The sequence below is a fragment of the Diaphorina citri genome, unplaced genomic scaffold (genome assembly GCF_000475195.1).
Source record: "Diaphorina citri unplaced genomic scaffold, Diaci psyllid genome assembly version 1.1 scaffold664, whole genome shotgun sequence".
NCBI classification, from domain to species: Eukaryota; Metazoa; Arthropoda; class Insecta; order Hemiptera; family Psyllidae; genus Diaphorina; species Diaphorina citri.
Window position 1 is genome coordinate 68,496 of NW_007378097.1, and position 61,658 is coordinate 130,153.

At 37.5% G+C, this 61,658-nt stretch overlaps 4 protein-coding genes across 9 annotated transcripts in view; 1 reads left to right on the forward strand and 3 right to left on the reverse strand.

Annotated features, from left to right (window-relative positions):
* Window positions 1–2,127, reverse strand: part of LOC103511017 — a 54,641-nt gene extending 52,514 nt beyond the window's left edge. The window contains exon 1 of the mRNA XM_026824896.1: window positions 1,844–2,127. The gene's annotated coding sequence lies outside the window, so the exon portion shown is untranslated. The remainder of the gene's footprint in view (window positions 1–1,843) is intronic.
* A 10,076-nt stretch (window positions 2,128–12,203) lies between these two features.
* On the reverse strand, window positions 12,204–36,567 carry LOC103511012 (bis(5'-nucleosyl)-tetraphosphatase [asymmetrical]). 6 transcript variants are annotated; one of them, XM_026824901.1, is made up of 3 exons: window positions 36,553–36,567; window positions 23,956–24,543; window positions 12,204–13,240 (listed from the first exon to the last, which is right to left on the reverse strand). In XM_026824901.1, exons 2-3 carry the CDS (start codon window positions 24,023–24,025, stop codon window positions 12,705–12,707), a joined length of 606 nt encoding a protein of 201 aa, XP_026680702.1. In that variant the 5' UTR covers window positions 24,026–24,543; window positions 36,553–36,567; the 3' UTR covers window positions 12,204–12,704. The 6 variants fall into 6 exon arrangements, with proteins under 6 accessions (XP_026680702.1, XP_026680700.1, XP_026680699.1 ...); XM_026824899.1 differs by lacking the exon at window positions 36,553–36,567 and adding an exon at window positions 34,239–34,258; XM_026824898.1 differs by lacking the exon at window positions 36,553–36,567 and adding an exon at window positions 34,228–34,245.
* Window positions 36,568–39,785: 3,218 nt separating this feature from the next.
* LOC103511015 lies at window positions 39,786–58,700 on the reverse strand. The gene is made up of 9 exons (XM_008475725.2): window positions 58,472–58,700; window positions 56,981–57,047; window positions 56,701–56,770; window positions 54,543–54,789; window positions 52,725–52,816; window positions 52,220–52,351; window positions 51,650–51,781; window positions 50,881–51,166; window positions 39,786–40,827 (listed from the first exon to the last, which is right to left on the reverse strand). Exons 1-9 carry the CDS (start codon window positions 58,683–58,685, stop codon window positions 40,640–40,642), a joined length of 1,428 nt encoding a protein of 475 aa, XP_008473947.2. The 5' UTR covers window positions 58,686–58,700; the 3' UTR covers window positions 39,786–40,639.
* LOC103511014 lies at window positions 54,330–56,047 on the forward strand. Its single transcript, XM_008475724.2, has 2 exons — window positions 54,330–54,594; window positions 54,843–56,047. The coding sequence occupies exons 1-2, from the start codon at window positions 54,535–54,537 to the stop codon at window positions 55,860–55,862; spliced, it is 1,080 nt and encodes a 359-aa protein (XP_008473946.1). The 5' UTR covers window positions 54,330–54,534; the 3' UTR covers window positions 55,863–56,047.
* Window positions 58,701–61,658: the final 2,958 nt, after the last annotated feature.

The following is a 61,658-nucleotide window of genomic DNA, read 5'->3' on the forward strand; positions in this document are numbered from 1 at the left end:
GCAATATTACCTTGTATTCTGTACAGCTAATTCTACTATCTACAATACATATTCAGTATTATTCAGTGGTTCTTCTCTTGAGGTAACTTGTCCATTAATGATTCGGTCACCCCACCATCTTGTCGTAGGAGAAAGAATCTATAAAATTTACGAATTGGCGAAAAGACCCCGCAATGCCCCGCATTAAATTCCACCAAAAAGAAAATAATGATACCAATTCTGTTCTGTTCTCTTTCTGGGATCGCGATCGGGGGTGTAGTGCTTGGAAAAATGTAACGTTATTCTCCCTTAGACGCTTTAACACTTGCGTCTTTCTGGGATCGCGATCGGGGGTGTAGTGCTTGGAAAAATGTAACGTTATTCTCCCTTAGACGCTTTAACACTTGCGTGTCGTTCGCGCCGATCCCTCCCGGGTTATATCTTGGTATAAAGGCCTATCGTTTGGGAACCACTTTATTAGATAATATTGATATTATCTGAGTAAAAAGTTCCTTCTTCCCATATTGTCTGTTTACCTAGTAGCCGCCTCACACCTACTGTTGTTGTTAACCTTTACTTTCGTCTGCTTTCCAGTGGCGGAGTTCTCCATGGAAGCTAGGGAGACAGAGACAGTGCTCTCCCCCCTTTCTGAGGGGTTTTCTTACCCCCGCCCCTTACTTATCATACTTACTAACAGAAAATGCTAATTATTTAACCTGGAGTCTATGCATGTAGGCGTCCACAACGGAAAACCGACCATAGCCCAGTACCGACCCAAGAGAAAAGAAACAATTCATGCTAATGAATAGAAGCGTCCACAACGGAGCCTTGACCATAGCTCCGAGCATAATAGTACTGACTACTGACCTACTGACACTCGCAGAAAATTGAGAAATTGAGCCTAGTATTTTTTTCATTTTTTTCTGCTGTCCTCAAAGATGATCCTGACTCCGTAGCTACCCTCATGCGTTTCTTAAAGAGAAACAACTTCCCGAAAAGACAGTGCTCTCCCCCTTCTTGAGGGGTTTTCTTACCCCCGCCCCTTACTTATCATACTTACTGACAGAAAATGGTAATTATTTAACCTGGAGTCTATGCATGTAGGCGTCCACAACGGAAAACCGACCATATCCCAGTACCGACCCAAGAGAAAAACAATTCATGCTAATGAATAGAAGCGTCCACAACGGAGCCTTGACCATATGTAGCTCCGAGCATAATAGTACTGACCTACTGACAGTTGCAGAAAATTGAGAAATTGAGCCTAGTATTTTTTCATTTTTTTCTGCTGTCCTCAAAGATGATCCTGACTCCGTAGCTACCCTCATGCGTTTCTTAAAGAGAAACAACTTCCCGAAAGAACTGTAGGTCACTTTATTTATTTGCCGCAAATGGCCTTTGTTGCTAAACTGTGTAAAAAATAAAATAAATAAAAAAAATTCTGCTAAAGTCGATGGTTTTGTATAAATAAGCAGGATTCAGAATCCGTTTTGGACACCCTGGTGCGATGGTCTCGGCGACGGTTCATAGAGAAATATTCCTTCGCCTCCACCTCCATTTTCACTTTCGTCTCCACCTTAACTTTTGCCTTCACCTCCATCTCCATGTTGCTAAAATGTGTAAAAAATAAAATAAATAAAAAAAAATCTGCTAAAGTCGATGGTTTTGTATAAATAAGCAGGATTCAGAATCCGTTTTGGACACCCTGGTGCGATGGTCTCGGCGACGGTTCATGGTCAATAGTTGCCGTTGTGAACTTGAGGGTTTTCCTTACCCCCGCCCCTTACTTATTAGAAAGGAGCGCGGTAGCGCTCCGCCCCGCCAAGTCAAGAAAGTTTGACCGCGCTACTAGATATTTACTTACCCGAAATAGTACATGATTTATCAACCTGGATTCCAAGTTTTTAAGACCAAAAGCAAATCAGCAAACTATATTGTAGATATGGGTTTAGATTAGAACTTCCCCTTGTAAAATCTCACGACACGCCCCTGCTTCTTGCTTTCCAGTACAGCTTTCCAAAAGTCTTTGTAGTCTAATAGTGTTTTCTAGTCTTTGTTCCTGTTTAATGTATTGTTTTTATCGTTATTATCCTCCCTTCTCCTTGTATTCTCTTTTTCATTAGTTCATTTACCCAGATTTCTTTGTAAATGTCAGCTAATAACACCTACACGATAAACGATGGAACCAGGAAGGAAAGATTGAATGAGAATACAATATGAGCTGTTCATCACTATAAAAAGACTAGAAAAGAAGAATTTTAGCTGTAAGGTTAAGCATACAAATGCCATGCCCCACGTGATACCCCTTGGCCTTTATTAAACTTATGACAGAACTTGTACTCGAACCACCAACCTCCAGATCCGTCCACCCGTGCTAACCACTAGCACTTCTCGGCCTTCAAAGTGTACTGTACCGGTTCGTGTAAAGATAACAAACCCCAAGAGACGTTAGATCACAAATCTAGCAACAGTAAAAAGCAAACTTCCTTTTTTGCTACAGCAGGCGTGATTACTGAAAGTTGGCCTGACGCAATACCGTTTTTGTGTGAAAACTAAAGAGACATAGTTGTGCTCACGTGACGTGATTGTAGTGTGTTTCTACCTTTAAAGTAACTTGGCCGAGCACACTGATGCCGATGGCGTGAGCTCAGATTCTCAGAACTACGCTAAAAACAACGCCAACGTTTTCACAGCTTCTCAATGCATCCTCTCGTGAAACTTCTACAGCACGAAGATTCAAGAGAAAATCAAACAAGACACTATAGGAGCTCGGGAGAGATGAAGTTGAAAACAAATAATGAACAAATAAGTAGAAAATACACACCCAACACAGTATAGTATGCTAAAGGTACACGTTAAGTGCAAGTTCATGATATACGGGGTGACCCGTATTAAATGAAATTTAAGAATGGCGAGACTGACAGAACGATAGGACACATGCTGTAAAGGCACCCCAGAATGGACCTGTGACATTTTTTTTAAGTTCTGAGGCCAGCCATTAACCACTCACGCTCTGACTGTCTGACAGACCACGGTCTGTCTGTCTCGGTCTGTCTGTGTCAGGCGGAAAAAGCTTCAGACCGCGGTCTCAGATAGTCTGACAAACCTAAATAGGTCTCATGATTTGTCCACCACACACGTTTCGACTGTCTGAGCGTGAGTGGCAGAATAGCTTCAGACCGAGGTCTCTCAGACGGTCTTACAGACCTGGGTCTCAAGATTTTTCAGCCACACACGTTCAGACTGTCTGTCAGAAGCCAGAAGCTCTGAGCGACGTCAGTGGCGGACATTAAAATGTATGGTTTTTATGTGGTACAGTTGCAGGTGGATTCATCACAACGAAATCAAACCGAAACAGGGAGGTTATCACTATGTTCTTACTCGACAAATATTCATACAGCCACCCTGTATAAACGTTACATGAACATTATGACTGTTCACTAAGATTAATAAGAAAGGTGAATCAACTTGATCTTTAGCGTTCTTGCGTTATGAATATGATTCTCTTGAGAGTCTCAGTACATTGTGGCACTTTATCCAAAGAGGAAAGAAAACCTGAAAGTTATCCAAAGAGAACAAAAGTTTCCTAAAGCAGTTTGTAAGTTTGAGTGCTAAGAACTTTGCCAAAATTACCTCAGCCTTTGCTAGGTTAGACTAATTTCAAGAGAAAGTATAAACAAGCTCTCACGAGACAATTCAGAATTACTCTCACGAGGCCGAGTGCACCCCGAAATCCTTACAAACAAAAGCGTTTCAATTTCTAAATTATAAAATAAAGGTCCTTTTTCCGCCCCAATACTTTTCCCCCGTATTTTGTTTCAGGTTTCAATTTTCCATGAAATACACATATTTATTAATCAACCAATATTTACAACGTACAAATCTATCAATAAAATACAAAACGAAAGCTTATGACATCATCGCTTCAATCGATTCATTCCGAAACACAATGCTGATGACGATGAAACCACAATAAACGTTTCTGTTAATGAGAGAATGAGTAAATAATAATGGGAGGATGAGTGCTTTGGTTAATGAGAGAAGTGTTTTAATCATTGGAATACCATCAGACTCCAGGATAGGGGTCTGTCTCCCACAGAGACGTAACTTATTTGAATATCGAGTCCGTTATGTTTGTATCTAAGGTCTTCAGTGAAGTCATCAGTGCTGAGACTCTATTCTTGTGATGGGAGCATTTTGTGTGAGGAATTAAACGCCAGAAATCCACATCAGTGTGTCGAGTTATCTTTGAGTACCTATCTCTATCAATACGGATCTTCACAAAGTTATCGAGTCAAAAACCTTTGGAGACCTTTGGCTTGTTTCATGAAGGACTCTGTACTCTTTACTTTTGAATCCAAGGGCAGAAAAAACGTAGTACCGTTTGTCAATATTTTCTGGCTGTGGCTTGGGAGAGTGCAGAGACGTACGTGGAATAGGCCAGTGGTCCCTATCCCTCGAGTCTTGCTTTTCTTTAAAGTTATGTGATGGAACCGAGACAAGAGGTGCACCCGGTCTCGTGAAGACAAACTGTGGCTGCTTCTCACAGAAGGAAAGAAAAACGTACATTTACTTATCCGAAATAAAAACTATGTTTTACTAACCTCCTTTGCCTTGACGTTTCCCAGAGCGACTCCTATTAAAAACCAATTTGATTCGTACAATTTACTCTCATAATGTACATTGTATGCTGAGGGCTGATTGTAATAATTAACAAGACCTTGCTTAGGATACATGTGCGAGAAAACATTGTACAAATAGATTCTATCATAGAATTCCCGTAGAACTTACATACATACCTAACTATCTACGTTAGATTGTTAGATATCTGTTCATCTACTTGTATATCCATCACTTCCTCATTGCTTCCGTGTTTTCCTCTGAAACCCCTAGGTGTAAATGGGTCCAATGAAGTAACGAAAAACGCGGTTATTTCAGCTGAAGGTCTTGGGTTCGAAGAAAAAAAGGTCATTTGGAATTGCATTTTCTTGTTCTCCTCAAGATAATGTCAAGAAAATTCCTCACACAATCTCAAATTAGACAAGATCCTGTAGATGTAAAATCTGCGGATGGATGAAATTTGAAATTATGGTAAAGTAGAGCTATTTATATCTTTCGCGTGGTTTCTATTCCCAAAATAGAGAGCATTTATTTCGAGGATAAATAGAGAGAGCATTATAATTAGAGGTAGACTGTACGAGGGTCCAGGGACGTCTGTTCTACTTTTTTAAAAATTCCGTACAGGCCCATTCTCTCTCTCAATTAATCCCACCTAAGTAACTCTCAATTTTTTTTCTTTTTCAAAACAATGGATAATTTTTCAGCACGGATAGATTGATTTGATTTTTATTTATTATTATTTTTATTTATTTATTTATTTATTAAAATATTTTTTTTTAAATTTTTTCATCATTTTTTTAATCCCTTCATTAGACTGTCTACACTTCACTAGCTAACTAGGTATACCTGCCTAGTTAGCTAATACCTACCTACTTACCTACCCATTTACCATTTTCAAATGCGCTATTTTCATACTTTTCTCTCCCGTCACTTTTACTTAACAGCAACTTTTTTCGCCGTCAATTTCAGCTTTCAGCGTCACAATATGGAGCAACTTTTTCCATCACCCGTGCGTCAATGTCTATTATTAGAGCAACTAATTTTACCTTTCATTAACTGATTGATGTGCTACTTTACTGGCAAAGTTCTCTCTATATTTTCTTTCTCTCTAACTTATTTTCATTCTCTTTCTCTCTTCTCCTTCTTTCTCTATCACATGAATTTGAGAGAGAGAAAAAGAGAGAGAAAGAGAGAGGGAGAGAGAGAGAACAGAATAGTTTTCGAGTGAAGAGAGCGTGGGTGAAAAAATTGGAGTGCGAAGTGTGATGTGTCCGTGGGGAGGGAAGGACTTGGGAGCTTTGTGTTTCCTCATTCAGAGAAATAGGTGTAAACTTTCAAAACTAAACTCAAATATAAAAGAGAAGAGTACCAAATATAAAAGAGAAGAGTGAGTAGTTAAAATTTGCAAAGAGAAGAAAAAACATAAAATATCAAAAAACAAAACAAAAATAGATTATTCTATGATGTTATATATTTATAAGCTTAAACTGTAGGTATTATTATCATGTGTATAATCTGTTATTGTAAACATGTTGTAAACTATGAATTTGTTAAAATTGCAAATAAACAAATAAAATAAATAAAAAACCTATGTCGGTTGCCAGCAATTTCCTAAACACAAAAATCTAAATGCACTGTGGAATCGGCGCGAACGACCTATTTATCAGTGTTAAAGCTCCCAAAGGAAAAAATAATAGCTCGTCCCTAAAGGGGATTTAGCTACAAAGTCAAAACAATTCAAAACCTTGCAGTGCCTTGTGCATTTCACATAAAACCAAAGCTTCGTCCAATCCCTAATCCATTTAGTAAAGAACTTTGTGCGATCTCTATCTCACAGATTAACCGGCGCGATTTACTAAATTGAATTTACCAACACGTTCTACATTGCTGTACAGTGCTGCCTACGGCTCCAATAAACTCATGAGGCGTGAAATGAGTGCTAGTAGAAATCACTCGGCATCGCGGCCGCAAGTTCACCCCGGTGGAATAATACGAGTAGGTTCTGAATTTCTGATGGAAAGCCATACAAATTCCTAGAAAGCTCCATTGATGCTAGAGAAGCGAAGCTTTTTTTTTCATTAGCTGGCGTTGGAGTTAGGAGAAATAGCTACCTGAAGCTAGAAACAGAGTGGAGTGGAGAGCATAGCACCTAGAGCAGGTAGAGGGAAGTTACAATAGAGAGAAGTGATGACCTCAAACTGCATATAATTATGTAACTGAGAGCAAAAAGCTCTTTGCTCTCTATAACACTCTCTTTTCAGCCTGATGCTTTATTAGTAGATACGGGTATTTCAGTATTTTTTGGTATTTCTTTAAATACTTGTGAGTGTGGATGAATTAGAATATGCAATGAGTTTTTTTTTTTTTTTTTAGATATCCGATGCATAAGTAAGTTTTATTAGCTGGGGTACATAGTAAAAAGATACCTACCAGGTGCCCAAATAGAAGCTATCTAAGTGTTCGATAGAATAAAGATAACGTATATCTGAGCTGAGTACTTTGGGACTTCTTTAGCAAATTCGCCCATGCGCCCATCCCATCTAATATCACGCTGTAGGTAATTTTCCCGCGATTCCAAGGCAGTTTTCTAGAATCGATTTAAATGTACACCTAAATACATAAATCTATACTTTTTTTCTGTAAAATTGCTGAGAATGTGCTCAGGCCCATCATTAAATAATGTAGTAATACCTAAATAAAAACTGCTTGGAATCATGCAATTTTGATACCCATGCAGCAAGGCACCCAAATCTGGTGTTATCTCAATTTCCGCCAATGCTGTCATCATCTAATACACAAAGAGCTCTGATTTTGTTCAATTTTTGATGGCATCATTACCTTTCCTTTTTTTTACATTTCCCACTTATTTTTAAAATCTCCAATCATCTTTCATGTGGCTTCTTAATACTTTTTAGTCTCTTCTTTACCCTCCTCTCGTTTCTTTCTGGGAAGAAAATGACATTCACCCACGTTCAGTGTAGCTTGGGAAGAATGTCAAAGTTTTCATCATTTTCCTTTGTTTGTTGACTATTTCTGTGTTGCCTTTGTTTGTCTTCTTTGCTGCGTTTTGACTCCAGATGACCGCAAAAAATGTATGGGTCTAAAAAGCTATTTCTATTTTGTTCTCACAAAATAATTCGTTAACAACGGTAATATTTTGTCCTTAGAAAAAAAGAAAGTAAAAAATCCTTAGATGCCTACATGACTGTTATGTAGGCAGCTCATAACGTTTCTCAAATCAAAAGTCAACACACCTTTGGCCGTAGGGTTCGTCTTGGGGAAAGGATTTTCCCACAAATCTTCTTCCCATCATATGAAAAGAACTTGTTTTTTTTTTTTTTTTTTTTTTTTTTTTTTTTCTCATTCTTTTTTTAATTTTACGAGTACCTATTGAAACTAGACCAGACTAGAAGATTAGTTATGAGTGGAGAGTCTTTTTTTAGCACTGACCCTGACCATTGATGGATCGGAATAGGAAACCAAATATTATTGTTTCTTCCTCTCTGAAGGGAATCCAACGTGGGAATTTTTTCCCAGGATGTTCAGGATGCAATTTTTTTTTTTTTTTTTTTATCGACGTTAGGAAACATTTTCCCGTCTTAAAAAAAAACTCTTGAACATTTTTCAATTGATTTTTTCTAAAATATCATTTCTTTCCTAGATTAATACATAATCATGCATTGCCTTAATTTGAGTATTTGAGGTTCTTCAAATCACACAGGGTTTTTGGGTTCGACTTTCAAACAAGTCCTCTCTCTTACGCAACTTTTCTTCCAAACTGTAAGAGGATACATTGTATTAGGTAATAATGTGAAAATATGTTTGGTATGATCACACTTGAGACTTGATGCTCGTGCCTATTACATAACACAGAATGATGGATGAGAATTCGGAGGTTGATGCGAAAGGCAAGTGAATTAGAGTTCTTTACACGGATTTCATTCAAAGAAGGGGAAAAGGAAGTTTTTCCATGAGGTTTAACAGAGGGAGCTAACAACGGAGGTCTTATCGTCCCGCAATAGTCACACACAACTAATAGATCAGTCTCAAGTCAAAATTGACCAATCAAATGCCTTGAGACTATGCTTAGCACGAACTTAAGAGCCAGCATTTTGTTCATAAATATGGGTGTAAAACTGGAGTAAGATGGTTCAATAATAAGAACATTGTGTACGTAAAGAGAACGTACCCTACGTACTTTTTCTCAAACATTGTTTCTCGTATTACATAGATACGTGTGTCTTCTACGAACTTGTTACATGGAAAAAGTTTTCACCCCTAAAAGCTCTCCTAATTATTTTACCTTTTACCCTACTTCTTCATGATAACTAGGAGCTAGTTTTCATAATGAGCTTTTTTTATCGGAAAAGATTTCAGGGGAAGTAATTTCGAGACAGCCAATTACATTTTACTCTTCAAGGATTTCAAGACAAGACGATAAAATACTGACTGGAAATCCCAAATGGATTTTTTTTTTCTTTCAGGTTTGATAGAGGGAACTGTAACTGCTAAGGTGTTATCGTCCCGAAATTAAAGAGAGAAGGAAGACGGGATAGACAAAAGCAGGTCGTTCCGAGAACAAGCATTATCTAATATCCATTCAGGATAAAATCCGCCCCAGGCGGGAAGCCGAGCGCTTACAAGGCAGACACGTTACCAGCCAAAGCTAACTAGGCTGGCAATCGTGGTTCAAATATTATAATATAGCTCTTTATTTATATACAGCGCGAGTTGAGTTCCTTAGTGTTATCTATTATCAGGACCCTAATCTCGTGTTAATCGTGTAAGCGGGCCGTGTTGTTGTTTTTAATTCCCCGGTTATTGTTTGTTGAGCTCCGCGGTGTAGATTGGGGCAAGGTCGATAACCCACGACTAAGGGTGTGATGGGTGTTAATAGTCCTAAATACTGCACTCACACTGAGTAATAATTCAAGTCCTAAATACTGGACTCCACACTGGGTAATAATTCAAGTCCTAAATACTGGACTCCACACTGGGTAATAATTCAAGTCCTAAATACTGGACTCCACACTGGGTCATAATTCAAGTCCTAAATACTGGACTCCACACTGGGTAATAATTCAAGTCCTAAATACTGGACTCCACACTGGGTAATATTCAAGTCCTAAATACTGGACTCCACACTGAGTAATAATTCAAGTCCTAAATACTGGACTCCACACTGAGTAATAATTCAAGTCCTAAATACTGGACTCCACACTGGGTAATAATTCAAGTCCTAAATACTGGACTCCAACTGAGTAATTAATATGACTATTTTAAGCCCATTGTAATTCCTCACGGCTACCCTGTCATTGAACCAGCAGTAGCTGCATTTGACAGCATTACTTTACGCCTGCTGAGAAAATGCGGGGAAGCTGCATTGACTCGAAACCTCCACTTGTATTACTGTCACCAGCCAGTGCCGTAGGTACGAGGGAAATAGTCGTCGAGGTCCATATTCCGTTCGGAAAACTGCCCACTGGTCAACTTATTGTTTCATTACAAATTTTCACCCGTAAATGGTTTCCTCAAATTAAATTGATCCCAAGGGCAAGGAAAACCACTTGACAAAGGGAATTTCTTTGAGGGAATGGGATGTGTTCCAATCCACTCGGTCCAATGGGAACTGAAGTGTAGATCTTCGATGGTCGGGAATGCGAAATCTAGAATTTCCAACGGTTTAGTACAGGCGCTACCACGCCACCTAGTGGTTGAACTGATTCCCGTATTTTCCTTTAAAAGAGGGTGAAATGAACTCCAGAATAGGGGAGATTGTCTTAGTTTACGAAAGCAAAATACACCACTTTCATTTGGTCTAACTCTAACTCATAAGCGTTTCAACCTCTGAACATCCTTTGAGCTTCGGCACTGAAGGGCGTTGGTGTTTATGACACAGTACTACATTGTCTCATGAGACTTAAACGGAGATACGCATAGGTGCAAAAAATTGGGACAGACTGCCTTTGGGACCTTTTGAGTATCGACAGTATTTCCGTCGAAAATAGAGCCAACTAGAAAACTTTAGATGGTGTCTTGAAGACAACAACATGAGCGTCCCGAAGAAAGAAAGAAGACAGGATAGGACAAGCCAGCCGTTCCGAGAACGAACATTATCCCATCAGGATAAAATCTGCCCTGGGCGGGAATCGATCCGGTAGAATAGGCTGGCAACATAAGATTTCAACTGGTATCAAAAACCTTTATGAAATGTTTTAATTTGAAATATTCAGAAAAGGCTGTCGTAAAAAAAGGAATGGAAATGCAAAACTGTCCCAAACTTTTGTACACGAGTGTATTTACTACAATTCACCACAGTGACATCTAAAATAGAAAATACTTCTCAATACCACCTCCTATGTCATTGTTAAACAAATGTTCTGCAGATTCATTGCTGCTGGTAGTGTGACAAATTTCTTTTTAGAAAATTGAAAAGAAAAACTAGAACAATGAGCTATGGAGTTGCGTTTGGGAAAAGTCACGAGGGCAAAGTTTGTGTTTTATATGAAGGGTTGGTTAGGAAATACGAAGACAAACAGAAAAAAGTTTGAAATTTTCAACAATATTCGAACTGAAATCGACACCCAAAATGGGGTAGAAAAAACTGTTAGGAAAAGTTCAAGTTGTGACCCCAAAAACAAAGTTTTGCGAAGGAAAAAATCCCTGAATCCCTAGAAAAGATATGTACATCTAGTGATGGTAGAGATGAGTTTTAAGTAGGTAACAGATATAGAAAATGCATTTTTCAGTGTATTTTGTTATGGTGAGTGGAAATTGAAACATTTTCCAACAATGAAAATAAATCATAAAATGTTATTCTACAATCTACATAATCTCTGAACATTTTAGATAAATACTCGGAACTAATATTTTCAAACTATATTGAATGAACTTTTTTATAAATCCGTTTCCGGGAACTTCAACTTGAAGCAATTGAATATTTGAAAATACAAAATTCATTTGCTATTTCTGTTTTGCAGTATTTTACGTATTTACCACTAGTTCCATAAATTCAATTGCACCCGCAAAGTTCAAAACCAATTAGTCAGATTGCATCTTGCGCAGGAAAGGAAATTCAAGGTTACTATGGGAAAACTTACGTTGGGAAATTAGAATTTATCCTCACTAAACTTAGGAAATTAGAAACTTACTGAGTCGCGCCTTAAAGGTCGGGGGACTGAGTGAATTTAGAACTGAAATGTCATTACATGAAAAACATAAAAAGTGCGGATTTAATCAAGTCTTTAGAAAAGCTGTGGAAATACAAGGTATTGCTTAGCTAGCTTGGTACATTTCAGAAGGAACAGAGAATCTTTTGCCGTGTTTGGACTTGCAATATAGGTACTTTTTACAAGTTTAATATTTGTAATATTAGACCCTTGTCAGTTTACTTTGATATCTGATCTGATTCATTGAATTTCTACTATTTCTAGTAATCATATCTACTGACCATACTGACCTACATATGCCCAGAGTACCTGATGCCATCAGTGCCATTGCATTTCTAAATCTCATACCTACTCCTACTACAAAACAAAAACAGAAGTAGATAATGTAGATATGTCAACACTATTTATAATAATAAGTTTGCATAGTAAAGCGAGTAACAAGAAACACGACAGTTGCAAAAGAGCAGAATTCTTTATTAATTGAGTAAGTCAAGTACTAACTACTGACATTTCTTGTGACGAGAGTTTTTAGCATCTATAATTCTAGAATCTAGTCTTCTAGGTTCTATCTTGAGAACAATTTCACAACTACCACTGTTACCGAGATGATTGTTTATATTATCTTCAAACACGACGCAATGTAGGCAATGTATAATTTAAATTGAAACAACGCCGGAGATATTTGCATCAGCCTTTTCTACTGATCTCTTGTCCAGTGCATTTATCTTGTCAATTGCGGGTGGCACGCGAACGTTAAACGTTCGAAACAAGCGACCCCCGGCTCGGTCCATATTATGTATATTAGGTCCACACAGGACATATTATTACTTTTTTTTTCTTGTCCTCTCACTTCTAGCCAAAACTTTTAGCAAAATTTATATCTAGAATACAGTGCTGAATGCTAGGTCGTCTTAATTTCATACAAATTCATTTCCCCTATTCCTTAGTACCCTTGGAGTTTTCAGAGCTGGCGACAGGAATGTTAGAGAAGTCCAGTTCACTTTGCTGGCATTCATCCGATGGTTTGTTGAGAACCAAGTGCACATCCGCCGCATAATACAAATCTAGCATCTCTTGATGCTGGAACAAGTCACACGCCTCTTTTAGAGGCACCCATTTGAAGGCCTGATGCTCCCGAGACAGCCTCGGATCTTTATCTTTCTTCATCTTAGCCATGTAGTATACAACGGTCTTGTTTCGACCATGCGCGATATAGGTCATCTCCTTCATAAATGTCTTGTTCAGCTCATAGTCCCCCGGTCGGAATCCAGTCTCCTCTTCTGTCTCCCGGACTGCGGCTTGGATATCAGTTTCATTACCGTCGTGATGGCCCTTGGGCGGGGACCAGTGGTAGGGCGGGTAGTTGGCTTTCATGAGGAGAAACTCATACGGGCGTGCACCCCGGTAAATGATTATACCTGCGGCGCGCACAGACATATTCTTAGATCTTTTGGATTTTGTTTCTGGCAAGCCTAGGGACAGAAGAAACAAAATGAAAATGGTTGTGTCAGCCATGGCATGATCGTGGCCTCTCCAAAGATTTGGGTTCTGTAGGTGGACAACCATGGTGCTCATTTGAATACGAAAGAGTGGCTAATGTATTTCAAAACTAATCTCTGCTCAAAGTTCTGACTGGGAAATTAGAAACTTACTGAGTCGCGCCTTAAAGGTCGGGGGACTGAGTGAATTTAGAACTGAAATGTCATTACATGAAAAACATAAAAAGTGCGGATTTAATCAAGTCTTTAGAAAAGCTGTGGAAATACAAGGTATTGCTTAGCTAGCTTGGTACATTTCAGAAGGAACAGAGAATCTTTTGCCGTGTTTGGACTTGCAATATAGGTACTTTTTACAAGTTTAATATTTGTAATATTAGACCCTTGTCAGTTTACTTTGATATCTGATCTGATTCATTGAATTTCTACTATTTCTAGTAATCATATCTACTGACCATACTGACCTACATATGCCCAGAGTACCTGATGCCATCAGTGCCATTGCATTTCTAAATCTCATACCTACTCCTACTACAAAACAAAAACAGAAGTAGATAATGTAGATATGTCAACACTATTTATAATAATAAGTTTGCATAGTAAAGCGAGTAACAAGAAACACGACAGTTGCAAAAGAGCAGAATTCTTTATTAATTGAGTAAGTCAAGTACTAACTACTGACATTTCTTGTGACGAGAGTTTTTAGCATCTATAATTCTAGAATCTAGTCTTCTAGGTTCTATCTTGAGAACAATTTCACAACTACCACTGTTACCGAGATGATTGTTTATATTATCTTCAAACACGACGCAATGTAGGCAATGTATAATTTAAATTGAAACAACGCCGGAGATATTTGCATCAGCCTTTTCTACTGATCTCTTGTCCAGTGCATTTATCTTGTCAATTGCGGGTGGAATGTCAATCAACCAAAGTGTGGACTCTGCTTTAGGCTTCTTCTTCTTCTTCTTCTTCTTCTTCTTCTTCTTCTTCTTCTTCTTCTTCTTCTTCTTCTTCTTCTTCTTCTTCTTTGCAGTGTAGATTTTCTATTTTCAATTTAGTTCCACATGAAAACCATTCCCACAGAACAATAGTAAATAGTGGAGCAGAGGAGGCTATTAATAGGGTATGAAACACGCACTGGTTAGGTGTTCATGCATGGCTAAAATTGCCCACCTAATGACGAAGGCTGCAGTGGTGTGTTAATTCGTTTTCACACCTCAGACCTAACATCTCCCGGCCTTGCTGTGTGTAAACAAGAGCATGTGGGAGGAACAGGAGGGGACCAAGAAGAGTAGGAGGAGGAAGAGAAGAGAGTGGAAAGAGGGAGCAGAAGGAAGAGGAAGAGAAAGAAGAGAATAGGAGAGAAGAGAAGAGGAAGAAGAGGAATTAGGAGGAAAAGAAAAGGAAAGATAAGAGGAAGAGAAGGGATGGACAGGGAAGTGAAAGGACATAGAGGTAGGTATAATCAAATATAATAGTAAGTCATGCGCGAAGTTCCGCGTACCACAAGAAATCCAGATCCCGAATCAAACCCAGGACCTTGTCGATGTAGAACTTCACACGTAAAAACAGTCTGCAAAGGACAAGACGAATTTTAAGAGATAGGAGAGCACCTAGACTACCTAGCTAGAAAATGCACAGAAATTCAAGTAAGTGAAGGAGTCAAGAAAATTCCCACAGGGTTCCATCAACCTAAAAGTGTTGAGCAAGGAGTTATTGTGTCACCCAAAAGCTTTTGAACTTTAATTAACCTCACCAATACCGGAGACTGGAATCGCCTTGGGTGTTAAAATATTCTGATTACAAAAGTTAGAGAACATTATTAGTTATTATTGCTATTATTAGTTGGCTTAACGTTAGCTGTCCTGGCCTAGCGTCTAGCAGAGGACAACTCTGGATAGACATAAGGGCCATAACTCGTTAACTCGTCACTTTATGAAGGTCTTAGGTAGTTAGCTAATTAGACTAAATTTTGGTACAAAGATAAGTAATTAGATTTAACTCAGGTGAGAAGGTAAGTAATTAGATTTCCTATTGAACCTAGGTAAGAAATTAAATTGACTTTAGGTAAAAAGGTAAGTAGGTACTTAATTAGATTTAACTTAGGTGAGAAGGTAAGTAATTAGATTGAAGAAAAGAGAAGGTGAGTAATTAGATTGAAGAAAAGAACAAACAAGGCTCTAAGTACTTCCAACTTTCTATTTCTCACTACTTTCCTGGTGAAAACTCGTACTTGGAAAAACCACTTGTTCACTGTTCAGACTGATAAGTGATAAGGTGCAGTGACTGCAGTGTATAGCGACTGATTGAGAGGCACCTAGTGGTATTTTTTTTAGCTATGGGCTCTGATCAGACACTGATTACGGGCCAGGTCATAGCTCGATGCTCTATCAGCTGGCATTGAAATGTTCAAGCATGCACGCTTTAATTGATAATGTAAATATTTTTCATACAGGGTGTGCGTAAAGAACAATGAGCAATTCGGTATAAAATTGTATTTAAAATTGTATTTTTTACACCCTCGATTATAGAGGGCTGTCCAATTTGCTAGGATTGATTCCGGTATGAAAGCACCATCAGTGGAGTTTGAAAGAGATTCCCAATAAATTATTCCAATGAAGCTAAGTACAGCAAAGTACACCCTCAAACAACACGTAATGTCCAAGAAGGTCAGTCATTCCATGGATTCTAAATACCAACATTACCAATCACAAAACAAAAGGGAAGAGAAATCATGTTGTCATATATCACGAAACAACAGAAATTATCTTATAGATCACTCAAAAGGGTAGAACAGACTAAACTAGATTTAGAAAATATTAGTTTTAAGAATCATTATTAACATAAGATTGGTGCAAATTCTGTATCAAATCATAAATAAACGGTAAAAATTTTCATTCATTCAGCATAAGTATCTACATCAGCCAGTCTTTAGTGATTAGTTGGTCACCATCCATTCAAAAGTCAAGTCAAGAGTTAACTATACACCCAGAAACCCTGTAGGTACATTATTTTGAATGAACTGTGAACTAGGGTTTTAAAATTCGACTGAACGTGTTTACTACACGTAATAAGACCATTGCTTCTCGAGCTGGCATATAAACACTTTGTATGGTTTCCACATTTCATTCAGAAAAGCACATGGCTGTGTATAAAGGTTTTCAACAACACTATGTTGAACGGTAAATAAATATGGTTGCCAAAAATTGCAAATATTAAGAAGAAAACTACTGAAGCCTAAGCTCTTGTTTCCCTAAAAATTAAATAGGTACCTACTTACCTCTAAAGTAGGTACTCTAGAAAAACCGGACACTTTAGAATTCAGATTTTTAAAACTCATTTCTTCTTTTTTTTTCTAATATGAATTCGGAATTGATGGATTAATTACGTAAGTAGTGTAAGTACTTACCTACCTACTTAAATTCAGAAAAAAAAACTCCATATGTACCTATGTTTTTCTTACTTTGCTTGGTTCTTGTTATTAGTCTATAATTAGTTATTATTTAGGTATACGTTGTCATCTAGATCTTGCGAGATTTGAATTAGCATAATTACACTTAGAGATAGGCATGTTTTCTAAAAAAAAAGTTGGAACGTACATATTTGCCTTACAAAAAGTGCTCTCTCTATTGTCTTCAAAATTGAACTTATTTTAAAACTAGGTTATTATTTTAATTACCTATGTACATAATATTTTAATTACCTATGTACATATTTAATTACCTATGTACATATTTTAATTACCTATGTACATATTTAATTACCTATGTACATATTTAATTACCTATGTACATATTTTAATTACCTATGTATATAAATAGGTACCCCGAATTTCATGGCGTTACTTCCCCACCTTTAATTTCATTGAGTGACCTAGGATTCCTATCTTTATTCACCCTACATTTTTCAGAGGTCTCAACACAATATCGTTAATCCTACACCTGCTCATTTTACGGCGTTCAAACACTTTCGATAACTTCATTATATAGCCCCTTATATACATTATTATTATTATTTTCAACTTCAACACAACAATAAAACATATATACTGTCGGGATCAATAAAATCTGGCCAAGATTCAACCAGAATTCTGGTGTGAACATCAAACGACTTTCCTTATCCTATTGAATGATGCTTATTTGGGTGTTCTTCTACCCTAACTTTTACTCGGTAGGTATAGCTGAAAACCGCCAAAAAACGGTCGAAACCCGCCCAAAAGCGGTCAAAATACCGCCAACCGCAGCACTATCTCAACCAAACGTTTTGGCTTACATCCTTGTCACATTTGTGGTCTAACTACATACCAAATTTCAAGTCTCCAGCACATACTGTTCCCAAGATATTATTGAATTACACCGAAAACCGCCAAAAAGCGGCCGGAATACCGCCAAGCGTTACACCGATATTAACCTAAAGTTTCGTGTGGCATCCTTGTCACATTTGACAGCTGCATGCCAAATTTCAAGTCTCTAGCTCTTACCGTTCTCGAGATAATTATATTGTTTACAGACAGACAGACACATGGACCAATGGCTGAAACTTTGGATTTAGGCTCCAGGTACCACAAAACGTATTTTGGCACTAAAAACTGACCATCGAAAATTTGACCCGATTACATTACTTTCCTTCCTATAGGATAAGGAAAGTAAAAAATTGTTTACAGACAGACAGACACATGGACCAATGGCTGAAACTTTGGATTTAGGCTCTAGGGACCACAAAACGATTTTAGCACTAAAAACTGACCATCGAAAATTTGACCCGATTACATTACTTAAATTACTTTCCTTCCTATAGGATAAGGAAAGTAAAAATGAGAAGTTGATGTTACTACCTACCTATAGCATTAGGTACAAGTCTCAGGTACCTATGTAAGTCTTGGGAACTTATGTGTAAGGAAGTACAAGGAGGTACATAAGTACATAATTATGTAGTACAAATTGTAGAAAGCTAAAATTTCCGCAATCCTACTTTCAATCCTCAAAACCTTGGCTCAACAATGACCATCATCTAGGTATGTATTATGTATATGTTTTTACACTTTACACTTACACCCAGCTTGATTTGCCCTCATTATTAGCAACCTCCAGCTCATACAAACTACTACGATAGGTACTCATTTAGGTACACCTACTTACTTAATTGCTAACCCATAGGTACTGTCCAACACTAACTCAAAACTTGGCAGTACAAATGGTTCTAATTGAACAAAAATTGGCATATTACAAAATAACTTAGAAGTGAGTAAGTGGATACTTGTACTTACATACCTACCTACTTAGGTATATATTTGTTGTTCTGACATCAACATATTCTTTAGACCTATTGTGACATGACTCACTAATCCCATAGTCTAAGTATATCTATAGTCTTCTGTTAAGTCTGTTACTTTATTACAGGGTTTTATTTAAACTGAGATCTCTGAATGTCATGTTTGAACAACCAACGGCCTTTGAACATGAGACTTTAAACCTGAGGGTTTAAAAAATCCCAAAGAGATTTTATTGCAACTGCTGGAAAAAAATGTACTTTTGAGTGCAATAAGATGGAGTAACTATTTCTTTGTAATTGTACCTGGAATAAATTAAGTAGATATTTCTTGAACCTGGATAAGTACATTATGAGTTAATATAGTTTGCTGACCTTCTAGGATGCTAGGAGAGTTAGGAGACTGTTCCCGATCCTCAAACAATCCAACCCAAACAAAATACAATCCAAGAACGGACATAACTGAACAGCTTCTGAGCAGAGATTGCTTGGACCAGAGATGAACAAACATGAAGAAAAGATTTTACTAAAATTTGTTCTTAACATCTTAACATTTAAAAATAGAAATAACGGTCCCAGAGTTAAAACGTAAAACGTAGACCTCACTTCGTTCAATTAACCTTATTACTAGCTCATTTGGTACTTGTGCAGAAGTCACGTCAATGGAAAATTGCTTCCAAAAGGAGCTGTCACAAATGAGCAGTGAACAGTGTTATAGGGTTAGGTCAGGTACCTAGACCTGACAGGCGGACCTGATCAGGTGTACCTGTCAGGTCTACCTGATGGTGAATGGCCGGCCTATGTACTTTCTTTCGGAAACGGAACCGATTTCGATGGGGCGTCATCTAGGATTTCCTATGGTTACAGGCGCTATCATACGAAAAGAGGGAAAACGAGTTTCAGAAGAGGGAAAATTCTTTTTTTTTTTAAGAGGTTTGACAGAGGGAACTGTAACTGCTATGGTCTTATCGTCCCGAAATCAAAGAGAGAAGGAAGACAGGATAGTATAGGGTTAGGTTAAGCACAAAATGGAGCTTTCTTTTTCATTGTCGTGGCCTCTGAATTACAGCTCATTTTATTACAATACCGTCACTAACCTGATTGATAATTTTGGGATTAGTACTCGGTGTCAAATGTTCACACACTATGTTCTTCGTGTTGTTTGCCTGCAAAAGAAGAAGACTTTAGTTAGGACCAATGCGAACCGTAAAAATTTGGGTTAAAAGTTTTTAATAAAATTTATGGGTATCACAGAACTATTAGATACCTACAAAGAACCTCCAGAGTCGATCAAAAAAGAGATATTTTCTCTATTTCTACATTACCTTTCGGCTATAGCTAATGCCGCTACAACAACAACAACATCAATAAATTTCCAACTCTAAAAAAAAAAAAAAAAAAAAAAAAAAAAAAAAAAAAAAATAGGCGAGTGCCACCAATTGTAGGACGTGCAGTGTGAACCAAACCATACAGATGACGGCACTTTGGAGACGTCCATTGAACAGATGGACGGCAATTAGGAACGGCATCTCCAGGAGAGCCAGAAACAAGATGACGATTATACCTGCGAATAGTGACGATTATACCTGCGAATAGTGACGATTATACCTGCGAAGAGGTTGTCCATGTCCACTCAGGAAAAGGGGTTATTATTCAGAAGCCGCGACAGTGAAAAGGAAAGCTCCTTTTTGTGTTTAACCTAATCTAAAAAGTCCCCCAAGGACCCTGCGAAGGTCCGATTGGGGCCAAAAATCGAATGAGAAGAAAGTAGCTAAAGTTTTATCTGCCAAACTGATATATCTCAATTAGTGAAAAATATCTGGCCGATATTATACCAATGACGCTGGACATGATAAGGTTCGTTTTTGGAACGGCTGGCTTTCTTTCATTTTGTCCTCCCTCCCTCTTCCGTTTCGGGAAGATAAAGGTAGAAACACACTACCATCACGTCGCATGAGCTCACGTGAGGTGATAGTAGTGTGACTCTCCTGATTACCTACAATATTGTGGAAAAACTTTGAACTACATCTTTCTGACTCCCCATGAGCTCACGTGAAGTGACGTGACGTGTTGGTAGCTTTTTCATTTCACTTACCGAGAAGTCGAAAGCTGAAGTGTCCATTAATATCGTGTTCTATTAGTTGACATAGCGTCCAATGCATATCACAGATCTCCCATAGTTCATAGTGTCTGACATTGGATGAGGTCGGTTTATCTGGAGAATGGAAGGAAAAAAACATGGCAGTCAGTAGGTAAAGAAGAACACAAGTGCCTAACTTTTACCTCCCCCTAGCTGTGTTCACTAACACCTCCCCTTATCTGTGAAGACAGTTAGGGGGAGGTGTCAGTGAAGAGTAAAAGTTACTAATGTTCTTCTTTTCAAGATGAATCTTCACAAAGTCACGTCAGAATCTATGACTAACACTCGTATTTACATATGAACAAGAATGATCGTTCTTAGATCAGTCTCAAGTCAAAATTGACCAATCAAATGCCTTGAGACTATCTCTTTGGACTTTTTTCGTGTATCTTCGATTGCAGAGAAGCCCAAAATGGATTTCACCATGAGACTGTTGATTCGGGATTAAAAAGATAAAGTCTGGCCTGTGTTTAACAGAGAACATTAAACTTTTGGTTAACATTTAAATGTCTGTGTTTAGTAGGTAGTTTCTCCTATCCTGGCTTTCTCCTGTCCTGTCCTCCAAACTCCTTCCCTCTTCCATAACGGGACGATAAGACCTCCTTTGATGTAAGTGGATCCTCCAAATTATGGGCCAATACTTTTATAGTCGATCTTACCACAGATACTTTTCAGTCAGTTAATAAAGAGTTCAGGAAATACTGGCCTGTGTAAATCAAATTGGCGACGTCAAAGAAAACCCTTGGCATTGTGATAACCCTCAGTATACATATTATCATTATCACACCTTAGAGCCCGAAGCCCCCCCCCTTTAAATACTACCCTGCCTAAGACGGCTTTTGCCGAGTGAGGTCTACAGTTCATTGACCCCCTGGAGTACTCACCGACACTACTATACCCGAAGGCTTTGCTCCGCTCTATGGACTCCTCCAGGACTCCGTTCAGTTTCTCGAACAGCACGTCCAGAACGATCACATTATCCACGTACTGAACTTCGTACGATATCATGGCGTAGAGAAGTAAGTTCAGGAAATACTGGCCTGTGTAAATCAACTTGGCGAGTTCAAAGAAAACTCTTGGCATTGTGATAACCCTCAGTATACATAATATTATCATTATCACACCTTAGAGCCCGAAGCCCCCCCCCTTTAAATACTACCCTGCCTAAGACGGCTTTTGCCGAGTGAGGTCTACAGTTCATTGACCCCCTGGAGTACTCACCGACACGACTATACCCGAAGGCTTTGCTCCGCTCTATGGACTCCTCCAGAACTCCGTTCAGTTTCTCGAACAGCACGTCCAGAACGATCACATTATCCACGTACTGAACTTCGTACGATATCATGGCGTAGAGAAGTACGTTGTGGACGAGGCTATGCAGGGAGTCCCCCACGTAGAGGAGCACGTAGATGTACGTGTATATGGTGAGGTGAGCCACGTATGTGGAGTACAGATAGAGCAGCTTCTTGTCCGTCATGTTGAGTACCGTCCGCACGTAAGGAAATTGTGAGGAGGTAATGGAATTGATGGAAACCTTCGTCACTAAATGCACACTAATGACACGCGTATCATGAACCGTGTGAATTTTCTTAAAACTGAACTGACTTATTTTTTTGTACCAAATACACAAGACCTTGTTTAGACTGCAGGAGTAAAGGGACAAGGAGGTAATGGAATTGATGGAAATTAACCTTCGTCACTAAATGCACACTAATGACACGCGTATCATTAACCGTGTGAATTTTCTTAAAACTGAACTGACTTATTTTTTTGTACCAAATACACAAGACCTTGTTTAGACTGCAGGAGTAAAGGGACGAGGAGGTAATGGAATTGATGGAAACCTTCGTCACTAAATGCACACGCGTATCATGAACCGTGTGAATTTTCTTAAAACTGAACGGACTTATTTTTTTTGTACCAAATACACAAGACCTTGTTTAGACTGCAGGAGTAAAGGGACTTTTCAGTCTCATTCTGGTATTATAAACAGGGTATATTCTATTCTATTTCTTAAAAATTAAAACTAAGAATAAAATTTCTAAAAACTAGAGGTCAATTCAGAATTTTATTTCAGAACAATACCAAGAGACCAAGAACAATACCAAGAGAAGAACTTCTTGTAAAAATTTACATTTTTACAAGAAGTTCTTACTTCATGGAGGTGCTTAACGGCTATACCTACCTACAAAAAACAAAACAAACTAACAAACAATTTTGTAAAGTGCCGAAGCTATCTAAGTGTTCGATAGAATAAAGATAACGTACCTATATCTGAGCTGAGTACTTTGGGACCTCTTTAGCAAATTCGCCCCATCTAATATCACGCTGAAGTAGGTAATTTTCCCGCGATTCCAAGGCAGTTTTCTAGAATCGATTTAAATGTACACCTAAATACCATAAATCTATACTTTTTTCTGTAAAATTGCTGAGAATGTGCTCAGGCCCATCATTAAATAAAAACTGCTTGGAATCATGCAATTTTGATACCCAAGCACCAAGGCACCCAAATCTGGTGTTATCTCAATTTCCGCCAATGCTGTCATCATCTAATACACAAAGAGCTCTGATTTTGTTCAATTTTTGCAATCCAACGCCCAGGCGAACTTTAATGAAAACATTCTATTGCCTAAAGGCATTTACATACTATGTAGAATACCCAAATTTTAAAGGTACCGACATACCTAATTATAAGCATATTTATTTAATGAGATATTTTATTGACAAACAAGCAATATTCATACCTATGAGTAAAACCAAGAGTGCTATTGAAATACTGATATGGTAATGGGTAGAAAATTTGAATATTGTCATAGTTTTTATGAACTTTACTCTTCTCAGTAAAGTTCTTCCAATAAGAGAGCCTCTTGTCTAGTTCAGGAAAGTTGGCTGCTAAAAAATTAGTCAACTTGGTCTTGTCTCTGGTCCCAAATGAAATCAGTCGAGACTTGGAGATATGTCAAAGTGTGCCAAATTGGTCCAATTCCAAAACGAACCAACAAAAGCCCTGATTTCCTTTGGCTCTTTTCCAGGGAGGTTCCTTGGTTCTCAACTATCCTTTTGGTTACACTTCTGATCACTGGTTAAGTAACCAATCATGTTACAGGGATAATCAATTTTTGCAATCCAACGCCCAGGCGAACTTTAATGAAAACATTCTATTGCCTAAAGGCACTTACATACTATGTAGAATACCCAAATTTTAAAGGTACCTACATACCTAATTATATGCATATTTATTTAATGAGATATTTTATTGACAAACAAGCAATATTCATACCTATGAGTAAAACCAAGAGTGCTATTGAAATACTGATATGGTAATGGGTAGAAAATTTGAATATTGTCATAGTTTTTATGAACTTTACTCTTCTCAGTAAAGTTCTTCCAATAAGAGAGCCTCTTGTCTAGTTCAGGAAAATTGGCTGCTAAAAAATCAGTCAACTTGGTCTTGTCTCTGGTCCCAAATGAAATCAGTCGAGACTTGGAGATATGTCAGTGTGCCAAATTGGTCCAATTCCAAAACGAACCAACAAAAGCCCTGATTTCCTTTGGCTTTTTTCCAGGGAGGTTCCTTGGTTCTCAACTATCCTTTTGGTTACACTTCTGATCACTGGTTAAGTAACCAATCATGTTACAGGGATAAGATTTCTTCATGGTGTGTTCTGGATCTCAACTAAAACATTGCCACTTAAGGATAGATGTTCTTGACAGCATTAATTTTTTTTTTTTTTTTACACTTAATAACTCTATCAGCGATGACTTTATCAGGAATAACTTTATTAGCAACCACTTTATGAAGGTCTTTTTAGTTCAGAAATAATTTATTTTGCTGATTTTATTCCACTTGTGTTTATTTAACAAAATGCTGAAAAAAAAAATATGTATGTTTTTCTTACTTTGCTTGGTTCTTGTTATTAGTCTATAATTAGTTATTATTTAGGTCTACGTTGTCATCTAGATCTTGCGAGATTTTAATTAGCATAATTACACTTAGAGATAGGCATGTTTTCTTCTAAAAAAAAAAGTTGGAACGTACGTATTTGCCTTACAAAAAGTGCTCTCTTTTGTCTTCAGAATCGAACTTATTTTAAAACTAGGTTATTATTTATTACCTATGTACATATTTTAATTACCTATGTACATAAATAGGTACCTCGAATTTCATGGCGTTACTTCCCCACCTTTAATTTCATTGAGTGACCTAGGATTCGTATCTTTATTCACTCTACATTTTTCAGAGGTCTCAACACAATATCGTCAAACCTACACACCTGCTCATTTTACGACGTTCAAACACTTTCGATAACTTCATTATATATCCCTTTATATACATTATAATCTTATATTATAAGAACGAGATCCATTCACAGTTCATAGTTCACACACTGATCGCTCTATCTCTAGAACCACAACACCTAGATTGTAAATAAATGCTATAGCTTTGAGCTATGAAACTGTTAATAATAATAATTATTTTTTCAAGGGATTTATAGGTGTGTCCAAATATGTATAGTCGACCGGCCATCGATCTTCGTCGATCCACATCTATTCACAATAAATTTACATCGACTATGTGTGGACACATCTTAACGTAAGGTTTTTTTAGTGATGGGGTTCATTCAGTATTGAGACTATTCAGTTTATAGGTGTGTCCAAACTCCAAATATGAATAGTCGACCGGCCATCGATTGTCGTCGATCCACATCTATCCACAATAAATTTACATCGACTATGTGTGGACACATCTTAACGTAAGGTTTTTTTAGTGATGGGGTTCATTCAGTATTGAGACTATTCAGTGACAAGCTACCAGCCTCCTCACATTACCAAGTCAGCAGCACACATTTGCCGAGATGGACACACCTATTCGGATACTAAGAGGCGTAAAGTTACTCAACTTCTGTGATCTATTGGGGGCATGTGCAAAATTAGACTATTTTGAGCTACAGGGGTTAGCAAAGACTTTAAATTTAAGCCACGGAGGTCAGGGGTCCGCAAAATTTGAGTTCAAGGGATTCGTTACCCCTCGGTTGGTTCTGGGCCTCTCCCCCCCGAGGACCCCAGTCTCTCCCGAATCGTAACTAGGCTCTTATCCCTCTTCCAGTGCTCTCCTTCTAGGCCGGCAGACATTAAGGAGCGCGGTAGCGCTCCGCCCCGCCAAGTCAAGAAAGTTTGACCGCGTCAACTATATCTCACTGGGTCAAGCGAAGGCACAGACCCCAAAATACTATAGTTTCCCCCCTTCTGGGTTAAAAACTGTTATTTTGGGTCTTTTTACCTATGTCTAACAAAATTGTCATTATTTCAGCAACGGAATCCGGTTCCTGTCGCTGTGCAAATGGTATCAGAACTATTTCAATCCGGAGCTACTCCGTCTTTACAACAAGATAGAGAAGTTCACTCTATCCAGATCCATTATTACGAGGCTAGTCTATGATTTCCCGCCTCTGCACAAGCTCAAAGTAAGTCGACTTTTTACCAAGAGGTTTGAGAGAGGGAACTGTATTGGTATTGGTAAAGGTAGGGCCATCGGCTTTAATAAACGCCCTTGGTCACTGCGACCTGGTTAGATCTTTTGTGACATTGGGAGGGAACTGTAAGTACTGTAGTAGTGCGTCTGCCTTGTAAGCGCTAGTTCCCTGGGTCAATTATTCCCATGCCCACCCGGGGCGAACTTTATCCTGAACAGATCAGGTTCGTTCTCGGAACGGCAGGCTTTATCCTATCCTATCTTTCCTCTCTTCGATTTCGGGACGATAAGACCTCAGTACCTAGTAGGGACGCACTGCCACAACTACTGTGGTACTACCACAACTACGCACTACCACAACTACTGTGGTAGTGCGTCTGCCTTGTAAGCGCTAGTTCCCTGGGTCAATTATTCCCATTCCCACCCGGGACGAACTTTATCCTGATCAGGTTCGTTCTCGGAACGGCAGGCTTTATCCTATCCTATCTTTCCTCTCTTCGATTTCGGGACGATAAGACCTCAGTAGTTACAGCTTCCGATTCGAAACTTTTCTAAAAAGAAGAAGAAAAAAGAGTTTTTTTTATGATTTTCTTTTAAATGGCAGGGGGTTTTCCTAGAGAAGTTCTCAAGGTGTGTCCACACTTGGTCGACGAGCCGTCGATCGACCATCAATAGATCAGTTGCGCTTACTTGGGTGATGTTTTAAAGTCATAGAGCAGGAAAAATGAGGACCAACGGAATTTTTCTTTTTCTTCTTCAAGGAAAATACCCATGTATGCTTCAATTGATCAATTTACTTGTTAATTAAAATGTAGACTATTAATTAAACTAAAGATTTGGATATCTCTTTATTTTATTTATGAAATTGAATTATTTTTATACTTTTTATTCAAAACACGTTACTCTCTGAGATTTATGTTGACTTATTGACTAAACATGAACATTAAATCTAAACAGCATGAGATCACTTTATTACCGAAGTTATTGCACTATTGATTCGTTATCTGATTATGATTTCATTGTTTACTTCATTCAAAGAGTAACATTGTTTTAAAGTTGGCACATTTCAATAACAACAGCATGGGTTGCGATAACATTCCATTGGTCCAGCAAGATTTAGCAAATATCCATCTGAGTTACACGGAGTTCCATTATTCTGAAACAAATCGAAAGAAAATGATAAAGATTAGATCTTTGGAATAGGAATACAATAGAAGGATGCAGGTAGGTGTAACGATATTTTGGACACAAGTATGGGCTTGAAGCTTGAAGGCCATGAGAGTTCACCTTCATGAAAGCTGTTAATGAACTTTTAACTAATTTAGACTATCACGCAATATTTGAGTTCAATTAACTAATTGCCATTCGTGTCTACTAATTCGTTCACCTAATGATTCGCTCACAATGTTGCCGTCTCAGCACGTTTCTGAGGTCTACGCCATGTGAATACATTTCATCAACCAGTAGTAGAGACTAATCTCAACCAGTAGTCTATTCCACGAGAGTATGGGAAAAGTTCCAAGTGTAGAGAGCCATCTCTGTAAATAAACAATGGGCTAGTCCATATTCTTGGGTCTGTTTGTTTACATATGTAGATAGGCTACACATAATAGACTACAGTAGTACACTAGTCAGTGTTTAGAACTCTAATCTAGACTCATTTGATTCATACTTACTGTATTCGAGCAATACCCTGTAGGCACAACATTCATCTGGCATATAGCACACGTAATATGCATAGTCTAATGGAGAACAATAGAGTTCAGCTGTGAGTACGGTGGATTCATTAAGATTAAAATCAGATATTTATGCAATAATTATCTACTCTGGTCCCATGATTTCTTTGTTTACTTCATTCAAAGAGTAACATTGTTTTAAAGTTGGCACATTTCAATAACAACAGCATGGGTTGCGATAACATTCCATTGGTCCAGCAAGATTTAGCAAATATCCATCTGAGTTACATGGAGTTCCATTATTCTGAAACAAATCGAAAGAAAATGATAAAGATTAGATCTTTGGAATAGGAATACAATAGAAGGAAAAAGTTCCAAGTGTAGAGAGCCATCTCTGTAAATAAACAATGGGCTAGTCTATATTCTTGGGTCTGTTTGTTTACATAGATAGGCTACACATAATAGACTACAGTAGTACACTAGTCAGTGTTTAGAACTCTATCTAGACTCATTTGCTTCATACTTACTGTATTCGAGCAATACCCTGTAGGCACAACATTCATCTGGCATATAGCACACGTAATATTAATAGTCTAGTGGAGAACAATAGAGTTCAGCTGTGAGTACGGTGGATTCACTAAGATTAAAATCAGATATTTATGCAATAATTATCTACTCTTTCAGAAAGAGGGAAACATTCATCTTGTTCTACAAAATCTATCTCTACCAGCAGCATTTCCCGTATGTATATGTGGCGTCAGCATGATTCCTGGTGGCCAATACCGAGAAAAGATTGCACTTCGGTATGATGTTCTGTCTGCTACCGACTCCTGAATTTCTTCAAACGCCCTTCCCAACCATTCTACAAGGTCATTGTAACATACTCTTCTTGGTCTTCCTCGTTCTTTCAATCTTACCATGGTTACCATGAACAATACGTTTCATAAGTTGACCGCTACGCTGGCATGTTTGCAAAAAAAAAAAAAAAAAAAAAAAAAAAAACTGCCATATACTACAAGTTGCAGTCTAGATGTGAAATCCGCCTAAGGCTGAGCTGAAGGAATACCTGATAAAACCAATGCAGTTTTCACTCTAAATAAAGAAGCGATAAAATCACAATTCACTCAGAAATTATTTATAATTAAATGGATTTTTAAATGCAAGGTTTAAGGTGGAGAAGGAGATGAGTGTAGTCCACTGACTAGAAAAAAAGGTACGAAGGGAAAAGTCCGAGTCGAGTCCCCAACGATTTTGAAAAAGCTTTGCGGGTTGCATATCTTACCTGTAGAGTTCGCCGCTCCGGGGTTTTACATAGGGCACGAATGAAATGCGGATCGACGTATTCATTCATTGATGCAAAGTTATTCGAAAAGGTAGGATAGGAAATTGGGAATTGATTCTTAAGTAGCGTTCACACTATCGACTGACATCGACAGCAAGGTATCCTCAACTATTGTCTTCTAATCTTGAGATCTACCTACTCTGAGGATTGAGTGAGGATAACTACTGAGCTCGGGACTTGAGAGTTTACTTCACGTGCAACTTTGACGTAAGTTTTGTCACACTCTTCACAAGCCTATTAGCCGGATCGACGTATTCATTCATGCTTTTCCGGTCATAATAGCCAGGCGGTCCATTAGCCGCTAGCAGGACCACGGGGTAGCCAGGTATCCGAAACGCATAATCCAAATCCGGGTGCACTCACAAACACACAATCACTTTGGAAAGAAAAAGGGAAAATATTCAAGAAATAATTCTACTAGAATTTTTAGTTAAAAATACCTATTTAATAATATGTAATTACTTTTTTTTATATATATATCAAAAATGGCGCACTTTATCTTGAAATAAAGCTCCACTTTTTATTCATTTATCAGAAACAAAAATCGAAATATTAAATTGCTTTTTTAACTTTAATTTATCATAGATTGTAGGTAATTTACATAAAATGAAAAATGATGCTACTTTGACAACTTATGGAAAATTTCAGTAAACTTTATTGCTATAAAAAATATTATATCCTGGATTTCTTTATCTCATCTGCAAGAAAATGGGAAACAATATAAGAGATCAAAAAAATCAAGGAAAATACCCATGTATGCTTCAATTGATCAATTTACTTGTTAATTAAAATGTAGACTATTAATTAAACTAAAGATTTGGATATCTCTTTATTTTATTTATGAAATTGAATTATTTTTATACTTTTTATTCAAAACACGTTACTCTCTGCGATTTATGTTGACTTATTGACTAACATGAACATTAAATCTAAACAGCATGAGATCACTTTATTACCGAAGTTATTGCACTATTGATTCGTTATCTGGATTATGATTTCTTCTTCTTAACAATACCTCATTGTCTTTCGGATTTTACGAGTGGTTTCATCAGAGCGCTTCAGCGTGCATTCGGATTAAATTAGTCACACATTATGTGAAGATGAGCGTATTACTATTAACCTTTTAACCTCCTAAAATTCTTAGATCCTAGGCTTGGTATAGGTACTATTAGGTATAGGCTTACCAGACTTCACCTCCTAAAATTCTTAGATCCGAAATCCGTGTCCACATTTCCGTAATGTTATATTGTTTAACGATTTCATAAGTCATACGCTAAATACCATCAAGTGAAACTTCTTAACAATACCTCATTGTCTTTCGGATTTTACGAGTGGTTTCATCAGAGCGCTTCAGCGTGCATTCGGATTAAATTAGTCACGCACTATGTGAAGATGAGCGTATTAGTATTAACCTTTTAACTTTTTCACCTCCTAAAATTCTTAGATCCTAGGCTTGGTATAGGCTTACCAAACGTGCCAGGGAATTAAAAGGAGATATGCTAAAGCGCCAAGGAAGAGAAGAAAAGTCAGGGATCATTTGGGTTGAGTCAAATTCCGATAGTAAATTTGATTTTAATCTTTTCATTAGTGAAAACCAAGAACTTTGAAAAAAAAAGACGCAAATTGGATTGTCAGACAATCAAAGACTTTCGACAAAAGGTGTTGATTTGCCTTTTGCAACTGTTTCGTCTATTGTATTAACCTTTTAACTTCCTAAAATTCTTAGATCCTAGGCTTGGTATAGGTACTATTAGGTATAGGCTTACCAGACTTCACCTCCTATAATTCTTAGATCCTAGGCTTGGTATAGGCTTACCAAACGTGCCAGGGAATTATAAGGAGATATGCTAAAGCGCCAAGGAAGAGAAAAGTCAGGGATCATTTGGGTTGAGTCAAATTCCGATAGTAAATTTGATTTAATCTTAGCTTTTAACTTTTTCACCTCCTAAAATTCTTAGATCCTAGGCTTGGTATAGGCTTACCAAACGTGTCAGGGAATTAAAAGGAGATATGCTAAAGCGCCAAGGAAGAGAAAAGTCAGGGATCATTTGGGTTGAGTCAAATTCCGATAGTAAATTTGATTTAATCTTTTCATTAATGAAAACCAAGAACTTTGAAAAAAAAAAGACGCAAATTGGATTGTCAGACAATCAAAGACTTTCGACAAAAGGTGTTGATTTGCCTTTTGCAACTGTTTCGTCTATTGTACTGGAAAATCTCTACGTTTTCAAGAGTAAAATTCTACGTCTTCACGAGTAAAATCAAGTGCAATATTGAACTATTGATTGACAAATACCTCTTATCCATTCTCACTGGGACAAGCGGATCAATCGAACAATATTGGATTCAAGCATAGATCACGATTCACGACCGATTCTACAACCATTCCGATTACCAAGAGGCGTCAAAACAATGACTGTCAACTCATCAACTCATCCTAAGACGATTAACATCACAATGTTGCCGTCTCAGCACGTTTCTGAGGTCTACGCCATGTGAATACATTTCATCAACCAGTAGTAGAGACTAATCTCAACCAGCGCGTATAAACCCTGCAGTCAAGGCTGAGTGTTTTGGTTTCTAGTGTTTTTACATTAAATTTGTCATACTTACCAGCGCAGCGCAGCGTTGCTATCAACTTTCTTCTTTTACTGCACCTTTTCCCAGTTTAATTTGGGGTCGGCGTTACCTTTCTTTATCCTACTTCCCCATGCCCTTTCATCCTAAGTCTCCTTCCTTCTCTCTCAAGTCTTACTCAATCAACCCTTGGACTAGTCGTTTGTCCGTTCTCAAACGGACGGACTTCTTTGGCCGTTTTGGACTTGACGTTCGTTCTTAGATAGGACTTGCACCCATTTCCCGGTGGTGTAATGGTCAAGGCGCTCGTCTGGTAAACAGGAGGGCGTGGGTTCAATCCCAGCCGAGGTATGGAATTTTATCCTCAATACATAATATAGCTCTTTATTTATATACAGTGCGGGTTGAGTTCCACAGTGTTATCTATTATCAGGACCCTAATCTCGTGTTAATCGTGTAAGCGGGCCGTGTTGTTGTTTTTAATTCCCCGGTTATTGTTTGTTGAGCTCCGCGGTGTAGATTGGGGCCAGGTCGATAACCCACGACTAAGGGTGTGATGGGTGTTAATAGTCCTAAATACTGGACTCCACACTGGGTAATAATTCAAGTCCTAAGTAAATACTGGACTCCGCACATGAGAATAGGCCGAGTCTTAAATATTACACTTGGCACATAGGGACAGCGGGTCCTAAATACCTAAGTACTGAAGTTCGTACATGGGAAATAGAAAACGTCTAAAGCTGATATTGTTTTGCTGTATTTAGCTGTACTGTTTCCACACATACTTACATACTGTTTCCACACATACTTACCTATCTCGGTGGTGTAGTGGTCAAGGCGCTCGCCTGGTAAAAAGGAGGGCGTGGGTTCAATCCCAGCCGAGGTATGGAATTTTATCCTCAATATAATTTGAGAATTTGACCACAATAATAGTAGTAGCCTACTGCTGGAGTAAAGGGACTTTACAGTCCTATGCGAGCAGTATAAATAAGCACTATTATTATTATTACATAGTCGACCAGCCGTCGCGTCGATGGACGAGGAGAATCTATGTATGTTGTCGAGGCAGTGTGGATTCTGTGAACAGCGATCGACGGCCGGTCGACTATGTGTGGATTGTGTTACGGTCTTTCAAAAAGGGTTTCCCTGCACAGGAGTAGATACCTGCGTATAGGCAAGTACCTTCCTACTTCCTACAAAGAGTTTTTCCGAGGGGTTTTTCTTTCTTTTTCTCATTCCTCTTCTTCTCGTTCTTCTTCTTCTTTGCAGTGTAGATTTTCTATTTTCAATTTAGTTCCACATGAAAACCATTCCCACAGAACAATAGTAAATAGTGGAGCAGAGGAGGCTATTAATAGGGTATGAAACACGCACTGGTTAGGTGTTCATGCATGGCTAAAATTGCCCACCTAATGACGAAGGCTGCAGTGGTGTGTTAATTCGTTTTCACACCTCAGACCTAACATCTCCCGGCCTTGCTGTGTGTAAACAAGAGCATGTGGGAGGAACAGGAGGGGACCAAGAAGAGTAGGAGGAGGAAGAGAAGAGAGTGGAAAGAGGGAGCAGAAGGAAGAGGAAGAGAAAGAAGAGAATAGGAGAGAAGAGAAGAGGAAGAAGAGGAATTAGGAGGAAAAGAAAAGGAAAGATAAGAGGAAGAGAAGGGATGGACAGGGAAGTGAAAGGACATAGAGGTAGGTATAATCAAATATAATAGTAAGTCATGCGCGAAGTTCCGCGTACCACAAGAAATCCAGATCCCGAATCAAACCCAGGACCTTGTCGATGTAGAACTTCACACGTAAAAACAGTCTGCAAAGGACAAGACGAATTTTAAGAGATAGGAGAGCACCTAGACTACCTAGCTAGAAAATGCACAGAAATTCAAGTAAGTGAAGGAGTCAAGAAAATTCCCACAGGGTTCCATCAACCTAAAAGTGTTGAGCAAGGAGTTATTGTGTCACCCAAAAGCTTTTGAACTTTAATTAACCTCACCAATACCGGAGACTGGAATCGCCTTGGGTGTTAAAATATTCTGATTACAAAAGTTAGAGAACATTATTAGTTATTATTGCTATTATTAGTTGGATTGGTAAGTTTGCGTATTGGCTAGCGTCCATGGCAGATGACTGACATTCTTGGACATACGTCTTGTTTGAGGGTTACTTGCGTATACTTCGCTCTCATGATTAATATTGGAATCTCTTTCAAACTACTCATGGTAGTTTCATACCGGATCTATCCTAGCCAAATTGTGAGAGCCCTCATAATCGAGGATAGTATAAATACAATTTTAAATCAATTTTATACCGAATTGGTCATTGTTATTACCATGCTCCCTATTGACTATGGTAAGAAATTAATTGACTTTAGTCAATTAAAGCGTAAGCATGTACTTAATTACATTTCACTTCAGGATAGAGGATAGAGCTATGGATTGGACCGTAATCAGTAGTCTGAGTCAGTAGCCATTGCTAAAAGAAATACCATCTAAGTACTTCCAACTTTCTATTTCTCACTACTTTCCTGGTGAAAACTCGTACTTGGAAAAACCACTTGTTCACTGTTCAGACTGATAAGTGATAAGGTGCAGTGACTGCAGTGTATAGCGACTGATTGAGAGGCACCTAGTGGTATTTTTTTTAGCTATGGGCTCTGATCAGACACTGATTACAGGCCGGGTCATAGCTCGATGCTCTATCAGCTGGCATTGAAATGTTCAAGCATGCACGCTTTAATTGATAATGTAAATATTTTTCATACAGGGTGTGCGTAAAGAACAATGAGCAATTCGGTATAAAATTGTATTTAAAATTGTATTTTTTACACCCTCGATTATAGAGGGCTGTCCAATTTGCTAGGATTGATTCCGGTATGAAAGCACCATGAGTGGAGTTTGAAAGAGATTCCCAAATATTATTCCAATGAAGCTAAGTACAGCAAAGTACACCCTCAAACAACACGTAATGTCCAAGAAGGTCAGTCATTCCATGGATTCTAAATACCAACATTACCAATCACAAAACAAAAGGGAAGAGAAATCATGTTGTCATACATATATCACGAAACAGAAATCATCTCATAGACCACTCAAAAGGGCAGAACAGACTAAACTAGATTTAGAAAATATTAGTTCAAAGAATCATTATTAACATAAGATGGGTGCAAATTCTGTATCAAATCATAAATAAACGGTAAAAATTTTCATTCATTCAGCATAAGTATAAGTACCTACATCAGCCAGTCTTTAGTGATTAGTTGGTCACCATCCATTCAAAAGTCAAGTCAAGAATTAACTATACACCCAGAAACCCTGTAGGTACATTATTTTGAATGAACTGTGAACTAGGGTTTTAAAATTCGACTGAACGTGTTTACTACACGTAATAAGACCATTGCTTCTCGAGCTGGCATATAAACACTTTGTATGGTTTCCACATTTCATTCAGAAAAACACATGGCTGTGTATAAAGGTTTTCAACAACACTATGTTGAACGGTAAATAAATATGGTTGCCAAAAATTGCAAATATTAAGAAGAAAACTACTGAAGCCTGAGCTTTTGTTTCCCTAAAAATTAAATAGGTACCTAAGTACCTCTGAAGTACTCTAGAAAAACCGAACACTATAGGATTCAGATTTTCAAAACTTGTTTCTTTTCTTTTTCTAATATGAATTCGGAATTGATGGATTAATTACGTAAGTATTTACCTACTTGGATTAAGAAAAAAAAACTTCCAAGTCAATAAGTAGGTAGGTATATCTATTTAGAAAAAAAAATACATAGATACCTACCATACCTATATTAAATTTAAAACTTCCTGTAAACAAAATGGGGGTACAGCTAAACAAAATTTTCTCCCTAATGAAATCTTGGAAGCTAACCCTATAATAACACTGGTCACTGCTCATTTGTGACAGTTTTGTAGCAATTTCCATTGACATGACTTCTGAAAAAGTATCCTTATTGGTCTTATTACTTACTAGGCACTAACAGAGATCTGTACTTAGGTATTTTGATAAACTGTTCTTGAGAACTGAACCCAATTCTTTCAACAAAACTTCAACTTTACCACCTTTCATTTCACCTGAAGGCTTGTGAAACAGTTTCTTGTATCGGTAACTTCTATTTAGTCTTTTCTAGGTACCTACTATTATAGACAGAATAGTCCTATTCCAACGGGACACAGCCTAACCTGTGGGTGGCACTGATATCTTTGACTATCTTCAAACTAGGTACCATGCAACTTCATGCAGTACAACATGAAAATTTTACATTGGACAGAAAAGAAGAGGAAGATTAAAGTAACTTACTTTTATTTTGTAGAGAAAAGGTAAATCCAAATAGGTAAGTAGACAGCAAAATACAAACAGCAAAGTAACAAATCACTCTTTTTTAAACACTGGGGGACACAAAAATCCAACAACAGAGAGAAGTTGGGAGCAACTCAGGGAAAAATTATCAAAGGCTTAACGTTAGCTGTCCTGGCCTAGCGTCTAGCAGAGGACAACTCTGGATAGACATAAGGGCCATAACTCGTTAACTCGTCACTTTATGAAGGTCTTAGGTAGTTAGCTAATTAGACTAAATTTTGGTACAAAGATAAGTAATTAGATTTAACTCAGGTGAGAAGGTAAGTACTTAATTAGATATACCTATTGAACCTAGGTAAGAAATTAAATTGACTTTAGGTTAAAAGGTAAGCAGGTACTTAATTAGATTTAACTTAGGTGAGAAGGTAAGTAATTAGATTGAAGAAAAGAGAAGGTGAGTAATTAGATTGAAGAAAAGAACAAACAAGGCTCTAAGTACTTCCAACTTTCTATTTCTCACTACTTTCCTGGTGAAAACTCGTACTTGGAAAAACCACTTGTTCACTGTTCAGACTGATAAGTGATAAGGTGCAGTGACTGCAGTGTATAGCGACTGATTGAGAGGCACCTAGTGGTATTTTTTTTAGCTATGGGCTCTGATCAGACACTGATTACGGGCCAGGTCATAGCTCGATGCTCTATCAGCTGGCATTGAAATGTTCAAGCATGCACGCTTTAATTGATAATGTAAATATTTTTCATACAGGGTGTGCGTAAAGAACAATGAGCAATGCGGTATAAAATTGTATTTTTTACCCCCTCGATTATAGAGGGCTGTCCAATTTGCTAGGATTGATTCCGGTATGAAAGCACCATCAGTGGAGTTTGAAAGAGATTCCCAATAAATTATTCCAATGAAGCTAAGTACAGCAAAGTACACCCTCAAACAACACGTAATGTCCAAGAAGGTCAGTCATTCCATGGATTCTAAATTCGGTATAAAATTGTATTTAAAATTGTATTTTTTACACCCTCGATTATAGAGGGCTGTCCAATTTGCTAGGATTGATTCCGGTATGAAAGCACCATGAGTGGAGTTTGAAAGAGATTCCCAAATATTATTCCAATGAAGCTAAGTACAGCAAAGTACACCCTCAAACAACACGTAATGTCCAAGAAGGTCAGTCATTCCATGGATTCTAAATACCAACATTACCAATCACAAAACAAAAGGGAAGAGAAATCATGTTGTCATACATATATCACCTACACTAAGTAAATATTTCCCCCCGTCATTAACACGTGTGAATACTTGCCAAGGTTAAAACCATAATTACCTACATACCTACCCACTTAATAATTTCGTAATCCAATTAGTGGCGTGTATTCTTTATGAAAGTTGGGAAGAATCGCTTACTTTGCTCTCTATGGGGTTTTCTCACCTCCGCCCCTGCTTACCACTCGGCGAAAATAAAACTTCAATATTCAACCTGGATTCAGACACCACCAGCAGATAGGCATTCTATATAAAATGAGTTATAGATTTCGCTTTTTTTTTTTTTTTTTTTTTTTTTTTTTAAAATATCACGAAACAACAGAAATTATCTTATAGATCACTCAAAAGGGTAGAACAGACTAAACTAGATTTAGAAAATATTAGTTTTAAGAATCATTATTAACATAAGATTGGTGCAAATTCTGTATCAAATCATAAATAAACGGTAAAAATTTTCATTCATTCAGCATAAGTATCTACATCAGCCAGTCTTTAGTGATTAGTTGGTCACCATCCATTCAAAAGTCAAGTCAAGAGTTAACTATACACCCAGAAACCCTGTAGGTACATTATTTTGAATGAACTGTGAACTAGGGTTTTAAAATTCGACTGAACGTGTTTACTACATATATCACGAAACAGAAATCATCTCATAGACCACTCAAAAGGGCAGAACAGACTAAACTAGATTTAGAAAATATTAGTTCAAAGAATCATTATTAACATAAGATGGGTGCAAATTCTGTATCAAATCATAAATAAACGGTAAAAATTTTCATTCATTCAGCATAAGTATAAGTACCTACATCAGCCAGTCTTTAGTGATTAGTTGGTCACCATCCATTCAAAAGTCAAGTCAAGAATTAACTATACACCCAGAAACCCTGTAGGTACATTATTTTGAATGAACTGTGAACTAGGGTTTTAAAATTCGACTGAACGTGTTTACTACACGTAATAAGACCATTGCTTCTCGAGCTGGCATATAAACACTTTGTATGGTTTCCACATTTCATTCAGAGAAAACACATGGCTGTGTATAAAGGTTTTCAACAATACTAAGTTGAACGGTAAATAAATATGGTTGCCAAAAATTGCAAATATTAAGAAGAAAACTACTGAAGCCTAAGCTCTTGTTTCCCTAAAAATTAAATAGGTACCTACTTACCTCTAAAGTAGGTACTCTAGAAAAACCGGACACTTTAGAATTCAGATTTTTAAAACTCATTTCTTCTTTTTTTTTCTAATATGAATTCGGAATTGATGGATTAATTACGTAAGTAGTGTAAGTACTTACCTACCTACTTAAATTCAGAAAAAAAAACTCCAAGTCAATAAGTAGGTAGGTATATCTAAGTATGTAGAAAAAAAAATACATAGGTACTTACTTACTTAGGTACCATACCTATATTAAATTTAAAACTTCCTGTAAACAAAATGGGGGTACAGCTAAACAAAATTTTCTCCCTAATGAAATCTTGGAAGTGAAAAAATTATGTGACAAAGTTTCTGATGTCAGCACAAAATCTAATTTTCTATGAAGATAAATCCACCTTATTTAGTCATAAACAAGCATTCTTGCATGGAAAATTAACATCAAATTGAGGTACCTGTCAGGAGGTGTAAAAAAATCTGGTGTGAACATCACACGACTTTCCTTATCCTATTGAATGATGCTTATTTGGGTGTTCTGCTACCCAAACTTTTACTCGGTAGGTAAGTATAGCTGAAAACCGCCAAAAAACGGTCGGAACCCGCCCAAAAGCGGTCAAAATACCGCCAACCGCAGCACTATCTCAACCAAACGTTTTGGGTTACATCCTTGTCACATTTGTGGTCTAACTACATACCAAATTTCAAGTCTCCAGCACATACTGTTCCCAAGATATTATTGAATTACACGCTCTTTAGATACCTACGCCAGATCTACGTTTACTTCTTTGATCATTATTTATGTAGGGAGGTAACACGAGATTAATCACATTCTAGGTAAGTAGGTACCAATTAGGTAGTATTAGATAAGTTGATACCTAATAGGTATTACCTACTTCTATGGTAGGTAGCTCTACTTTCCTTGTACCTATAATCATAATCAATTCAATGGTTTTTCCAGGTCTACTTAAAGGTGCGTACAGATCTCCGTGCTGCCGTAATTCTGCGCAAAATACGAATATAGTTGCACAAGTTTAGTCATTTCAACCTTCTCATTAAATTTAACCTTACGAGGTTGAGGGCATTTTTGATGCCTTGATTTGGCAGCAGCCATGTGTCCCGAACATTACCCGTCTAGAAACGTACCGTGCAAGATGTTGGTTTACTTTGGCGTTTCAATATTTCATGCAATTCAGAATTTCAGAAGAATAAAGGCTGTCCCAAAGTTTTTGTACAATCTATCTCAAGTCTTTTCGAACTCAACTACTGTAAGATTTCAAAGAGAGGGAAAAAAAAGGCTTAAATAAAAGTACAAAGAAACCTCTACCAAGAGATTCAATGAAATTGTATTTTTCCAATTTTTTACACACATAAAATATGAAACAGTAAAAATAATGGAAAATGGAGGGAAAATCTTTTGGAAAACAAAAATAAATAGAAATAATAACTATTAAAAACAAGTTAATAAATAAACAAAAGGGAGGCAGTTTCCTCCACAGAAGTATTAATAAATAAATGAAGGAAAAGACAGGGTGTAGAGGGAAAGCAAAATAAATAATGATAAATAGGGAGGTAGGTAAGTAAAGTACCTACCAAATCAATGGATAGTAGAGAGTACACCTACCTAAAAGTAATTTTGTAATTAGATGAACTGGGTAAATGATTGAGAATGAGAGATCAATGAATTTAGAATGAGTTAGAAGAACTTCAGGTCTTAATTCTTCCATACCTATAATCACCTACATAAGGAGCTTGTATGTAGGTAGAATTGGTTCCTTCTAAATCCCTAATACAAAGACATTAGTCCAGTTCCAAAAGTGGACATCTTCCGTCCGGATGGACCTTTTTAGAGAAAACACGAAAAACTCACATCCTTTGAAACCGTTCTGCTCTACTCTCCTAACACTCCCTATGTATAAAGAATAGGTAGTTTTAGGTACTTCTTGGTTCTTTTGACTCGGAGAAAGGCTCCGTTTTTTGGCTACTCTCCTAATAATAATAGGTAGTATAAGGTACTTTTTGGTTCTTTTTCGGCTACTCTCCTAATGCTCTCCATAGTACTCATTGCCCGAGGCACTCGATGCACCTAACACATCTGCGAACACGTTATGGAGGTCCAACAAGTTTCGGATCCAATCCTTGAACAGCTTGAACCACTTCAACTGAGTAAAAATTTTTCCAGATTGGCGACATACTCCTTCTTGGGGTCATACTTCTCGATGATCTTGTTGTAGTCTTCCTTAAGCTTGGGGTCGTTCTTCAGCTTGAGGAGGACCTTACGGAGACGCTCCTTGTGCTGTTCGGAACACTTGCCACAGGCAGTCTTCAGGACGTCGGGGAGAACTCCTGTGGGAGACAAAAGAAGAAGTTGGATTAGACAAAAAGTGATGTCAGGTTATTCGGTTTGAGATAAAACATCGAAACATTGAGCTGTGTCTGTGTCCACCTGTTTACGCATGATCGACGACGCGACGTCGACTGAAACCGTACACTGCCTCGACAACAAAGATTCACCTCTTCACCTCGTCCAGCTTCCTTGTTGGTCCTATCCAAGGCATATAGGGATCTGGTCCTATCTTAACATTTATCATGGGACACACATGTCTCATATGGAACACCGAACACATGTAACAGTAGCTCAAGTATCACGTATACGAGTATTATATCAGGGGTTAGGAGATTATGAGACATTGGTGCTCATTAATATTACCATATACAATAGGTTCAAGTTCAATGCTTCTAGTGGGGGTAAAAGCAGTTCAGGGCTTATACGCTTTTCCCAGAATTAAATTCCATGACTTTTTACAGAAAAATAGGGGGCGGAGGTACCTAAAAATCAGTAAGATTACCCCTATGAGGGGGAATGCGCCGCAGGCCCTTTTTCGGAAAAACTTGATATTTAATTTGAACATTTTTAATTTTTGACCGGGTGACAAATTCCACGACTTTTCCAGTTTTACCTAGTCGCGTATAAGGGCGGGAATCAATATGAATCACTTCGGAATGCCATTGGCAATTTATCAGTAGCCACTTCCGCGGAAACCAGGTGGGAATCAATAAATCCAAAGTGACTCACATCTTAAAGTAACTCTGGCATGATACTCTTGGCTTATTCTCCAGCGATTTTCCAAGAAGTTCCTCACTCATTCAAGCTTTGGTCTTTGGTGAAGTACACACTACCTCTTTCATGAGTTCATGCTGGCGTTAATTTGGCTAGTCGCTGGTAAACGATGTTGTTTTTTTCCTGTTTGATTTTTTGGCCCGTTCTTACTTCGGGAAATCGGTAGTTTTCAGAGCAAGCTGTATTAAAGCTCATTGAAATTCTTCAAATACATAACTGAGAAGTAGACATATTTAAAGTACATCCTGATCTCTTTGTAACTTCATCTCTTCCAAAACTAACTTGTACTTGAAATCCAGGTGAACTAAATTAAACATTAAACATTCCTATAACCCTATACCATAGGTTATAGGCATTATCTTGTGGAACATGACACACCAGCCCATGGCCCATATGTTACACACTATAGTTGTATCCAAGAGAGAATGCAGTGCTCAAAATACGGGTTTGTTTAAAAACATGGTTTAGGAGCCAGAACAAATTCGTCAAGGATGGGGATTTTTGATGCGTTTTTTGGGCGTTTTTAACAATTCTGGACTCTGATTGCAACACTGAATTCTTTGCTGTTGTTGTTGTTATTGGTGTTGGTGTTAGTGATGCTCTTGGTATTGTTATTGTAATATAACTTTTTAGCCTCAGTTGGTAAGCATAAGCAGGGTATATTCCTTTTCGTGTAGGAACAAGGGGACTTCTAGAGTAGATTCAGTCTAATTATTTAAAGAAGGGCGAATTTGTCTTCTACTCTCTTTATAATTCAACTATAACAATCCCAGGATGAGTCTCATACAGTCTGCGTCATACCAACACGTGGTGCTCGCTCTCTCTCTCTCTCTCTCTCTCTCTCTCTCTCTCCTTCTCTCTCCTATACACTACATATAACCTACTTTCATACCTTCCTGAGTCACCTACCCTTGGATTCACCTACATTGTAGGTATTGTTGTTGACATCGCTATACCCATCTCATATGGAAAGAGACAAACATATAGAGGTAAATAAGTAGGTATTCATTAAATATTTATGATTTCATAGAGGTACTACTTACGCATACTTAATTATACTAATATTGTTGCATTTTAATCCTGTTTTTATTATAAGTTTTATTCAAGAAGAAGTAAACATCATATAAAATTATAAACAGGTAGGTCTTTACATTGAACTGAAGCCTTCAACATGAATCACATGGTATAAGGACTTTCCTCAAGGTTCTCTGCAGAAATTCGCGGAATACTGATTTACATTTTTTGCTGATATTTTAGCTACCTACTCGTGTGCTATGTTTTGCTGGATTTCCCATTCTCCCATTTTCATTGAGGATTATCTTGATTCCTTATATTGTGATGTAAATCTTGGACTTGTACCAATTGGATTTTAAGTAGGTATCTACCTATCTACCTAATTATATCATAGGTAGCTAGACATTGCAACGGCTGACCTTACAGATTTACGTCTTATCAACTTTCCCATGTAATCAGGTAATCCATTTTACCTATTCCGGATTATTAAATTCATCAAGCTCAATGAAATTACACATCTTATTTACATACACGTGAGCTGTCTATAAACATAATATGTATTTCTTCATTCATATTTTGTATTAATTGCAGTTCTCGTTAGGAATATTGCATTTCCGTGCTAATTTATTATAACCTTCCTAAATGTCTAAGGATTGTAAGGAAACAAAATATTCTCTACAGACCGAACAAATCCCTATCATATACAAGCCAAGGAGCACTCCTTGATTTTTTCCAGATTTAAATCTCAAATGGAAATTTACAAGTAGGTACCTAATTCATAGATAGATCTATTGCCCACTAAATCAGTTAACTGGTCAAAAACTTGGACCAACATTCAAAGTTCAACTGTGTGAAGCATACTTAAGATTGTCACACCTCATACCCCTTTTACTTACGTAAATGTAAATTGTTTTTATACCGCTGTGTGTGAAAGAAATCGCGGATTTTGCAGGCGGTAAAAATCCGCTCAGTGTGAAATGATATGAGACAAGTTATTCTTCTGAGACACATTATTGTGATTATTGTATTATTTACCACTGAGCCTGCCAAACAATTTATGTAATGTTCACAAGTTAGGCGAGTATAGCTTGTCACCCGACTCTCATTGACTCTCAATCCGGAGGTGCTGGGTTCGAATCCCGACCATTGCGGAAATTTTCTAACCAGACTCTCCCGTTCTCGGATATCTATATGGATGACGTAAAAGAATGTGCCTTGAAGTAATGCGAAACCCATACCATAGGTACAATTTGTTTCAACTTTCCTTCGGAAAATTCAATCCAGAGTTCAACAAGAATTTCTGGTCTGTGTAAATCAAATGGGTGACGTCAAAGTAACTAGGTATATTAATAAAAAGAAAGAAAAGTCCTATACCTATCTCCACCACTATATAAAATGCAGTTTCTTTGTGTCATTATGTCACAACTTTGGTGCTCACTGCAGCATTGTAGGATTTTCCCAATATCTCAATAATCCTAAAATCCAATGTTTACCTACACATAGTTCGACCAAGTAGAGAAAGACATCAAAAGAAGTGTCTTTGGAAGCAGCATTGGATAGAAATTCATGGAGGCGCATTGTTGACGGGGCCAAAAATCAGCTTGGTTTCCAATGGCTATGGAGGTAAGGTAATAAGGTATACTTCCAGACTAAAGTCCTATTCCTCTATATTCCTCATAGTATACTCTGTAACTTTGCACTCTGCAGCTTTCGTAGTAAATCCGGGCTAGCTGGAGGTTACAAAGGGTTTATCAAGCTTTAAAAGAAAAGCACAGGTCCTCATGATGGTTGTCTGCGGTTCGGGATGGGCCAATAAGTAATCTTGGCTAGAGATCATCAACCCCTCTGATGCAGCTACACCGCTACAAAGAGAGTGCATCAAAAACACTCAAAATACATACATTTAGCCATACATGGCATGCATCCAATGTTCAATTCAAACCAAACTGAGCCATTGACTTATTACGAAACAGACCAAAGTCTACCTTTATGCTCTGGTGAGACCAAACCTTAGCTGGACCGAACCTTAGCCGTAAAAAAATACCGTCTATGTATTAATAATAGTTAGACAGTATTAATAATAATAATGGTTACTATTCCTCCATATTCCTCATAGTATACTCTGTAACTTTGCACTCTGCAGATTTCGTAGTAAATCCGGGCTAGCTGGAGGTTACAAAGGGTTTATCAAGCTTTAAAGGAAAAGCACAGGTCCTCATGATGGTTGTCTGCGGTTCGGGATGGGCCAATAAGTAATCTTGGCTAGAGATCATCAACCCCTCTGATGCAGCTACACCGCTACAAAGAGATTGCATCAAAAACACTCAAAATACATACATTTAGCCATACATGGCATGCTTCCAATGTTCAAACCAAACTGAGCCATTGACTTATTACGAAACAGACCAAAGTCTACCTTTATGCTCTGGTGAGACCGAACCTTAGCCGTAAAAAAATACCGTCTATGTATTAATAATAGTTAGACAGTATTAATAATAATGGTTAGTTAATATCTAGTTATTTGTTACAGCAGAGGATTACGCTGCATCTATGTCAACTACCAGCGGGATACTTCACGGATAACCAAGATGATCATGAATCATAAATCGTGCTGTGTCAGAGAAACAAAGCTCCTGTTCCAAGAACTAGTTAGCATATAGTCGCTTCAAAACTTCAGTAAATAATCCTGATTACGTATGGCACATACAAAACTACCAAAAAATCTGAACACTATAGGTAGGTAGTTGAAATTTGAAATCGAAGGGATTCCTTTTATTTAGAACAAAATGTGATGTTTCCGACTTCAAAATTTTGAGCGTTTCTACATTGACTACTTGAGTAGGAAAGTAGAAAATTGAAAAAGGGATCCACCTTTTCAGCCTGGTTGAATACTTTTTTTTCAAGAGGTTTAATGGATTGAACTGTAACAACGGAACGGAGGCCTTAAGTCGATAGTTTTCGGCTACAATTAAGATCCTCTATCAAAACATTTATTTACACTGGCCTAATAAGACCAAAGTAAAAAAAAAATCTATAATTTTTAGCTAAATCTTTTTTAGGGATGAGCTATTCATTTTTACTATAATTTTCGGTCCTTTTAATTATAATTTCCTTTTTATTTAGGGGCAATCAGCCGATTCGCCATACATGGCATGCAGCCGCATGCATCCAATGTTCAAACCAAACTGAGCCATTGACTTATTACGAAACAGACCAAGGTCTGTCTACCTTTATCCTCTGGTAAGACCGAACCTTAGCTGTAAGACATATCGTCTATCTCTTAATAATAGTTAGTTAATACCTTTATCCTCTGGTGAGACCAAACCTTAGCTGTAAGACATATCGTCTATCTATCAATAATAGTTAGTTAATACCTTTATCCTCTGGTAAGACCGAACCTTAGCTGTAAGACATATCGTCTATCTATTAATAATAGTTAGTTAATACCTTTATCCTCTGGAGTCTGGTGAGACCAAACCTTAGCCGTAAAAAAGTACCGTCTATGTACGAAACAGACCAAAGTCTACCTTTATCCTCTGGTAAGACCAAACCTTAGCTGTAAGACATATCGTCTATCTATTAATAATAGTTAGTTAATACCTTTATCCTCTGGTGAGACCAAACCTTAGCCGTAAAAAAATACCGTCTATGTATTAATAATAGTTAGACAGTATTAATAATAATGGTTAGTTAATATCTAGTTATTTGTTGTCTTCAGGACGTCGGGGAGAACTCCTGTGGGAGACAAAAGAAGAAGTTGGATTAGACAAAATGTGATGTCAGGTTATTCGGTTTGAGATAAAACATCCACCTGTTTACGCATGATCGACGACGCGACGTCGACTGAAACAGTACACTGCCTCGACAACATAGATTCACTTCCTCACTTCGTCAATCGACGGCGTCAACTTTTGTGTGGACACAACTTTAAAAATCAGCCTACCAGCCTTGTTCTATTAGGTTTTGGAGGATAGCGCGCCTGCCTTTTAAGCGCTAGGTCGCATTTTTGGTTCCGAAACATTGAGCTGTGTCCACCTGTTTACGCATGATCGACGACGCGACGTCGACTGAAACCGTACACTGCCTCGACAACATAGATTCACCTCTTCACCTCGTCAATCGACGGCGTCAACTTTTGTGTGGACACAACTTTGAAAATCAGCCTACCAGCCTTGTTCTGTTAGGTTTTGGAGGGTAGCGCGCCTGCCTTTTAAGCGCTAGGTCGCGTTTTTGGTTCCCGAATTTCCCAACCGACCAGCAACTTTATCCTAAACAACTAAGGTTCTTTCTCGAAAGAGCTGGATTCACATTCTTAACAAATCAATAGCTATGAAAGAAAGTAGGTATTTTCCCAACGACCGATCATCATAGTAGGAACCGATTATCATAGTAGGTATCGATTATTATAGTAGGTATCGATTACATATTATAGTAATAGGTAGTTAAATAAAGAATAAAGGACATATACCTAATTTATCATTGTAATACGTAAATGGGTGGATAATGATAATGGCATTATTGACATTAAGTCTGTAACCATACACTACATATAACCTACTTTCATACCTTCCTGAGTTACCTACCCTTGGATTCACCTACATTGTATTGTTGTTGACATCGCTATACCCATCTCATATGGAAAGAGACAAACATAGAGATAAATAAGTAGGTATTCATTAAATATTTATGATTTCATAGAGGTACTACTTACGCATACTTAATTATACTAATATTATTGCATTTTAATCCTGTTTTTATTAGATATAAGTTTTATTCAAGAAGAAATAAACATATAAAATTATAAACAGGTAGGTCTTTACATTGAACTGAAGCCTTCATCATGAATCACATGGTATAAGGACTTTCCTCAAGGTTCTCTGCAGAAATTCGCGGAATACTGATTTACATTTTTTGCTGATATTTTAGCTACCTATTCGTGTGCTATGTTTTGCTGGATTTCCCATTCTCCCATTCATTGAGGATTATCTTGATTCCTTATATTGATAAACCTACTTAGAGATATACATAATTATCTTTCCACTGTAATTTTAACTTCACTACTTCTAGAACTCCTTTATTACTTTCCTTATCCTATAGGAAGGAAAGTAATGTAATCGGGTCAAATTTTCGATGGTCAGTTTTTAGTGTCAAAACACTTTATGTGATGTTCACACCAGATTTTTTTTTTTATATATATATATATACTTTGTAGGTACCTACCTACTAGGTACTCGTACTACCTATGTAAGGTGTTACATGAATACCTACACGGTCAATTAGCGAACGGATGCGAATTTCTTTAATATTATACCTACAGTTCTACAGAGTAACGGAGTTAAGAAGGAATAAGTACAGATAGAGTAGCTAGTACTTACCTACCAACATAAATAGGTGTCTATTTTAGTAAGTAGGTAATAGATAATCTCTAAAACAGTGCTTCTCAAACTTTTTTGCATTGCGCCCCCTTTGGGCATATTCTCATTTTTTCACTACCCACTTGTAACTTGTAATACTGTGATACCCACAAAGTTGTGAGAAAGCTCTCTCTGCTTTAACACAAAGATTCATGATTTGAATTTGAATTACGCTGCATCTATGTCAACTACCAGCGGGATACTTCACGGATAACCAAGATGATCATGAATCATAAATCGTGCTGTGTCAGAGAAACAAAGCTCCTGTTCCAAGAACTAGTTAGCATATAGTCGCTTCAAAACTTCAGTAAATAATCCTGATTACGTATTTGAATATTCCCATCCGATTAATTATCCAGGAAAAAGGAAAGAGATTTTCATAGTTGATAATCTATCTATCTATCTATCTATCTATCATCTATTATATTCAAGTGGTGCTCGTCAACTTCTTGGTCATATGCACAGATTGCACAGTTGATAATCTAAACATTGTGTAGATAATCTTGGATTTTCTCGATGTGTTACATACCTAGTAAGAATCAGATAAGCAGGTACATAAGTACCTCTTCTTATTATTATTTGTGCATAATTATTATATACTAGTTTACTAGATTATGCGCTTTAATTGAAGAAGAAAAAAAAATCCTTCATGACTACTTATGATATAGGATAGAGGTAATAACTGTACCTATTTGTATGTAGATGTTAATTAGGTACCTACCTATAATGAAAACCTTTAACACCAATAACCTATCCGTAATATCAAGTTCATTGATGTAAATCTTGGACTTGTACCAATTGGATTTTGAGTAGGTATCTACCTATCTACCTAATTATATCATATTAGGTAGCTAGATATTGCAAGGGCTGACCTTACAGATTTACGTCTTATCAACTTTCCCATGTAATCAGGTAATCCATTTTACCTATTCCGGATTATTAAATTCATCAAGCTCAATGAAATTACACATCTTATTTACATACACGTGAGCTGTCTATAAACAGAATATGTATTTCTTTATTCATATTTTGTATTAATTGCAGTTCTCGTTAGGAATATTGCATTTCCGTGCTAATTTATTATAACCTTCCTAAATGTCTAAGGATTGTAAGGAAACAAAATATTCTCTATAGACCGAACAAATTTCCCTATCAGATACAAGCCAAGGAGCACTCCTTGATTTTTTCCAGATTTAAATCTCAAATGGAAATTTACAAGGAGGTACCTAATTCATAGATAGATCTATTGCCCACTAAATCAGTTAACTGGTCAAAAACTTGGACCAACATTCAAAGTTCAAGTGTGTGAAGCATACTTAAGATTGTCACACCTCATACCCCTTAATACATTTCCTGACTTGAATTCGAACCACCAACGTCCAGGTCCGCGATCCACCGCTAACTACTACCTAGAAAAGCGATTTCCGACTAGCGGTCCGCTAAGTGGCCAGCCAGTTTTTTTGGTTGGGCCCTTTATTATGGGGTGGCCTCCGAAAATGTGGATCATCCACTCCCAACCTTCAGAAATCCTTGATACGGGCCTCCTAACCCTTGATGTATCTGCCAATGTAGCATGAAACGAAAAGTTCTTGAAGGTAGCATGTATGAGTCAAATTCAATTGAAGAAAAATCTGGCCCGCATACGTGACATGGATTGGATGTAGGTAGGTACTCGGTACACATCAATAATTTTAGATGCTTTGTAGTGCGAGGTAGATGCAATGCTCTGTGAATACTTTGTAGTGCTTCAGGTACTTTGCAGTGCTTGTTTAGACGTACTCTGTTCTCTGCGTACTTGGATAGCTCAAGTAGGTACCTACCTATATCCAGAAGATTCTCTATTCTCGTCATATTCATACAAATTAAGTAATACTTAAATTACTTAACAATTAGCAAGTACCACATAACTATAAGATGAAAACCAAAACAAATGGCACCCAGATCATCTCTCTAGAAATCCAGTTTGGAAATGTTAACTTGAATGATGACTTTGAAGATGATAGTGGGAGTGGTGTACTTTCTGTCAGAGCAAAGTTCTTGAATTATCCAACAGTTGAAATAAATGAAAACGACTTCTGTGACAACTGTGGGAGTGGCGAAGCCAAATTCAGTAAAGGAAAACATTTGTTGATGCCAATTACAGAAAAAGAACTGCAAACTTTACAACATGATTTCACAATCAATATTAAAGTCATGAGAACTTCTCTATCCCAAGATCTGATACCTCTTATGGAGCAGGTAGGTTACACCAATGTGAACATAGCCAGAACATTTGCAACATTACTATCCAAGGTAGAACCGAAGCCTACCAAAGAATGTCCAGCAGTAAAGTTGCTGTCGGATCAATTGGAAATCATTGATGCTGAGACTGGATCTATTATAGGAACGATGAATGTTTATATTCGACTGAAAGCTTTTGGAAAATGTATAGTAACTGCTATGCAAGAGTTCTTAGAGAATAAAAGTCAAATTTTTGACAAATGTTTTAATCCAAAAGATGTTGTGGAAGATGACGACATGGTACATCCTAGCATGAACACAAATGCATAGGAACAATGAATGTTTATATTCGACTGAAAGCTTTTGGAAAATGTATAGTAACTGCTATGCAAGAGTTCTTAGAAAATAAAAGTCAAATTTTTGACAAATGTTTTAATCCAAAAGATGTTGTGGAAGATGACGACATGGTACATCCTAGCATGAACACAAATGAAATCTATAATTTTTAGCTAAATCATTTTTAGGGATGAGCTATTCATTTTTACTATAATTTTCGGTCCTTTTAATTATAATTTCCTTTTTATTTAGGGGCAATCAGCCGATTCAATTTCAATTTAGCAGATTACTTACGTTTCATCTCCCGGCCTTCGGCGGTGCACGGTCCCATGTTGAGGACACACTTGACGTAGTTCTTCAGGACGCGTCCATTATTGAGGACGCTGTCCACATCGAAGTTGTCCAAAATCCCGGACTCGGGCGCGGACTCGGCCTGTTTCTTCTGAGCTGAGACGAGGCTCACAGCACACACGATCAGCGAGATAGTAGAGATACACACTAGAAGACGAGACATTGTGGTTAGTATGACGGTACGGACGAGAATGAACGAATAAAAGAGAAATTTATCGAGTTGCTTGTTTTATATAGCCTCGCGCCGGAGTGCTGGGGAATAGAACCGATCCTTGGTTACAGGGTGGTGGGACCAAATGGTTCTCTCCTGACTTATTTGTTTTTCTAACATACTCGTACATGGGTCTTTGGGTCATTTTTACTTTCCTTATCCTATAGGAAAGAAAGTAATGTTATTGTATTTATTTATTTGCACTCTGAGCAACAATGCCTTGTGTGAAAGAAAGTAATGTAATAGGCTAAAAATTTCCAAAGAGGGTTTGACTTCACTGTTTACCTGCTAGGACTTTTAGTGACAGGGGGTAGTACCCTCCATCCCGTGACAAGCTACTCACCTTCTTACATTAACATCACCCACCCTGTGTGGACCGGGAAAAGCATGCAGCACGCGCTTGTCTTGATGGTTACCCATCTGGATACCAACCACGAACAACGTTGCTTGACTTGAGTGATCAGAAGGGAACTGATGCATTCAATCTCGGCGTTAACTTACCTGATGTCCGCCACTCACGGTCAGACAGTCTGACAGACCCAGATTTGTGTCAGATAATAGGAATGTGTGTAACGTTGAAAACTCGAGACATAGGTCTGTCAGACGTTCTGGGGTGAGTAATGGGCCTAACTCCTAATCCTCATATTGATGGAGGACTCAGTGACTTGAAATTGAACTCCTGACTTATTTGTTTTTCTAACATACTCGTGCATGGGTCTTTAGGTCATTTTTACTTTCCTTATCCTATAGGAAAGAAAGTAATGTTATTGTATTTATTTATTTACACTCTGAGCAACAATGCCTTGTGTGAAAGAAAGTAATGTAATCGGCTAAAAATTTCCAATGGGGGTTTGACTTCACTGTTTACCTGCTAGGACTTTTAGTGACAGGGGGTATTACCCTCCATCCCGTGACAAGCTACTCACCTTCTTACATTAACATTACCCAGCCTGTGTGGACCGGGAAAAGCATGCAGCACGCGCTTGTCTAGATGGTTACCCATCTGGATACCAACCACGAACAACGTTGCTTGACTTAAGTGATCAGAAGGGAACTGATGCATTAACTTACCTGATGTCCGCCACTCACGCTCAGACAGTCTGACAGACCCAGATCTGTGTCAGATAATAGGAACGTGTGTAACGTTGAAAGCTCGCGACATAGGTCTGTCAGACGTTCTGGGGTGAGTAATGGGCCTAACTCCTAATCCTCATATTGATGGAGGACTCAGTGACTTGAAATTGAAATTATATTTTATTGTACAGAAAGACTTTGTGAATCCTTCTAATCCTCATCTGTATTACTGTGGCCAGAAGGAAGAAGTGATTAGGATTGATTTCAATGAACCATCCAGTATTGATTGTTATGTTTTCCATAATACATAATGAGACAAGTTATTCTTCTGAGACACATTATTGTGATTATTGTATTATTTACCACTGAGCCTGCCAAACAATTTATGTAATGTTCACCAGGACACAGCGCCAGTCTAGTCATCATAATCCTACATATGTAATGAGAGAATCCACCCGCTGCTTCGTACATGAGGTGGTCTGACATACTAACCAGAACTTACCACATACTGGCCAGTTAGAAATGTAATGAGAGAATCCACCCGCTGCTTCGTACATGAGGTGGTCTGACATACTAACCAGAACTTACCACATACTGGCCAGTTAGAAATTATCGAGACACAAAGATTCCAGAATTTCTCATTTTAAAAAAAGTAACATAATTCATAAAATTCAAGTTATCATTGATAAGAATCACAAAACAAAAACATAGGAACTGTGGAACCCTGAAGTACATAACTATAACATGAAAACCAAAACAAATGGCACCCAGATCATCTCTCTAGAAATCCAGTTCGGAAATGTTGACTTGAATGATGACTTTGAAGATGATAGTGGGAGTGGTGTACTTTCTGTCAGAGCAAAGTTCTTGAATTATCCAACAGTTGAAATAAAGTTATGCAAGGTCAGTTGGCAAGCAAGATGTTCTTATCAAACAGGGTTTATAGCTACTTCTTCTGTAACTTCCGTGGCCATGTGGGTAATATCCTTACACTCCAGAGGTCCTGAGTTCAATTCCCGACAGAGTCGAAGTTTTTTCTCTGGAACACGGAATGCACTCAGCCTTGTGAAGATCTTCCTATTAGGAGGGTACCTACCTCCAAATAGGTAGATACTAGGAAGTTGGATTCCCGCTCGAAGAGAAACTTTATAATAAGCAGATAAGGTTCGTTCTCAAAACGGCTGGCTTTCTCCTATCCTGTCCTCCTTCTCTCCCTCATGGCCCTAATTTTCTGGGCCCGAAGCTCGTGTTATAGACATGGAACTAACACCCATATTTATGAACAAAATGCTGGCTCTTAAGTTCGTGCTAAGCATATAGTCTCAAGGCATTTGATTGGTCAATTTTGACTTGAGACTGATCTAAGAACGATCATTCTTGTTGAGGAGAAGGTGAAGAAGAAGGAGAATTATAAGAAGGAGGAGACGAAGAAGAAAAAGGAGGAGGAGGAGGTAAAGGAGGAGGAAGGAGGGGGGAGAAGAAGGAGGAGGAGGAGAAGAAGAAGCTGAAGAAGAAGAATAAGGAGAAGAAGAAGAGAGAAGGAAGAGAGGATAGGAGAGAGAGCCAGCCGTTCCGAGAACGAACATTATCCCTTCAGGATAAAATCCGCCCCAGGCGGGGATCAAACCCGCGGCCTAGCGCTTACAAGGCAGACGCACTACCAACCAAGCTAACTAGGCTGGCAGTTTTTCCTTGTCAGCATGCAGTTCCGGGAAATTCAATCTCAGAAAAGTTTCAAGTTTTGAACTCATATATCCGTACTTGGACCCGGCATTGGGGCAAGTTTGATAAGGGGTTCATCTGTCCATCGGCAAAACCGGTTTATGTAAATTGCATAAACCATGTATGTAGTTACAGCAGTTACTCAAATACATATGTACCTATAGGAACACTGGTCAGAGATCCAAGTAGGTATCTACCTGTATCCACTATCGATCTACTGATAATACTGATGCATAATATGTACTGACCTATAGGTCATATATGTAGGTAAGATGTATCCGTGTTATCTCAGAATGCATCAGTGATAGATATGGTTTAGATCCGGTCTAAGGTCTGAAGGCAAGCAAGGTTTTAACACGGGGTATACTTCCGGACTAAGCAGAACTTTACAGTGATAAGAAAGTATAAAATACAGTACCCTATACCTAACTACAAACAAAATAATTTGAGTGTTTGTATCTTGCCTTAAATTATTTTTATTTTTTCGTGTTTTAGTGATAGTGTGGTCAAATATTAGGTACCTATTTATTAGAGGATTGTTACAAAAAATATTTCTTTGCTCAGAAAACGTTGGAAAAGGAAGTTAAAAAATGTCTACCTCCAAACAAAATGTCAACAATCCAGAGGACCCACCTATGAATGTCTTGGAAATGGATATGAGAAGAAGTGTCTTTGGAAAGCAGCAATGGATAGAAATTCGTGGAGGCGCATTGTTGACGGGGCCAAAAACCAGCTTGGTTTCCAATGGCTATGGAGGTAAGGTATACTTCCGGACTAAAGTCATATTCCTCATAGTATACTCTGTAACTATGCACTCTGCAGCTTTCGTAGTAAATCCGGGCTAGCTGGAGGTTACAAAGGGTTTATCAAGCTTTAAAGGAAAAGCACAGGTCCTCATATGGATATGAAAACCATCGGTAAAATTAAAAATGTTGTAAAATTAAGAGAAATAGCAGACCTTGTTTATGCAGAGCTAAATAAAGTAAAGCTCAAGGGATTAAGCTTAAAAGACGAAATGCAAAAAATAACATTACAGCTCAGAAGTACTTCACAACAATGTGAACAACTTGAGAAAGATATTCACAAGTTAGCTAATGTTTACGCAGAACTTGACAAACCATTCCAAGAAAAACAGCTGCACGGAGATAACAAATTGATGTATAATGAGTACAAGTATGAATGTGAATTTCGAAACATCCGCAATGCTTTCCTTCAAAGGAAATCTCAAGCACAATACAACTTTACAAGTGATATGGGTGATATAATAAATACAAGAGCAAAGATAACGGGTCGCCTAAAAATATTACAAAAACAGTGGATGAAAAAATTACAAGAAGAACAGCAGTTTTGTAAGAAGAGTGCAGATACAAAGGAGGAGGCAAAACAAAATGAAGAAAACACAAATGAGAAAGAAATTAATAATGGAGAACCTAAAGATAGAGAAGAACTTCATAAAATCAGGGAAAGCATAAGAATACAGAAGACAATGTGGCGAGAATTCATACGAGAAACTCAGAAAGACTCTTACTACAAGATGACAGGTTTCCTTGAATCAATGAAACAAGATACTTTCTCTAAACAACAAAGAACTTTCAAACAACAATTCAAGCGAATAGCCCAATTAAGAGAAGATATTGATATTAAAAATCAAATCATAAAAGAGTTCAATGAAATCCCCAAAGTGGAATCAAACCATGAAAACTCCACCATTCCTTCTACTTCTATTCAATACTCGATGGATGAACAAAAACTCCAAACAAGTCGACATACAATATCAAGAGATGAACCTCATTACAGATCTCTGTTGAAAAAGAAAGAACTCTTGCTTTCAAAATTAGACAACAGAGAGAAGCGCATCAAAAAACTTGAAAAAATATTGTCCAAGTTAGAAGAAAAGAACAAATCACAAGGTGGATAGAACATCTTGAATTCTTGACAATTTTAATGAATACCTAACCTCTCTACCAGGTTAGCTTATTGCTTATTAAATTTTACGAAATGGATTATGAATGCCATTCTCTTCCAGGAAGACATAAGTCACAACAACCGTGCCAAAATACTGATTATTGATTTTTGTTGATTCCCAGTAACCGAGGTAGGTAGATAGGCACGATTATTGTACATTTATGTAAATAGGTACATAGGTGGTCTTATAGAGTAAATGATGTAGTTAAATTTAATCATAAAGGAGACGTTCATTTCCAATGATAAAACTGGTATCGTACTCTGTTGCCAATCATACAAGATGTAATGACATTTTGATTCCCAGTAACCGAGGTAGGTAGATAGGCACGATTATTGTACATTTATGTAAGTAGGTACATAGGTGGTCTTATAGTAAATGATGTAGTTAATTAATTAATTAAATTTAATCATAAAGGAGACGTTCATTTCCAATGATAAAACTGGTATCGTACTCTGTTGCCAATCATACAAGATGTAATGACATTATAATGTGTTTATTATGTAAATCTATTTTATACAGGTGAGAGGAAAAATCACTTGTAGGTATCAACTGGGATTTCCGATTTGACACGCGCACAAATGCAAAATAAACATTCCGACTTCCAACTGGATTTTCCACCATTAAAACCCACCACGCCTTATCTCTCAATTCTTTTTGGGATTGGGGTTAGGGTTATCTTATTTTACAATAGGTTCTCCTTCATACTCTCCTATCCAATACCTCCTCCCTTCTCAAATTTTACTCAACCTTCTCTCCACCTCAGTTTTGATCTCTTCTTCTTTTCTTATACAATATCCTGTATGTTTTCTGCTCGGACTTGCAGGATCCGCATGAGGTTTTCATGATGATTGGGAATGCACCTGTGGAAGAATCAGAAGAGTGGTTATTTGTAGGTAATGCTGGAATAGGACTATTTTTTTTTTTTATTCTGTTGGCACACCCTAATAAAAATCCAAACAGTAGGCTACTAGATATGTACCTACTTTTACTCTCGTAATGTTGGAGTGCTGAGTCAAGAACAACATTATTTACCTCGACATCAGGGATTGAACCCAAGCCCTCCTGATTACCAGATGAGCGTCTTCTGTTCGGACTTGCAGGATCCGCATGAGGTTTTCATGATGATTGGGAATGCACCTGAGAAATAATTAGAACAGTGGTTATTTTTTTATACGGGTCGAATAGGACTGACAAGTTTTTAGGTACTTTCCTTATCCTATAGGAAGGAAAGTAATGTAATCGGGTCAAATTTTCGATGGTCAGTTTTTAGTGTCAAAACACGTTTTGAGGCGCACCTGTGGAAGAATCAGAAGAGTGGTTATTTGTAGGTAATGCTGGAATAGGACTATTTTTTTTTATTCTGTTGGCACACCCTAATAAAAATCCAAACAGTAGGCTACTAGATATGTAGATAGATACTTTTACTCTTGTAATGTTGGAGTGCTGAGTCAAGAACAACATTATTTACCTCGACATCAGGGATTGAACCCAAGCCCTCCTGATTACCAGATGAGCGTCTGTCTGTCTTTCTGTAAACAAAATATCTCGAGAACGGTAAGAGCTAGAGACTTGAAATTTGGTATGTAGCTGTCAAATGTGACAAGGATAAAATTCCATACCTCAGCTGACCAACCTCAGTGGTGCAGTTGTTAACGCGTTGGACTTTGGATCTGGAGGTTGGTGGTTCGAGTCCAAGTCATGTCATGAAATTTATCTAGGTGAAATAATCGGGGAACGATGTTTGTGACAAGCATTTAAATATGCTTAACACAATTAAAATTCCTTTTTTTATAAATATACAAGATCAAGATCTACTGTAAGGTATGTTGGTATGTATGTAATTGATATTGTTGTTTAGATTATAATTAGAACAATCTTATCTCATAAAGATTCTAGGTACTCTAATCATTATACAGTCTAATGAAATCGAATTTGTAAACAAATGTGCTAATCGATTACACTATGTATAGATCGAGTTTCGTAACATAGAGTGGGTATTATGACAAACCTTATCTGTTTAGGATAAAATCTGCTCCGGGCGGGAATCGAACCCGCGGCCTAGCGCTTACAAGACAGACGTGCTACTCTCTAAGTCTAAGCTAACTAGGCTCTAGGCTCGCTTATTTCGACTTTAACTAATTGAGTACCTACTGAGTACTCTGAGTAGTACCTTCTTAGTACTTACGTTTCAATTCTCTCGACTCAGTTGAGCACGGACCCTTGCTACTCTAATCATTATACAGTCTAATGAAATCGAATTTGTAAACAAATGTGCTAATCGATCACACTATGTATAGATCGAGTTTCGTAACATAGAGTAGGTATTATGACAAACCTTATCTGGTTAGGATAAAATCCGCTCCGGGCGGGAATCGAACCCGCGGCCTAGCGCTCACAAGGCAGACGTGCTACTCTCTAAGCTAACTAGGCTCTTATTATTAATTAGATTCATATTAGACACACAACTATAAAATAAGGTAAGCCACTAACTAGGCTCGCTTATTTCGACTTTAACCAATTGAGTACCTACTGAGTACTAGTAGTACCTTCTTAGTACTTACGTTTCAATTCTCTCGACTCAGTTGAGCATGGACCCTTGTTGAGGAAACAGCTGGTATAAGACGTCAACAGTCTATCATTGGACGTGATGTTGTTGATATTGATATGCTGGAACTTCTTGAGAAATTTGGACAAGTTATGTGCCGTAATATTGTCCTCACCGCGAACTGAGAGTGATACACTTGCGATAAGACAGAACGAAAGAAACAGTTTCATTTCGGCGGTAGACTTTGAAACTTCGAAACACTTTGAATCTAAAAGATCACTGAGATCACTCAGTTTAGATTTAAGATTACTTATGTTCGCGATGTTCTCAGCAGTTGGAATTGATTGTTGCGTCCCAAGACCAAATAGAGGTAGGTAACTAGGTACGTTCAGACTGAAAGGGCTCTATTATAATTAGGCAAGTTCAATGTTTAGTTGGTAGGTAATTATTTCTATTTTTCTTTCATTGCATCCAATATTTTTATTGTCACTTTTTGTAGAAATATCTACCTATCTATCTATCTGTATAGATGTTTTTGCTTTGATTCTACCTATTCTATGTCTATTCTAGTCTAGATAGGTACATCGTTAGACGTTAGCTAGGTATATAGTTTCATACTTATTTGTTTACATTGTTATGATTTCAATTTCAATGCAAATTGGAACAATAATATCATTCCGCATTCATCTGTATTATTTTTTTTTTTTTTCTCGTTAAAATTATCTCGGTTTTAGCTATTCGTAGTAGTTGTAACTAGTAGCTAGGTATATAGGTACCTACCTATTATTGCATTATGTAAGGAGATTCATCTGGAGGTTGCGGGTTCGAATCCTGGAAGGAGTTTTCTTTGTGAGGCACTGATATATCATTTCAGTGGGGACATTATTTTCTTTTTGGATCTGGTTCAAAAATTATATACATAAGGTACCCAATTATGTGCCTACCGATAACAATCAATAATAATAATAATAATAATAATAATCTTCAGATGGATCGTACAGTGCCAGCATTTCCTTCCACTCCTTGGGCTTGTGCGACTTGATGGCTTTCAGCAGGGTTTGTACTTTCTTCTTCTGTTCGAAAGTGTACCAACATTTTCAAGTGAATTCAAATGACTTGGTCTCTTGGTCACACTCAGGCCATCTGACAGACCGTCCGAACATGTGTGGAGGAAAAAGCTTGAGACCCAGGTCTCTCAAACTGTCTGATAGACATAGACATCTTCTATCGAAGTGTACCAACATTTTCAAGTGAATTCAAATGACTTGGTCTCTTGGTCACACTCAGGCAATCTGACAGACCGTCCGAACATGTGTGGAGGAAAAAGCTTGAGACCCAGGTCTCTCAAACTGTCTGATAGACATAGACCTGGGTAGGTATGTATAATCACAAAAAAAGCACAAACAAGTTCCAAGTTGCGTTGGTATCAACATGAAAATTATGTATCAACAATCAACATAAACTTGATGTACACATGCCTACTTTGTCAACACTTTGTGGGGCTGCCCTGACTTTGAATTTTTCTGGGAAGTCCGTTTTATGAGTTACCATTCCAACAACATTGCGTAGGGACAAACAAACCTAATCAACTTTTTTTTTAAAGAAAAAATGTGGGGCAACCCTGGCTTTTAATAAGTTTTTCCTGGAAGTCCGATTGACTTGATGTAGCTACATCGTTATAGATGAATTATAAATGCAATGAATTTATTAATAAAAAATGGTTTCTACTTATTTTTCCCATCAACTCACAATAAAATTGTTATGCAAGTCTATCTGTATAGATGTTTTTGCTTTGATTCTACCTATTCTAGTCTAGATAGGTACATCGTTAGACGTTAGCTAGGTATATAGTTTCATACTTATTTGTTTACATTGTTATGATTTCAATTTCAATGCAAATTGGAACAATAATATCATTCCGCAATCCGCATTCATCAGTATTATTTTTTTTTTCTCGTTAAAATTATCTCGGTTTTAGCTATTCGTAGTAGCTGTAACTAGTAGCTAGGTATTGTATACCTACCTGTCTATTACATTATGTATGGGAAAAGCAGAAAGGCCACTTCTATAATTGAGAGGTCTGAATGGCTAGTAAGCATGGAGATTTGTTATTTCACGGCCCCATGGGAACCTTTTTCTCAGGGGGATCAGTTTATTGCGTAAGGTACTGGTTGATAAACTGTGTTAATTAGGCTCTCAAATCACTCAAAAGAAATCAGAAGTTTTGAAATCTCATTCAGCAGGAAAAGTGCCATACCATCTCCACTGATATTGGTGGATGTGCAATTTTGATAAATCGTGTTAATTAGGTTATCAATCACTCAAAAGAAATCAGAAGTTTTGAAATCTCATTCAGCAGGAAAAGTGCAATAACATCTCCACTATTATTGGTGGATGTGTAATTTTCTCTTGAAACTCGTAAAGGATAGAAAGTAGGTATACTTTATGTATTGCGCATTGCATACTTACTTGAAAATCAGGCGGACATCTAATTATTTTGTTTGATATTCTGATTCACAATATTCACATGCTACCAAAAAAGGGAGATGAACGTAGGTAATAGGTATCCGTAAGTTTTTTACTTTCTATTACTACAGTATAGCGGAGCTATACTAGTAATGAAAGTATTGCAATCGGTCCAAATTTTCAAAATCAGGAAATGGTTGGAAATATCCGTTTTGGGATCCCCTGATGTCAAAAAAGTGATTTTTAGCCCATGGTCTGTACGTACGTATGTATGTATGTATGTATGTATGTATGTATGTACGTATGTATGTATGTACGTACGTGTGTACTACAGGTTTAAATGGGAAAAGGTGGTATACAAAATATCTCAAGAACGGTTTGTCCTAGAGCGATGAAATTTGGTATGCTATCCCGGTATGGTCCAAGGACGCGACTGTAACAATTTGGTAAAAATCGGATCATCCCTCATCCAGATATCAACTAAAGTCGATGTTGCTGGGAACTTCGGACTTAGAAAAATTTTCAAAAAAAAAAAAAAAAAAGTTCAACTTTTGGACACTTTTTAATGATTCCTTATCACACGGGGAGTATTTTAAGATAGGAACTTTTTGGTCGAAAATTGGCCGCCGTAGGCGGTCGATTTTGGACTTAGAAAATTTTTCAAAAAAAAGTTCAATTTTTGGACACTTTTTAATGATCCCTCATTACACGGGGAGTATTTTAAGATAGGAAATTTT

Bases quoted from the DNA above. Each gene is read 5' to 3' on its own strand.
- LOC103511012 (XM_026824901.1), bottom strand. From the start codon at position 24,025: ATGACAATATTCAAATTTTCTACCCATTACCATATCAGTATTTCAATA. The intron at 13,241-23,955 runs GTATGAATATTG...TTCTGTCCCTAG, and splicing joins ACTCTTGGTTTTACTCATAG to GCTTGCCAGAAACAAAATCC.
- LOC103511014 (XM_008475724.2), top strand. From the start codon at position 54,535: ATGTCTACCTCCAAACAAAATGTCAACAATCCAGAGGACCCACCTATG. The intron at 54,595-54,842 runs ATGGATATGAGA...ACAGGTCCTCAT, and splicing joins CACCTATGAATGTCTTGGAA to ATGGATATGAAAACCATCGG.
- LOC103511015 (XM_008475725.2), bottom strand. From the start codon at position 58,685: ATGAAACTGTTTCTTTCGTTCTGTCTTATCGCAAGTGTATCACTCTCA. The intron at 51,782-52,219 runs GTAAGTTAATGC...TATGAGGATTAG, and splicing joins GCGTGAGTGGCGGACATCAG to GAGTTAGGCCCATTACTCAC. The intron at 40,828-50,880 runs GTAAGTAATCTG...TGTCTCCCACAG, and splicing joins CGAAGGCCGGGAGATGAAAC to GAGTTCTCCCCGACGTCCTG.